This window comes from Schistocerca nitens, chromosome 3, assembly GCF_023898315.1.
Source record: "Schistocerca nitens isolate TAMUIC-IGC-003100 chromosome 3, iqSchNite1.1, whole genome shotgun sequence".
Lineage (NCBI taxonomy): Eukaryota > Metazoa > Arthropoda > Insecta > Orthoptera > Acrididae > Schistocerca > Schistocerca nitens.
Window position 1 is genome coordinate 652,451,109 of NC_064616.1, and position 72,089 is coordinate 652,523,197.

The following is a 72,089-nucleotide window of genomic DNA, read 5'->3' on the forward strand; positions in this document are numbered from 1 at the left end:
AAATGTGTGTGAAATCTTATGGGACTTAACTGCTAAGCTTACACACTACTTAACCTAAATTATCCTAAGGACAAACACACACACCAATGCCCGAGGGAGGACTCGAACCTCCTCCGGGACCAGCCACACAGTCCATGACTGCAGCACCTTAGACTCCTTGGCTAATCCCGCATGGCTCTCCACAAACGCACAGCACTCGGTCATTAAGTGAAGGCCATCAGCCACTGCGTTGTCTGTGGTGGAAGATAATGCCTGAAATTTGGTATTCCCAGTACACCCATGACACAGTGGATCTCAGAACATTGAATTCCCTATCAGTTTCAGAAATGGAATGTCCCATGGGTCTAGCTCAAACTACCATTCTGCGTTCAGTGTCTGTTAATTACTGTTGTTTGGCCACAATCACATCCGAAATCTTTTCACATGAATCACCTGAGTACAAATGACAGCTCCGTCAATGTGCTGCCCTGTTATACCAAATATACAGGAGACTACCAATATCTGGATATGTCCCCTTAGTGTAAAGTATAAGTAGAATGTTCTTTACTTGGGGCACATGCATCCATTAGAATGATGAAACAATTATGAGTAACAATATTGCTAGGCACGCGATACTTAGCTGCCCGCTCAGCTGACACGTGACAGTGTAGGCAGCACTGGAAGGGCAAACTGGCGACATCACAAGCATTCTCCATCTGCGTCTGCGCAGAATGTTTCACTCAGCTGCTGTATTAAGGATACAGGGTACTTTTCCTGCTTAATATTAGGTAAAAATCAACACCTATTTCTTTCAGGCACTGTTTATAATGTATATGTTTTACAGATTTTTTGTTCGTATCGGGTAATGCAGCACGCTTTCTAAACAAATTAGAAGTATTTTGAATATTTTTGAACCTGCTTAGGGTTATTAAAAAATTACAAAGAAATTGGTGCAATTTTTTTCCAAAATGCTTCCTCAAATTGAGATACCATTTAATCCAATGTTATACATTCGAAGGAGACAAAATTTTTACCAGATATGCATGAGATGATGGCTGAGGTACTAGACCTGTATAATTCCACCTATTATGTATATTACAATGATAAAAGTATCAAATCTTACATTTTAATTTTTATATTTTTCCTAATAAAAATGTTATTTTTTCTATAATTTAGTTGATTCTGCAATAAAGCTTAGGTCTACTACATAAGTATGGACTATTGCAAGTTACAGAAAAAAATTAGAGCAATGCTTTACAAACTTTAGGAAATATTTGCACCTGAATTCTGAAAAATACAACTTGTGGTAAATTGCGAATGAAGATATGGGTCCAATTAAACAGTGCCTCAGAACATTCCTAAAACATAGTCTTCATCCTGCAGCATTTCTTCATCTTCAAGATTCCTCTTGGCATTCCTTTTAGCACTTCTTGCTTCTTTGGTAACTTGAAGAGCGAATCTTTCAGCTTCATGCACCTCTTGTCTGTCACATGCAAGCAATTGATCTTCCATTTAGAGTTACATTTTATGCCTAAATTTCTCAGGATTTCCAACCTTCCTATCACTACATCATTGAAACATATCACTGCATGTAGCACACCAACTTTTAATGTATTTAGTCCTACAAAAACTTTCTTGGGTAATCTTTCCCATATGCAATGGTTGAAACTTTCATTTGTATTCCGAGTGCCCCCAAGAAGACATTTACTAAGCAAGACAGGGTCACTCAGGTCTCTAAAAATTGCTTTTTATTTCATTCATAACAGGTTCAGGACGAGAATGCTTATGATGGTATATTTGACCAATTTCTTTTGCTTTTTGGTAATCACACCAAGAATCTGCTCCTTTACAGCAACGTAAGAAAGTAGGTGGCCCATACCGCTTTTCTCATTGCTGTAACATCATTCAGAGGTGCAGTTCGTCTAATGAGCCGTCCATAATAACTCTGAAGGAGGTCTATTTCAGTTTCTGTAAACCTGCCTCGTCCAGACAGAGATTTTCCATCAGATAGCAACTTTTCTTTCATTTCTCTACGTAGCTTCCTCAATTTAGCACCTATCCTCTTTTGCACATGTCCACAACACTCCAGTTTTGTTACAAAGGTATCACCATAAACATTGAACTTATTAATTTTATTGAAAGCTTTAGAGTTCGCATCGCCTATGTACTTCGTATATCTAACGTTATAAATGGGCACGGCCTAGAGCGAAGTCCAGAGTGCTCACACAAGAATTTTAAGCTCCTAACCGCACCAATCATGCCTCAAATCATAAATTTTTGAATTGCAGTTCATACCGACAGCTGAACTGTTGCAGATGTAATTTTTACACAAGTGACTAATAATGGAAATAAAATCAAGGCCATGTAGGTTATTACATTACAGATGATTTTCATCAACCGGGATTTTCATTTGTAGACGTGAAATATTTTATGACGCTTCCTGTAGCACAGTTCTTATGATAAATTTTAAGTAATGTATAGCTTGTCAACAATGAAACAGTCCCTTGTATATTCCTACTAGTCGTCACAAAAGTGCGAAGTGTCTCTCGGATGACGAAAACAAACATTTTCCTTAAACTAGACACACCTGATAAAAGCAAAATTAATGCATTCAGGCACTTCACAGTAATTACTAGTTCTATTTAGACAGAACTGGAATGGAGTAAAAAATGGTAGTGGCCATTGAGCTGTATATTATGCTGCGTACCAGATATACTCGAAATTCATAAACCATGGTGATGCAAGCTAACAAACGCACAAATATCTGAAGTTTAACAATATCGCTCCACTGATAAACCTGAAATGACAAATAGGTATCAGAAATTATATTTATCCGACAATGTTCGGAAAAATGCTTCACACTGTAGGAAAATTTCCTTATTGAGAGACTGCATCACACTATTAGTTCTGAGTAGAATCCAAATTACATGAACAGTCATTTCCTCGTCCACCTAAAGACAGAGGTATTGTTATGTCCAGGCCAAGAGCCAACAAAAACAATGAATTATTTTGTGCAGTTGGGAAGAAGATGTGTTGGATGTACTATTGAGACTTATTCTGTCCCGTTTTTCCAGATTTAGCTATATCGATTACAAGATTTTTGTAGCTAAACAGTAGTCTTTTAAATTTTTTATCCTAATTTGCCCTTAGGTTCTTGAAGAAAGGTATTAAGCCGCGGAAATAGTAATCCACTGATACTTATCACTGGTGTAGTTGTAGACGAACATTTGTCGACTACAAACCGATTCTGTCTTTTTTCATTCGAAATGATAAAGAGCAGTTTGCACGAAACCTGACTGTCTGGCTATATACACAGCATTTTAGGGGACAACAAGAAGCTTCGCTTCGACATCGGCTACCAATTTCTCTATAGTGTTACTTGTTAATGACATCTCCTCTACATGTTTACTTGAGATAAACTTCGTGATTTTGCGACTTCTTTTTCCGTATAATTTCCTGGATCTGTTTCACCAGGCCGAAAGAGCCTGGAAGTCAGTAATAGTCATCTCTCTTGCAGTTCAGAGCGCCTAGTCTCCTAGATCTCCCTTCGTAATGGTGCACTGATTCTCACAAACAGCTCTAAATCATTCGAATAGCCTAGTTTTCATTTCGCACTTCGGCCAGTTTTATTTTGGTGTGTATTTCGTACTTGTGTGAATTATGTTTCTATTTATATAATTCACGTTCCGATTTTACAAAACGAAACCGGCTTTGCACAGTTCTTCATTTAACTAAAAATTTGTAGCCTATTCTTTCTCACTGAAAGCTGTTACCATACATCTTTTCTTTCGACTTGAAAGGTTTCATTCTGGACTTTGATTGGCACAGCACTCATTGCTCGAACCAGAGTGCGAATCGATCGAGTTATTTCCTGTTTTCGCTGATAATTCCACAATATGTAACGAAACCTCATCACTCGAAGGAATGGCCAAGAACTTACCTAATAAATAACACATATGTAGGTAATCAGGATCAGCAGGTGATTTTGATTGCGTACCACGTTCTTCATATTTCATCTTTGCAAGGCTGAAAACATTAAATGGATTCCATATTGCTCTGAAACTCTGGAACCTGCACATAAACAGATGCTATTAATAAGCACATACGAAGTAATCACAAAGAAAATTAATTCAGTTTTATCTCTACTGTTAACACTTAGCGATAACACAGAGGCAACTGCTAATTATTGTAGATATTAAATTAGTTGTAAATCGGGGGGAAAATAGTGATTGTGAGCATTTGTGAAAGAGAAACTATCAATAGAAACTGATATTTGCTTTGCAAATTAGAATCTCATTATGCCATGTTATCTGTTTACCGATTTGCTGTCAAACAAGGATACTCTGATGAGACAAAACATTATGACGACTTTATTAATAGCTTTTTTGCTTGTCTCAGAACGAAATACATCACTCCGCGTATCACGAATCCGACTGTTCGTTTGTAGGTTTATGGAGGTGTGTGGCATTAGACAGCTATGCACACGTCATGTAATTCCTGTATATAACAGATCGCTGATTTGCGTATGAGGTGATGGCACCCGGTTAGGGACCATAGGACTTACATCAGGCAAATTTCGTCGCCGAGACATCAAGGTGAGTTCACTATAATGTGCCTCACACCTCTGTAGTATGGTTCCGGCTCAGAGATATGGACAATTATACTGCTGAAAAACAACATCGCCATCGGGGAAGATGGCATGAAGGGATGCAGACGGTTTGCAGCTGGCAGTGTTTCTTTGAATACTATCACATGTCCCATGCAAGTGCAGGAGAATATCTCCTATAGCATAATACCACTCCCACCAGCTGCGTCCGCGGCGCACTGCACGTTTTGAGCCACCATTCAGCTCGATGACGGCGTTTGTGGTAACAACTATCGACCTAGTCTAACAAAAACGTGAATCATCCGAAGAGCCGGCATGTTTTCATTGGTCGACTGTCAAATCCAGATAGTCCTGTGCCCACTGCAGTCGTAAATGAGGACATACTTAGCTCAACATGAGAAAACGTAGAGGTGGCCTGCTGTGGAGCTCTATTTTCAACAGTGTACAATGAACAGTGTGTGCGTCCACTAGAATTGTGCTGTTTAGACAGAGATGACACAGGTCACCAACTATCCTACTTTACAGAGCAGACACGCCTCTGAACCCCACGTTCTGTGAAGAGTCGTAGACATCCAACCATATAGCGCATAGTCGTAGTTTCACTTCTCTTTCCATAGAAGCTCAAAATAGTGGCATTTGAACATTCGACCAAATACACCGTTTTCGAGGTACTCGTTCACAGGCTCTGTGTAATTATAATCTGCCCTCTCTCAAAGTTGCTTATCTCAATGGATTTCCACTTTTACAGCCCATATCTTCACTAGGGTTATCAAGCATCCATGTCTGCTCCACTTAACTACTTTTGTTACCACATCAAGTGCCTGCAACGCCACCGGGCAGCATCTAACGTCGCGGTGGGCAGTGGTGAAACCGTTTTGGTCTATCAGTGTATATGTCCGCCATGTTATACATGTGCTGTCTGCTGCAGCTAAGGAGTGACTGCATATTTTGTCTGGCTGTTTAGCATGCTTCTAATTTGGCAAATTTCAATACTTTTTTAAATTACTTGCAATACATCTGAATAGCTAAAACTTTGACAGAGCGATCCTTTTGGTGTTCTTGTATTCTTCCCACGTAAAATATTTCAGGGCGGATTTCGATGTGTCGGCTCAGACAGTTCCCTTGAGAATATTGCATTGTCGCCGAAATTTAGGCGCATCTGCTGCTCAAAGTGGAAGGTACTAGGACAGTGAATGACTTACATATCAACGCATTATTTGTTGGAAAACAAGTGTACAAAATGCCTGTGATTATTTAATGTGTACGTAGCACACAAAGGAGAAATGGCTACGGTTGGATATCAAGAGGTGTTCTTTCGGAGTTCAATGACCATGAACCATGGTTTAAAACAGGCAGTTCTGAAAGCACACACATTTATTGTAGCAAAAAGTGACGGTTAAATCCGAAATAAAGTTATTGAAACACGAACAACGAAACTGAATAACAGATAAGGCAGTGCAGTTAAATTGCGTCACCTCCAAAGTGAGGTTTGAGGGCACAACAGAATTAAAGAAATTAGCTGCAAGTGGATATTGATTTATATCGATGGGACAAGTTGAAAATTTGTGTGAGACCCAGTTCGAACCTGGTTGTCCTGCTTTCTTTATTGTGATATCAGCGTTTTTAACTATCATGCACAACTATTCAAAACATTAACAGAAAACCAAACAGACACAACAGATTTGAAGGGTTAAATCTACATTTAAATAGTTAGCACTCTTGAGGAAAAATTTCATTCCTCCCATGTCTTACATAAATATTCTGTGATTTAAGGTTATTAAATAATAAAGAATCAACTTGCCAATTATCTTTTCTTTTTGTTTGAAAAACAATAAAAATAAAATAAGATGTGTCAAATTCTGCTCAATTATAGTGATTTGCTAAATCTATTGCAAAATTACTTTTATTACTCGATCCAACAAGTTCTATAGTTTTGCAATTCAAAAGAAGATTTGAAATTAAAGCGTTTTTTAATCTTTCCTTTTCTAATTCAGATTCACAGTTAGGATAATAATTTTTCCTTCATGCAGTAATGTATCTTTTATTTGGAGTCCAGTATTATTTTTATCACACTGTTTAAGAATGCATCATTTGAACTTGAACTAAAAGTAAAAATAACAGTTAGGGCGCATTCTCACATTCCTTCTTTATAATCTTAAAAAAACACCGAATGTTACTAATTAATAAAATACTTAATTTTTTTATTTTTTATTTACCACTATTGAGTATATGTTCCTCCATACAAATTTTATCAGAAAGAGTGGAAGTTTAATTTAAGAAATCTGATGAAGAAATAAAAGAATGCTTTCTTCTTGAAAAAATATACTTTCCTTTCATTATAATTACAAAATTCAATAATCCAATCTATACGGCTATCGTAAATTGTATTTCTTTTATTAAAAATTTTTAAACTACATTCTAATTCTTTTCCTGTATACTGCTTAGTAACATGGTTATTAAACTGTGTTAGAATACTCGTATCTGCAGGTTTAGTAACATGATTTTTAGGCCTTTCTGTAATATTGTTTGCTAACAGCATCAGAACCAGTAATTGGATCACTCACTACTACTATAACAAAATTATAGTTTATTTCAAAAATTTTATCTATTCATTCTGATATGGTTTAATTAAATTTTCTATTTAGAATGTATTTCATTTTTATTTTTTCTATTGATGTTTAGTAATTTTTGTATTAATTTTTGATTCTACTTCTAATTCACGTATGTAAAGCTTTGAATCAATTCACATTTAATTCAATTTTCTATTTTTTAAATCTATTTTAATTTCTTTGTAATTCATGTAGGTTATTTTTCGATTTTATTTCAATATTAATTTTTGAATCTATATCTCCTAATTCATGTTTATTAATTTTTGTAGTAAAAACTGATTCTTATTCTTTCTTAATTTCCTACACAATGCCTCCAAAATTATGCTTATTAGGTTTTGTTTTAATTTTTGTTTATAAGATTTTTCTAATTTATCGTATATTATTTATATTTTATTTCCAAAAATGTACATTTCACAAATTTAAAATATCTTGAATTTTATAATTATCTGATAATAGTGTTAACATTAATATATGCAAATCATTGTAGATGAAACCATCAACATTTTGTATTCTATAAACATTATAGTAAACATATTTTTTCTGAGGTAATTAATTAATTCTTTTGGTATGTTTTCACAAAATGAATTAATAACAATTTTTGTATTATTTTCTTTAAAACAATGCATACCATATTATCAGAAATATGTAAAGTAACTGTACCATATTACATTTTTTGAGTTATAAGGTATTTCATCAGCTATAAAACATTTCTAAAATGTGTAATTTTTAATTCCTAAGCCAGATTTTGTATAACAAACATGATAAAATTTTATTATTTATCATTATTTTTGAAACTTTTTAAAATCCAGTTTCTTTCTCTTCCATTGCTATATAACATCTTTTTCATTCTTAGAATTCTCTATCTTACGATTTTATATTCTTTATTGTGTTTACTACTGTACAGCCTACTGCACCAGCAGCAACTAAATGTGGTAATGCAGTCAATAATAATGCTAAAATTCCACCTTCTTGGTTTGCTAACCCAGTAACAGTTTTTCTTTTTTGTAAGATGTTCAATTTTTTCACTAGTGGCATATCTAATGTTATAAGTACATTTCCACCAGTTTTTATCTCCCTTTTTCTATTTATTATTGAACTGTTCATTATTTAGTTTAATTTTAAATGCTTTACATTTAGTTTTACCACTAGGCAGCAAAGAATAATCAACTGCAAAATTATTGATTTATTTAGATTAAGATTACATAAAATTTTGATTAAAAAGTAAATAAAAACATTTTATTCAGATTAAAATTCCATAAAATTTCGATTAAAGAATACGTAAAACTATTCTACTGAATATTATGAAATTATTTTAAATTTTTTTTATTAATAATTTATAAAAACTTTTATTTAATGTAATTAAAAAGTTTACAATTCCAAAACATAATCGTTGAGGTTCATTGCTAATTTCCATTTTCTATACATCATTATTCTAGTTGCTTTTAGCTAAGTATTAACCAAATGAAGCATCTTCAGCATATATTCTTTCTTCTGTGGTTAATTGAAATTCTTATCTGCTTCATATCTTTTTCTAATTCTTAGATATCTCTGTATGTAATGTCATAATTTATACAAGCTTCATCTAATGGATTTACTCTTTTATCACATCCTTAAAATCTTATTCGTAATCTTGATTGGAATGCCATTTATAAGCAGGAAGATGTATTTCAAAAGGTAATTTATTAATTAAAGTATAAAACTGATACTTTTCCATATTTTTTTGATTTGCAAAAGGTATTACATGCATCATTCAAAACTCTACTAAGGTATGGAATACCTTTTGAATTATTCATAATACAATCATTAAATGCAATAGTTTACATTTTCGTTATTATAACTTTTTCATTACAGTAATTTATATTTCCAGCTACTTGTTGACCATCAATTACTGCTGATCTATCGATAAGTCATCATTCATCCAAATGCCTTCTTATGGTTTTTCTGTACATTATTTAATAGAACCATGACCAGGTTTTTCACCTAAACTACAATAATAAACAGAAAAATAAACACTGATGATTCCTCTTATCAGGTATTTGTATTTATTGCCTTCACATGATTATATTTTCTTTTGAATTTTTATGAAAACATAATGCACCTGAGTGATGCAATATATTCACGTAATTCGATAAATCAAGTGCATCACTTTTTTTATGCATATCATCTACAGTAATCTATCTTTTAGTTTAAAGATTCATTAGTTCATTTGTACTTCCATATTTTTTATCACCAACTGTTAATATATCACCTTCAAATTTCATTGGTAATTGACCAACAAATTTAAATGTACCCAAAGGTCGTAATGTAAGAACAGTATTTTCACTACGGTTGATATATTCCATGATTCTTTCACTTACATTTATCTTTTTAATATTTGATGTTTGTTCATCATCATTTAACTTTCTTTCTATCGATAACCACTTTTTCATATTTATTCAGTACATCTAAATTTCGCATTCACTTTAAGTATAATCTCTATCATGTTGTTTGATTGTTTGTGTACCATTAAATTCTTCTAAATAATGTTATGGTTGATGATAAGACCAGTTTTGTTTTTTAACTTCTCTATTTTGTTAAATTGATTTTAATAGATTACCACTTACATATACACTTATTTATTAACAAACTGATGTTCTTTTATAAATTTTTCAATTTCAGTTCTAGGTTGTTTTTCATTTTTATATTCCCCTCTAGGGCTGTTTTTTATCTTTCTATCTATTTCGTTTTTTTCAACAACCTCAGTGTCATACATTCTATACACTTCAAAATGATAAAATATATGTTTGACGATTATGTTGCTAAAAACATTTAATGTTTTTGTTTTGTTTTGTTTGTGTTGTTAGAAACATAAAAAACGTTTGTTCTTAACTTTTACTATGTTAAAAATATGTCACAGTTTGTGCTTTTTATGTTGTTAAAAATGTTGAAGAGCGAATACGAAGTTTAAAAAAATCTTTCTCGTTTTTTGTCTCATGTATGTTGTTAAGAAACGTTGTTATCATTTATGTTGTTTAATAAATTCTTAATGTTTTATGTTTTAAGTTATTAAAAGCATTGACAAACGATAATCTTGTTTAAAAAATCTTAAAAGTTTTCTCTATGCTTCCACAAAGAGATTTTCACTCTGCAGCAGAGTGTGGACTGATATGAAACTACCTGGCAGATTAAAATTCTATGTCAGACCGAGACTTAAACTCAGGATCTTTGACTTTTGTGGGCAACTGCTCTACCGATTGAACTACCGAAGCACGACTCATGATCAGTATTCACAGCTTCAATTCTGGCAGTACCTTGTCTCCTACCTTACAAACCTCACAAAAGGTCCTCTGAAAATGGTTAAGAAATCTTTTATTCGATATCTGTATTTCGTTTCATTAGGTTTTCTAGTGATATCTAGAGTAATAAATCCAAATTTAGTCCACATTTATTTAAAGTAATCAAATTTTAAATTGTCACCGACTAATTCATGACACATATGATTTAAATTTCTATCATATAGTTTAAAAATAATTAAAGAATTAAAACTGTCTAACTAACAATTTTGTGATTTTTTAATATGTTTTGGCAAAATAAATATACTATATTCCTTTATGTCTTCCTCTGGTAAAATACTTGATCAATATATGTTGACTTTCCAAGAACAAAAACATCAAATAAAGCAATGACCAATCTTCACAGTCATCTAATGACACATTTTCATCATTATTTTCAATAAAAGTAGTGATTTCTTTACAATATCCTAGTGAGCTAAAAATTAGAGTTTTGTATAATATTACTGTCAATCTATGAATATTAATTATGGTATAAGAATTTGTTACGAACTAAACAATGATTTTAAAATTATTTTGCGAAAAATATGTAATAAACGAATTAATGAAGATATTTTTCATTTTTCGTAGAAGGGATTGCTAAGATAAAATACAAAGTTATTAGAAAAATTATAAATTCTTCAATCCAGAAGTCTGTAATCTAAGAATGCGATTGAAGCTCATAACTTTCTTACAGATAACTTCATTGTAGTTAAACTTACTTATTTTGCAAAATTAGTAAATTAAATTTACATAATAAATAAAATAAACATGATTTAATTATATATATATATATATATATATATATATATATATATATATATATATATATATATATATATATATAGCTATGCACTTAATGAGAAACAGAAAAAATTGAGAATACTTTAAATGTCTCTAATTTTGTACCTCATACTGAAATTTTTTAAAATAAACCTAGAACCACAGAAATTACTATTTTAGTTGACAGTGCATACAAAAAGATTACAATCTATGTTTTTCGAAAAAAGAAGTTATGGAAACTGAAATATTATTTAAAAGTTTAAAAATATGTTTAAATTTATCTTGCAAATAAAATATGAAGAAACAAATGATGTTAAGGAATATAGATATTACGTCGCAAATTACTACAGAAAAAGATGATTTTTGATCAATAATCATTTCATAGTTCCATTTGAATATTAAACAGGATTAATGTAATACAATTATAAGCTAATAGTTATGATCCATGCTTACAGTGAACTACAAGAAAAAATAAAAGAAAGGGTTAGTATTAATGATAAAAACAACAATCAAAATTGCTTTTATGGGCTATAAAATCTCCATTTCAACCTATGAATAGAAATTCTCAAATAGTTATTAAATATAAAAATGTAGTCCTCGATATTTACAAAAAGCTTAAAGATACTGCATTAGCAATTAAGAGTGGACATATTTAAAAATTTGAGACCAAAATTAATGGATCTATTAATGTTTCTTTGATGAAACATATCAAGTATATCGATTATATTGAACAAAATTTTAAAAAGAAGTTAACAAAGAGATAAATTTATAATATACTATAGTAGGAAATAATTTACACCAGTTTTGGATAAAATAATTATCTAGTCTTTCTTCACCTCATAGCTGAAAACATAAAAAATCGAAATTAAATTTTGGTATGTGTTAATTAGGTTGTAGTAATAAAAAACAATTAGACAATCACCTACATAATTATTAAATTAATAATTCAGTAAGAGTATAACTACAAGAAAAAGGCGAACATATAGAATTTAAAAAGCTTAACTACACTCAAGAACTACCTTTTGTTATTTATAGTGGGTCTGAATGTTTCTTTTTAAAGATAAATAATTGTCAAACAAATTCGATAGTGACAAAAATATTTAATCTTATTTAATTATATGAAGTATTAACAGAGAATATTTATCATAATAGATTGTAGAAAGAAGTACTAATAGGTAGATAAAAAATCAGCAATTAAAAAAAGACAAAAGTATTAAATTTTAATGATGAATCTTACACTAAGAAATACCAAAAACATGAACCAAGTGTTTTTCGTTGTTATATTTAATATATAAATGGTACATACAAAGTACCAGCTATATACTGAGTGAAGAGCCGTAGTGGCTACCATAGTGGACTCACATTTGGGAGGACAGCAGTTGAAACTTGCTTCTGGCCTCCCTGCTTCAAGTTTTCTACAATTTCCTTAAATCGCTTCATGTTACTGCCAGTATGTCTCCTTTGAAAGGGCACAGCCCACTTCCTTCCCCATCCTTGCCTAATCAGATGAGAACGATGACCTTGCTGCTTGCTAGCCTTCCACAAACCAACCAACCATCCAGCTACAAGTTGAGGACCTTACTCAAATAAAATATTCGTTGAATGTATGAAAAAAGAAGTCTAAAAATCGGAAAAAATTATTTTGAAATGACAGAAATGAAACTGACACTAAGTGAAGAAATACCTAGATATATTAAACCTAAAATTTGTCCTATATGTGAATACATTAATGAGAAAATATAAAGGTAGATCATAATGATCATTTGACTGGAAAATATGTAAATGCATTGCGTATAATTGTAATCTAGAACTAGGGCATCCTAGTATTGCATCAATTTATTCATACAGTTTATCTAGATATGATACTCATTTATTTCTTAAAGAACTTGATTTCACTGAAGAAGACATAGATTTAATAGCACATAATGAAAGTAAATATATTAGTTTTGTCAAATGAACAAAACAACTTGAAATTGAATTTTATTTATACATTTAGATTTGTTTTAGGCTTGATAAACTGTCTTCAAATTTAAAAAGGTTCAAAGTGAAAACAATTAGAAATTTTTTCTGGAAAATGAATAAATTTGGTAACTAAAATGAGAGTTTATCCTCATAATATATAGATGTCTAGCAAAAATTTGAAGAAATATAATCTTCACCAAAACAAGAGCTTTGTAATAAATTAAATGAATTTTTAGCAAAGAAGACCATAAATATGCACAGTTAGTTTCAGAGGAATGTAATTTAAAAATCTTGGTAATTGTTATGATTACGTATTAAAACTGGTGTTTTATTGTTAGCCGATTTTTTGGAAATTTTATAAAAGTTTGTATCAAAATTTATAATTTAGATCCAGATTAGTGTTATATGGCACCTGATTCTTCTATTCATGCTATGTTAAAATTCATAAACTCATATAATTTAAACAATCTAGCTGTTTAAAAGAATATTGATTTAAATATAGAAATGAGAACGAAATTAGAAAATGTTTTCGAATAAGATTTCTATGAATTGGTGTATAACTCTTTATTAGGCAAAACGGTGGAAAACATAAGAAACAATGTAGATACAAAAGTAGTCTTAGATGGTGAAAAAAATTATAAATATTCATATTTATTACAGCTATACTTTATTTTTTGAAAGAATTGAAGCGTAAGGTTCATTATAATTTATGAATCTAAAATTTAAAAAAATATTGTATTCATTGTCAAGATACTGATAGTTATATCTGTAATATATAAACTGAAGATATTTATGACACTATTAAAGCAACATTTGATTATTTTGATATAAGTAAACATCTAGAATATAATATTCATAATTTAGCTACAAACACTAAAGGTGTATCAGGAAAAAATCAAAGATGAATGTAAAGGAAAAATATTACACAAAATTTCGGTTCAAGAACACAAACTGTGGGCTTATAAGGATGATGATAAGGAAGAGATAAACTCTAAAGGTTGTTAAAAATAAAATATGTTTACAAGATTATAAAGATACTTTATTAGCAATGAAAAATATAGACCTATGAAGTCAGTACAATGCTGTCAACATGAAATTTATTCTACTGAAATTAATACAAAAACATTCAATTGTCATGATAATAAAAATGTGTTTTGGAAAATTAAACAAATATGTTACTATATGGCATTACACAATTTGTAAATAATTCCATTAAATGTATTTTAATTTTTACAAAATGAATACCTAATATATGTATATTATCCATTAAAAAGATTAATTATATGTTCTTTGATTCCAAAGCTTTATTCCCAACCATCATAAACATGTTTTAAACTCACATCAGCATAAAATCTGAAAAATGTTTTTGTATTAATTGTCAATGTAAAATGTCTATGACATTATTAACATATTCATAGAGTTATCAAATAATATTTTTGATGTTTCTTTTATATATATTTTTTATAACTCTGTAACTGCTCTAAAACATAAAAATCTCATTTTTATAGAATTAATTTTCTTTTGAGATATTGTAGGATATATTTTTTTACATTTATTTGAATAGTAGTCTTTAGTTGTTGGATTCTTATAAAAACAATTTAATTGTTTAATTTCTTGACAATTTATACATTTTTTGGAATTTATGTCAGCTAAAGAAGACTCATCATGTTTTATGTTTCCAATGATAATAATATTTTTGGATGTTTGAGAGGTGGCATGAGCCCCCCTCTCATATTTCTATCTTACGATTTTCCTCTCTAATTGCATGCGGTGAAAAGTCGCTATTCCTTCACACGCGGACTTCCCACGCAGCGTCTCTCATCACCCGGGTGGTCCGGTGACAGGCAGGCTCTGCTGATCTTGAAAGGGTTAAGCCGATGGGTGTGAGGGAGTTGAGTGAATGCTTTCCAGACGCCAACATTGTCAAAAGACACGCCCGCAGGGGCCTGAAGTAGCAGCTGGGCTAGAGGTTCCGTTACTTCGCAGAAACGTAGCAAAAACACTTTCTGGCAGGCTACCAACGAGGCGTGGGAATGACTTGTGTACCCAGGCAGTTGTGACGGGAAAATTCCCGCACTTTCTGCAAAGTAGTAACTGGGATTGGCCTGCTCAGCGCATAGCTCCGTGACGTAGCAAAATCAGCGCAGAAATTGGCGCCAAGAATCTCCATTGGTGGAATGGTAGTGCTCCGGCAATAGAGTGGAATTTTCCGCCGGTTTTCGAGTTGCTGATTGGAACGTTTAACCACGGCCACTGTCGTGGGGATGGGAATGTTCTGTGTTCAGCCTGTATGGGTGCTCTAGAGGGACTCGGCTCTCGCCATTCGGTCGGAGTAGGTTACAAGACTGAGCTCTCGCTGCTCTGGACAGCCTGCCTTCCGTTGGCTGTCTAATATACTTTTAATTAAGTGTAACTGTTTGACGAAGTTGCTGAAGTTTCAACTTCAACGTAACTTTCCGAGTACAGTTGGCAATTGAGTGTTCTGCGTACAAGCGGCCTATGTTGTCTGTCTTGAGCAGTTTTGGCTAAAGTAGACTGTATCGGAGTTACAGTGTGACTTCGCTTGTTAAAATCAATCACTGTACCGTCAGTGATTGTGTGGCGAGCCTTCTTCATCTCCCTCAGAGACGAATTTGAATTGCTAGGAAGTCTTTAGTCTGGAACAACCAGACCAGGATAATTAGTTTCGGGCTATACTCGCGACATTATCATCACCACGATGGGACGTCGAAGCAACCAGCCATCGCCTCCGGTACGCCAGATCGTGTTCTTGGAGTTAAGAAGACAGATTGGTAATGTATGTCCACAGCTCTGGCAGATAGGGATTTTCCTAGATGATAATCAGATCTAAGCAGAGTGCGCCTGTTCGTCTTTTTCTAACTTTGTTCTGTCTTGGGTGTTCATTGTCTGAATTCTCACTACTTTAGCAGCAATTAATGTTGGGTTGGCTGTGTGTCTCTCTTAAGACTTGAATTGCAAGGAATTGGCTCCACATACCACTTCGTCATAAATGTCACAATCTAGTTTAGGGACAACTTCACCTTCGCAGCATTTATTTGAGTATCCAGTTTGAGCCAATGTAATGTATTGTAAATGTTGCATGTGTTTTTGTTAATTATTTTGAGCTATAATAAATCATATTGTTATTTTGGACAACTTTCATTCTGTTAATCGGTAGAGCAACACTATCATTTCTCACTACGTTAATGAAACTTTCTTTTATTTAACTTATTTATCAAATGAAATTGTTGCAGGTGCCAAACTCTTTTCTACCCCACTTGCAGGGTCGATTACAGTCAGTTCGCGTTTCTTTTTAATCCATGTGCAACAGCAAAAGTCGGAGTTAGAATAGGGGGGGGGGGGCTTAGGGCATCCTTTACATATGAAGATTGTAGAAGAATTTAGTGTTAAATACACTGCTAGCCCCGGCACCTCGCATAAAATGGCGACCCTTAGCCTCGGATCTTTCCTGTGAATCACTGATAAGCAAACAGTATTCTTAGTAGGAACATTCAAATTTTTTTCTCTACTTTTTTTTAATGATTAATACCCAACTTGTTTTTCTTGTAGTTCCGTGATTAGTTTTAAGTAGCTGCGCATGATTACTGTTTTTGTTTTCAGCGTATATATTTGTTTGTTTGTTCATTGTTTTATAAGTTTCTTTGATGTGGTGTCCGTACCACTTCACACTTTATTGGGCTTGTGTGCAGTTTCTGTGCATGTAATTACAGCGTTGGAACGGCGTTGTTTAAATTTTGTGTCTATGTCGAAAAATATATGGAGTAGATTATTTTTATTGTGCATTTTAGATAAAATTGTTTTTCATGAATGATCACGAGAAGTAAGGCACGACTACTATCGAGCGAAGTTAAAACAAAAGAGGATTGCATAATGGATAAGTGGCAGTTTACTGACGGGGATAGGTTCGGAGATGAGATGGGCACATTTTTAGCAGGACAGGACGACAGGGTCATTGTTGAGGAAGGTGATTTGGAAGCGATCTTAGAGCAACGTCGCCGCCGTGATTATGATAGTGAGGTAGAGGATGAAACAGAGACAGGCACACAGGTCGAGACGGTAGCAGAAGTTTATAATCAAACGAACGAGAGCAGACAGGGGCCAGCTCGGTCACGTCAGAGCTCTAGCGCCCAGGTATCCAGAGTTACATCACCCATGTGTGACGAGGATCGAAATGATGACATTAACCCAATACTGAGCTTCCTACGATCAATGAAAGAAGAAGCTGACGAACAGCGTAAGAAGGAGAAGGAAGGAGATGAGAAACAACGCAAGAAGGAGAAGGAAGAGGATGAGAAACAACGCAAGAAGGAGAAGGAATAAGATGAGAAACAGCATAAGAAGGAGAAGGAAGAAGCTGACGAACAGCGTAAGAAGGACACTCAGGCAATAATTTCGCATATAGGAGAAATTCGAGGGGAATTACTAACAATAAAGAAAGAATGTGGAGAAGTAAAACAAATGTCTATGGCTGCACAAAAAGTAGCAGGCCTGGCCAAAACGACGGCAATAGGGGCAATGAAAGTCGCGGAAGCAACTTCTAAACTCGCAGGGCGCTTGCGACGTACAACACAATCCCACTCAATATCCCTAGCGTTCTTAAAAACTCAGGGTAATATCGTGGTTGCGAACAACACGAAACGAATGGAAGAAGTTGAGAGTCGGATAGCAAAACTAGAGCAAAACGGGCACATGAGCACTGCGCGTTCGGATACCAATGATGGAGTACACAAATTGTGTCTCCGAGGAAAAGCCCGCCGTGCTCTAGCCCAATGACCGAGTGCGGAACTAACAATGCACACGCAGAAACAGCGAGTAATAGCTCCAATAATTGTAGCCCACTTAGGAGAGTGAATTCTGAGTGCCACTTCCACTGTGTTACAGAGGTAGCACATCACAGTTATCAGCAAGATAGAACAGGACACTCAGCAGACGTGCAAGTATCGGAAACGAGTGACAACACCAGTGCGAGGATCAGACAGGATTTTGATCACAATCACTTCCTGTCGATACTAAAATTCCAGAAGTTCAAAGAAAATGGAGGGTCGATGCATCCGAAGAGCTGGGCGATGCAGTTTACAAATCCATTACCGGCATCATGGCCAAGCCAGTCAAAATTAGAATTCATGTGTGGACACATCGAAGGCCAAGCCGCGGAAAAGATGCAAGATGTAGCAGCGATGTGTCTGACTTATCAGGAATTTGTTGGTGCATTCCTGCGGACCTACTGGTCAAAGGAAACGCAAGACAGGATTAAAGAGGAAATAATATTTTGTCCTGAACTGGAAGTGTCCGGGCATAGGAGCGCAACCAAATTTCTTGATGATTTACTCAAGAAGACTCAAATTTTAGATAGTCCACATAGCAACGGAGAAATCATTAAATTTTGCTTTTCCAAATTGCCAGTTAGGTACCAACAGACACTTGTCGGGAAGTGTCGATCTGACATAGAAGCATTCAAGAGTCTATTGCGCGAACTCGAAGGTGTCTTTGATAAACAAGACGCAAAGGACAGGAAGAAGGGGCACGCAGAAATACCACGGGCCAGGAAGGGAAGACGACAACAGATCGCATAATCGCACTGGTCAGTTAGGAATCCAGGGTTACGGAAGCCAAGGTTACGCTATTCAAGGTTATGGAAACCAAAGACACGGAAACCAGAACGTCAGGGAGCAGGGTCAATCTAGACAAGGAATCTGGGATAGGAGGAATAACGAACGGCAAAGCGACCGTAGTTGGAGAGAGCGAAACCAAGGACAACAGTGGAGCCAGGAGATTGAAACTAGACCCGCAAATCCTAATGCACGTCAGAGGAGGGGGAGCTTAGCTAGGACTAGTGCGAACACAGGCCGCCGGAATTTCGCACGTAATCTCGGACCTGGCCAACTACGGATGATAAATTACGAATATTTATCAGAAATCCTGCTCGAAGAACATAAAACAACTCCTCGACAGGATCGGCAGCTTCTTATCACAGTAACAATAGCTGAAAAGAGTATGAATGCGATAATAGATAGTGGAAGCTACATAACAGCAATATCTGAGGCAGCATACAAGAGGTGCTCTCAGGAGATGGACTGGCCTGTCCTAAGAAAACCAAAATAAAAGGGACGTTAGCGGGTAAATGTACGGAGGTCACCCAACAAACAAGACTGGAATTCTCCTGCCAAGGACACAAAATAGAGTCTAACTTCTGGATCATGCCAAATCTGGCGATCGACATGATAATAGGAACGGACTTCCTAAATGAGCATGAAGCGATAGTTGATCTAGGACGAGGTGAAGTGGTTCTGAGGAATGGGAATCCCGTCCACATTAAGTTCGACGACCAGCTGATCCCAGCTCAACTACCGTCTAACTGTGTTCGGATAAACTATGCGTGTCAGAAAGACAGAAAGGAAGAACAGGTCGAAGTTGCGGGTAGGGGAGAGGACACGGATGAGAATGAAGTCGTAGTAATGGGAGAAATAAAGGAGAAAATAGGAGAAAAAGTGGAAGCAATAAAGAATATAAGGTGCGACCACCGCAAAGAACTTCATACGAGGGCCGTTCAGAAAGTAACCTCCGGTTGATTTAAAAAAATACACCAAGTTAAATAAAAATTTTTAATATATACATCTTACAACTACATCTTTGCACTATTTTTCTACATTTTTAATATATACATCTTACAACTACATCTTTGCACTATTTTTCTACATAGTCTCCATAGCGATTGAGGCACTTATCGTATCTCTTCACAAGCTTTGAAATTCCTTCTGCATAAAAATCACCCGCTTGTGCCTGGAGCCAGCCTGTGACCGCATCTTTGAGCTCTTCGTCGTCATCAAACCACTGTGAGCCGAGCCATTTCTTCAAATGCATGAAGAGGTGATAATCACTTGGCGCCAGGTCTGGGCTGTAAGGTGGATGGTTGATAACGTCCCACTTGAAGGACTCAAGAAGGGCCGTTGTTCTTGGAGCAGAGTGAGGACGGGCGTTATCGTGCAAAAAAACGATACCGGAAGTCAGCATACCACGGCGTTTGTTCTGTATAGCCCGTCGTAACTTTTTTATTGTTTCACAGTACACGTCTTGATTAATGGTAGTACCACGTTCCATGAATTCAACCAACAACACCCCTTTGGCATCCCAAAACACCGTTGCCATCAGTTTTCTGGCAGAAAAATCTTGCGAGGCTTTTCTTGGTTTGGTAGGCGAATTTGAATGTGCCCACATCTTTGATTGTTCTTTTGTCTCAGGGTTCACGTACTTAATCCAGGTTTCGCCACCGGTCACGATTCTGTTTAACAATGGTTCTCCTTCGTCCTCATAACGTGACAGAAAGTCTAATGCAGAGGCCATTCTTTGAGTTTTGTGGTGGTGGGTAAGAATTTTGGGCACCCATCGTGCACAGAACTTACGGTAACCCAATCTTGCTGTCACTATCTCGTACAAGAGAGTCTTAGAAATCTGTGGAAAACCAGTAGACAACTCCGACATTGAGAAACGTCGATTTTCACGAACTTTTGCATCAACTGTCTGAACGAGTTCGTCAGTCACCAATGATGGTCTACCAATCCTCTCCTCATCATGAACGTTTTCTCGTCCACTTTTAAATAAACGTGCCCATTCACAGACAACTCCTTCACTCATAACTCTTGGTCCGTACACGGCACAAAGCTCACGATGAATAGCTGCTGCAGAATATCCTTTGGCTGTAAAAAACCTTATGACAACACGCACTTCACATTTGGCGGGGTTTTCTATTGCAGCACACATTTCAAACTGCCACAAAAAATAAACTAGCGCAGGTACGACGTTCACTCGACCACGGCTTGATGCCGACTGACTTGTTGAGTGCGTGAACGCACAGATGGCGTCGCTACTCCCCCCACAACGCGCACTGTGACCAATCGGAGGTTACTTTCTGAACCGCCCTCGTAAATTACTAGTAGAACATGTGGAGGTTTTCATTCCCAAGACAGGATCAATAAAGAACTTCCAATATGAATTCCGTGTACGTCCGCACAACCAGTTTCGTGTGCCACCCTACCAAATCCCCTTGGCATATCGACAGAAAGTAGCAGCTGAAATTACGCGAATGCTGAGTGAAGGAATAATAGAACCAACGGCTTCACCCTATAATAACCCGTTAAGAGTAGTCGAGAAGGCAGATGGTAGTATTCGTTTAGTCTTGGACTCGCGACAGATTAATACCATAATAGAACCCGAAACAGACAGACCAGAACGATTAGAGGAACTCTTACAAAACTTCCATGGAATATTAATCTTCTCATCAGTTGATCTAAAATCGAATTTCTGGCAGATCGAGCTCCATCCAAATTGCAGACAGTATACAGTCTTTTTAGCATTTGGAAGATGTTACCGGTTTCGTCGTCTACCATTAAGTTTGAACATTTCGTCTGCCGCATTCATTCGGGGGCTGGACGGCATACTAAGCGATAATTTGAAACGTCATGTCACCAGCTATGTGGACGATTTGCTGATCGCGGAGAAATCTTGGGGAGAGCACAATGCGGTCCTCGGTGAACTCCTTGCGACATTCAAGGAATACGGAGTGACTACCAATATCGAAAAATCGAATTTTGGGACGTCCTCTGTCAAATTTCTAGGACATATCATCACGGGTGAGGGCGTGGCCCCAAATCCCGAAAAGATCGAAGCAATTGAAACGTTTCCCATTCCTACGACAAAGAAGCAGTTAAGGGGGTTCTTGGGGATCATAAATTTTTACAACCGCTTTATACATGTCAAAACTCAGAGCAGTCCACGGTTGCATCAACTTACAGGAAAGAAGATTCCTTGGGAATGGGATGAGGCGGCCGAATCCGAATGGAAAGCATTAAAATTCGCATTATTACAAGCACTCATCCTCTCACACCCTAATTTAGCAGAAGAGCTTTGCATAGTCACGGACAGTTCATACTCAGGTCTGGGTGTCATGGTGTTCCAAGACTATGTACATGAAGGAAACAGGGTGTGGAAGACAACTGAGTTTGGTAGCAGAGTACTAGCCAAGAGTGAGAGGAATTACTCAGTAACCGAGTTAGAGGCGCTGGCTATTGTATGGGCGTTTGAAAAATTCAGATACCTTCTGTTTGGTCGCAAGACGAGGGTCTACACTGACCACAAGGCACTCGAGTTCCTGATGACTGCAAAGCTTAATAACAGGCGGCTCATTAGGTGGGCATCATATTTGCAGCAAAACAATTTTTGGATAGAATATATCCCCGGCAGTCAGAACATATTTGCAGACGCCTTATCACGGTCACCGATCGGATTTGAGCACAACATGGAAGAAGATCTGGAGGAAAATCACTACTGCCTTTTCTATATGCAGAAAGTAGCCTTTGAAAATTTTATTACCTGTAGTATGCAGGACATCAAGAAGGAGCAAGACAAGGACCCTGCCCTAGTGTTATTGAAACAGAAATGGACAGACAGAAGACACGCCACCGTCAGGCAGTTCTACCTCTTGCGGAAAGGCATAATTATCCACCGAAATTATGCCAATGACACTGAATGGGGGGTATGCATCCCTGAACACCTAATAAACAAGATTATATGGCATACTCACCTCAGCTATGGACACTTCGGACCACGCAAGTGCAATCTCAACCTAAGGACCATGTGTTACTTTCGAAACATGGAGCGTCGAATTCGGAGGGTCCTGTCGGTGTGTAAAGACTGCCAAAAGGCTAAGCACACCACTGTGAGCATGCAGGCACCATTATACCCAATCGTACCGACCAAATTAAGACAATTAGCAGCAATAGATTTGATGGGACCTTTGCCAAGAACAAGAAGAGGATATACTTACGTATTAGTGTTTGTTGAACTAACGTCCAAATATGTTACCTTTACGGCACTGAAGAGGGCGACAGGACGAACTGTATCACGAGCCCTAATCCGGGATTTCCTACCACAGGTTGGTCATGTGAGTAGAATTATTTCTGATAACGGGCCACAGTTTAAGTCAAAAACATGGAAGGAGACGTTGCGTCGATGTAAAATTGATCCTATTTTTATATCTTCACACCATCCGAGCTCGAATGCTGCAGGACGGGTTATTAAGGAACTCGGAAACTTGTGCCGGTTGTACTGTAACAAACAGCACACGACATGGGACGTTTTCCTTAAAGACTTCCAGGAGGTGATCAGTGAGGCACCCCATGGGATAACAAAATTGGCACCCATTACAGTACTGAAAAACCGGATTCCTAAGGACTTGATAACCGAAGTCGTAAACTTCCCACCAAGGCGCGAACGCAGCACCGAGCCATAGTGGATTTGGCTTCTCAAGAGGATACGGGCTGCAGCAGAGGTCAGGAAGAGACGTGCCGACAGGGGAGCTCGTCTACGACACTTCCAAATTGGACAAAGGGTGCTCGTGAAGTCTTTCCAACTCTCTAACAAACAAAAATTCTATTCTGTTTACAACGGCCCGTACCGTATAAGGAGAGCAGCTCACCACAATGCTTATGAAACGGAGACGCTGAAAGGAAAGAAGTCCATAGGACTCCACCACATCTCTCACATAAAGAAGTTCGTGGAATAGTAGTAGTGTAAATGGTGTACATAGTAGAATGGGCAAATACATGAACCTTGCTATAGTAGTAGTGTAAGTGGAGTGCATAGTAGAATAGGCAAATATATGAACCTTTCTCCGGGGAACAATAATCGTTGCATTAATAGATTAAGATTGCTAAAGTATTAACACGCTGCGTTGTCTCGCATAAGAATTTACTGCTGCTATCCTTTTTTTGTTTATGTTCGTGGCTTCCAATGTCGATGGAATAGGAGACACTACCTTTTCATGAGCAATGTTTTTGTCCTTTCCTGTCTGGTGTCCATGTTGAGGGATAATGATGAGTGAGGAGATGTCGCACAAACGGGCGCATACAAGAACGTGCTTTTAGAAGCGTTCTGAGAAGTCGAGATTCGCTCTATAGCGGCCACAACCAGTTCGTGAGACGTTCATACCAATGCTTGCTGGCACGCAACAGTGCACTGCAAGATTGTGGTATATTGCGTGATTTCGAGGATGAATATGGGCAGTATAGTTTTTACAGTGATGCGCCAGCATCGTTGTCTTGCAAGTCGGTGTGAACCTGTGAGCGTTTGACTCCAATGGTGCCCTAGACGGTAGAAATGCGGGCATAAAGCCTACCATGCCAACGTGCTGGTTGGGGATTTAGCATGCTGCTTGCGACTGTCACAGATGAATAACCAGGGACTTATACTTCGATATTCGTGACATACTGTGTAGCTGGCGTGTGGTGGGCGACTGAATCCTCAACAGGAACCAGTCCTGGCTTGGTCATATTACATTGCCTATGAAAAGGTGCGCTTTCATTGCTAAAACTGCATCACATACAAAATTAAGTTCAACTATAAATTTATTGTCTTGTATAGCCATGGCTCACCCAGTCTCCGGAGTTTCAGTGAGGCGTAATGAAAACTCGGATGTCATGTCGTACGGCGCGCACATCACTGTCGTCAATAGCGGCGATCAGCGAGACATCTCAACGTAATAGGAATTATGTAAGAGTATTGTATAAGGTAAACAAAAAATAAATAAAATAAAAATAGAAAAAAGGAGAGTACTATATACTAGGATAAGTTAAACTTTAGGATTTAACAATAGCTAGATCCTTAATATTGTGGGGGTTTTCTACCATAAGTGTTTGGCGCGCGCCTGTTGGGATGCTATTTTTCAGGTCACCAAACCACAGACCCCAAGTGGAGGGACGACAGGCGAGCGAATGTAGAATAGTTGCATGTTCTTTATAACTCAGTAAAACTTCCACCTGCATAATCACCTAATTTATTCAAAAGAATAGAATGTAGTTAACTCTTGAGCATGTCTACTGTCGCTCTATATAAGTAATAGTAATATTAGTGTGGGGCCGCACATTTAGTTGTTGATCCAGTATAGCGTCACACACCATGTACAGTAGTGAGATCGGTCTCTACACAAATATCAAGATAGATTATTTCCATGTCTAGATTAGATACACCAAGATTTTGTTATAATGATAGCCGTAGATTGATAACTATAAAATTAAAATAAGAGTGTCTGAAATGACAGACCATCAATGTATCGTTATGTAAATTTATTATAACATAGAAGGTCATGGGAAAAAGTTAGGCATAAGATTTTTGTCAGAACTGTGCAGATGACGGGAATCGTGGCAATGCACAGGCCAGGTGGAGCTAAAACAAGAGGTCTTCGGCTACCTGCAAGAAGGGAGCGTCAGCGCGCCACTTAACAAGAAGGGCGCGGGAGCGTCCGGTCCTGCAAGCTGACAGTCACCGGGCCATATACCTGAGGGATTAGGCGGAATCCTCGCCGGGCCACAAGCGAAAGTGAGGCTGGCCGTTGACACTGACACGCGACGCACACGCGACAGCCTGCTAGCTCTCCGGACGTGGCAGCCATTTGGAGGGATTCCCTGCGGCAGACCACGTTGTCGTGAGTACACGAAGAAGATCTCATATGGTGTCAGAACCTGCGCCTCATGTGCCTCAGGACAGAAAGGGACGCTATATACTCAGCTGTTTGGGTTATTACAACTCACTAGCATTGGCCGATCTGCATACACAAAGCAGTATCGTGCCACACACTCTAACAAATGAATGGTCTCATTTCTAACTTCTCCTCTCTATTAGAGAGCAGTTGTAGCAATCGTTGCTCCTACTTCGATCCTGTATGGATGACCTCACACACTTGTGGAGTCACTCCACGTGCCATCATCCCTCGTCGAACTGCAATATTGGGAAACGTAAAGTACTGTCCAGTGAGAGAAGAGACCTAGACTAGTGATGTATCCCAACAAGTAGACCTCAGAGACAATTAATCGCCGTGAGGAGAGCCTATCACTGTGTCTTCCTAACGTACTGCCGTGATCATATGTGTTGGTCTTGCTGCAATCTCAACAGAGTACTGCAGATGCTCCAGCACACCCTATTGCTGTTGCAACAACGTAGCAACAACACCCGACGTTTAGCCCTATGTGATGTCAGTACTGTGGCCCCATCCCAAAAGCCCCCCTCCGATGCTCAAGACATGGAACCACGTGCATCAATGCATATGACTCAACATACCAACCCCCTGAGAGAAACTAACGAATTTGTGAAGTGCTTCGAATATTTCTAACAATGTGATTTAGTGCCTCATTCTCAGCACAGTCGTGAACATTGTGCAATGTGCAAGCACAACATGACGCCCCATGAACCTTGTTTTTTTTTCTTAAATTTCTTTCTCGACTGTTGTTTTTGTAATGTATGTCATACCTTGTATGTGTTTGTGTTTTACACTGTAATTCTTATGTAAGTGATAGAGTAGGGCGCACAAATTACAAATTACTGTATTGTTCTCCACACCATGTTGTTTTTTTTGTATTTTGTATTTATTGTCGTGTGTATGCAAACAGTGTGCCTGAAGTCCCCATAAACTGAAGCAGATACCACCACTGTCATTGTGAATGGACCATCAGTTCAGGGAACATTTTGTAAAGGTTATTCTTGCTGCAGGGAGACAGAATGAATCGGAGGTTGTAATTAGATTCTGAAAGCTCACAAAAAGAGATTGTTAACTTAAATAGTATCATGTGTGAGTGAGTTCAGGTTAGTTTAATGATTCAAATTGTTGTTAACATCTTGGGCATTTAATTGCGGAGCACTCCAACTCTGATTGTAAAGAATAAACTGCTCCATATTTGGCTCACATGCCCGGGCCATATTTAGAGCGTGAATGTCTGTGTGAATCGGTGTTTGGAAGGGGCTCCCTGGGTATGGATGTGTGATGTGAGTGTTAGTGTTCCATTTTAATAAGGTGAAGTTGGCTACATCATAAATAATCCTCCCTCTATGAGCTGCATTTTTCAGTTGCAGTGATTTTCTTTATAGAGTGCGGCATGTGGAGTCAGTTTGTGAGATTGTTCTTGGGCGATTGACTCACTACCTTGCTCCTAAGTGAGCCAACCACTCACCAATTACAATCTAAAATGGCGTAGGGGCTATGAGAGGTGGCATGAGCCCCCTCTCATATTTCTATCTTACGATTTTCCTCTCTAATTGCATGCGGTGAAAAGTCGCTATTCCTTCACATGCGGACTTCCCACGCAGCGTCTCTCATCACCCGGGTGGTCCGGTGACAGGCGGGCTTTGCTGATCTTGAAAGGGTAAGCCGACGGGTGTGAGGGAGTTGAGTGAATGCTTTCCAGACGCCGACATTGTCAAAAGACACGCCCGCAGGGGCCTGAGGTAGCAGCTGGGCTAGAGGTTCCGTTACTTCGCAGAAACTTAGCGAAAACACTTTCTGGCGGGCTACCAGCGAGGCGTGGGAATGACTTGTGTACCCAGGCAGTTGTGGCGGGAACATTCCCGCGCTTTCTGCAAAATAGTAACTGGGATTGGCCTGCTCAGGGCATAGCTCCATGACGTAGCAAAATCAGCGCAGAAATTGGCGCCAAGAATCTCCATTGGTGGAATGGTAGTGCTCCGGCAATAGAGTGGAATTTTCCGCCGGTTTTCGAGTTGCTGATTGGAACGTTTAACCACGGCCACTGTCGTGGGGACGGGAATGTTCTGTGTTTGGCCTGTACGGGTGCTCTAGAGGGAGTCGGCTGTCGCCTTTCGGTTGGAGTAGGTTACAAGACTGAGCTCTCGCTGCTCTGGACAGCCTGCCTTCCGTTGGCTGTCTAATATACTTTTAATTAAGTATAACTGTTTGACGAAGTTGCTGAAGTTTCGACTTCAACGTAACTTTCCGAGTACAGTTGGCAATTGAGTGTTCTGCGTACAAGCGGCCTATGTTGTCTGTCTTGAGCAGTTTTGGCTAAAGTAGACTGTATCGGAGTTACAGTGTGACTTCGCTTGTTAAAATCAATCACTGTACCGTCAGTGATTGTGTGGCGAGCCTTCTTCGTCTCCCTCAGAGGCGCATTTGTATTGCTAGGAAGTCTTTAGTCTGGAACAACCAGACCAGGATGATTAGTTTCGGGCTATACTCGCGACATTATCATCACCACGATGGGACGTCGAAGCAACCAGCCATCGCCTCCGGTACGCCAGATCGTGTTCTTGGAGTTAAGAAGACAGTTTGGTAATGTATGTCCGCAGCTCCGGCAGATAGGAATTTTCCTAGGTGATAATCAGATCTAAGCAGAGCGCGCCTGTTCATCTTTTTCTAACTTTGTTCTGTCTTGGGTGTTCATTGTCTGAATTCTCACTACTGTAGCAGCAATTAATGTTGGGTTGGCTGTGTGTCTCTCTTAAGACTTGAGTTGCAAGGAATTTGCTCCACATACCACTTCGTCATAAATGTCACAATCTAGTTTAGGGACAACTTCACCTTCACAGCATTTATTTGAGTATCTAATTTGAGCCAATGTAATGTATTGTAATTGTTTCATGTGTTTTTGTTTATTATTTTGAGTTATAATAAATCATATTGTTATTTTGGACAACTTTCATTCTGTTAATCGGTAGAGCAACCCTATCATTTCTCACTACGTTAATGAAACTTTCCTTTACTTAACTTATTTATCAAATGAAATTATTGCAGGTGCCAAACTCTTTTCTACTCCACTTGCAGGGTTGATTACAGTTAGTTCACGTTTCTTTTTAATCCATGTGCAACAGCAAAAGTCGGAGTTAGAATAGGGGGGGCTTAGGGTATCCTTTATATATGAAAATTCTAGAAGAATTTAGTGTTAAATACACTGCTAGCCCCGGCACCTCGCATGTTCTTTTCTTGGAAGTCGTTTGAAATGTTCTTTGTAGTAATATTTAGCACCATGTTGACCACATACAAAAGAAATGTGGTTCTTATTATATTTTTATATTCTCAGTTAAAATGCTCTACATTTTGTTCTATCTTTTTTATATCTCTGTGAAGTAAAATTATCAGTTGATATCTCAACCCTACAATTTTTACAAGTCTTAGATTTAACAGCTTCAATTCATTAAGAAAGAAATTTAAAATAAATAAAAAATGAATGTGTTCATATTTTTATAATTCAATCTCATAAAATTTAAATTTTTTTTCATTTAGGGTATTAGATTCTGTTAAAATTTTTTGTTGAACTGATTTTCACTCTTTTTCATATTGAATTAAAATTTATGACCTTTCTGATTTGTTATTTTTTTATTTTCAGTTGAAATTTTTATTTTTATGATGTTTTTATTTATATTTGAGCATGAAATTCGGGTTCTATTTTATTATTATTGAAATAAAAATGTTTGCCCCATTTCCTATCTACTCACTTGTTGCCTTACATACATAGTTCACAGACTATGGTGAGAGAAAGAATAATTAAACTGAGTTTCACATGAGCAATTCTTGATGAAATTGTGTGGATTTGTGGTCAGAAGGATTTCTGTCTCAAGTTAATTTATTATATTCGAACTGAGAATATGTTCAAGTAATCAGCAGAAAACTGATGTCATGGAGGTTGATATTTAATTTTGTGGGAGCATTCTGTTACCTTTCTTATGTGCAGGTGTCATCTGCATTTTTTCCAGTTGCTTGGGCCTTTGTGCTGGGCGAGAGGTTAATGATAAATTTAAGCCAAGGAAGAGATCAATGCTGTAGAGAATTCTCTGTAAAACTGAACTTCATCTGGACCTAGCGACTTATTTGTTTTCAACTCTTTCAGTCGTTTCTCTATGCTTCAGGTGTCATCTGCATTTTTTCTATTTGCTTGGGCCTTTGTCCTGGGCGAGAGGCTAATGATAAATTAAAGCCATGTAAGAGATCAATGCTGTAGAGGACTCTGTGTAAAACTGAACTTCATGTGGACCTAGCGACTTATTTGTTTTCAACTCTTTCAGTCGTTTCTCTATGCTAAATGTGCCTTTTACTAGGTTTCGCATGTTTTCAACTCTTTCAGTAGTTTCTCTATGCTAAATATGCCTTTTACTATGTTTTGCATATGGGAGTCTAAGGGATGGTCAAAGTCTGGTATGTTTGTATGATTCTCAGGTGTAAAGAATTTCTTAAACGTGAAATTTAAAACCTCAGGTTTCTTCCTGCTATCTTTTACTTCCGCACCAGACTTCTCAACGAGTGACTGGATAGAAGCCTTAAACCAGCTTAGCGATTTTGCGTAAGACCATAATTCTCTTGGCAAAATCTTCTGCTAATGTATTGTTGTGGCGACTGTTGTATGCTTCACACATCAATCTTTTTACAGATGCACGTATCTCTACTAACGTTTGCCAGTCGTCTTTTGCAGGTTCTCTTTTGAGCTGAGATTGCAAAAGCCTTTACTTCCTAAGTATTTTCTGAATTTCGTTCTTAAACCCTAATGGGTCTTTTCAGTTCTCGGTCCACAAACTCAGCATACATTTCCCCAGAGTCCAATTTACAATCTCTTTAAACTTTGCTGATCATGATACTCATCCATTGTTTAAGTAAGATGCTAACTATTGCTTGTCTACTGTTTCTAGCAGAAATAGCTACCTAACGATCTTGACTGATTTATTAACTTCAGTAACCATAGTCAATGTGATGACATCATGATCACCAATGTTCCTATATTGATGCTATCGATAAGGTCAGGCCTGTTTGTGTTTCCATTGTGTATGGGCTGTCGAACTAGCTGCTTGAGATAGTTTTCAGCAAACACGTGCAAAATCACTTTGCAAGACTCTGTCTCAACCCTCTTGCAATGAATCCATAGATGTTCCAGTCTATACTCGGTAGGTTAAAGTCACCTCTAACTAACGATGCATGATCTGAGTATTCCCATGCTATTGACAAAAAACTAGCTATTAATGATTCTAAAACAGCCATAGTGGAATCGAGTTGCCAGTAAAAACATCAAATAGTTAACTTCATTTCACCTAAACCCATCATACATGACCAGATTACTTCAATGTTACCTTCAAATTCGACTTCAGTAGAGCCAATATTTTTGTCAGCTGCAAGGAACAGTCCCTCCCATCCTCCTCCTCTCCACCCCCCCCCCACCCCCTGCACTGCATAAAGTCTAATCTGTTTTTTCGATTAACTTTCCATTGAATCGCTATACATCTCACAGTTTTCTACTTCAGACTTCAGCCAGCTCTAGGTCGTGAGAATAATTTACTGGAGGGCAGTAAATTCTCGGAGTTTGTTATAAATACACTCCTGGAAATTGAAATAAGAACACCGTGAATTCATTGTCCAGGAAGGGGAAACTTTATTGACACATTCCTGGGGTCAGATACATCACATGATCACACTGACAGAACCACAGGCACATAGACACAGGCAATAGAGCATGCACAATGTCGGCACTAGTACAGTGTATATCCACCTTTCGCAGCAATGCAGGCTGCTATTCTCCCATGGAGACGATCGTAGAGATGCTGGATGTAGTCCTGTGGAACGGCTTGCCATGCCATTTCCACCTGGCGCCTCAGCTGGACCAGCGTTCGTGCTGGACGTGCTGACCGCGTGAGACGACGCTTCATCCAGTCCCAAACATGCTCAATGGGGGACAGATCCGGAGATCTTGCTGGCCAGGGTAGTTGACTTACACCTTCTAGAGCACGTTGGGTGGCACGGGATACATGCGGACGTGCATTGTCCTGTTGGAACAGCAAGTTCCCTTGCCGGTCTAGGAATGGTAGAACGATGGATTCGATGACGGTTTGGATGTACCGTGCACTATTCAGTGTCCCCTCGACGATCACCAGTGGTGTACGGCCAGTGTAGGAGATCGCTCCCCACACCATGATGCCGGGTGTTGGCCCTGTGTGCCTCGGTCGTATGCAGTCCTGATTGTGGCGCTCACCTGCACGGCGCCAAACACGCATACGACCATCATTGGCACCAAGGCAGAAGCGACTCTCATCGCTGAAGACGACACGTCTCCATTCGTCCCTCCATTCACGCCTGTCGCGACACCACTGGAGGCGGGCTGCACGATGTTGGGGCGTGAGCGGAAGACGGCCTAACGGTGTGCGGGACCGTAGCCCAGCTTCATGGAGACGGTTGCGAATGGTCCTCGTCGATACCCCAGGAGCAACAGTGTCCCTAATTTGCTGGGAAGTGGCGGTGCGGTCCCCTACGGCACTGCGTAGGATCCTACGGTCTTGGCGTGCATCCGTGCGTCGCTGCGGTCCGGTCCCAGGTCGACGGGCACGTGCACCTTCCGCCGACCACTGGCGACAACATCGATGTACTGTGGAGACCTCACGCCCCACATGTTGAGCAATTCGGCGGTACGTCCACCCGGCGTCCCGCATGCCCACTATACGCCCTCGCTCAAAGTCCGTCAACTGCACATACGGTTCACGTCCACGCTGTCGCGGCATGCTACCAGTGTTAAAGACTGCGATGGAGCTCCGTATGCCACGGCAAACTGGCTGACACTGACGGCGGCGGTGCACAAATGCTGCGCAGCTAGCGCCATTCGACGGCCAACACCGCGGTTCCTGGTGTGTCCGCTGTGCCGTGCGTGTGATCATTGCTTGTACAGCCCTCTCGCAGTGTCCGGAGCAAGTATGGTGGGTCTGACACACCGGTGTCAATGTGTTCTTTTTTCCATTTCCAGGAGTGTACTTCGACAATTTACTGATAAAATTAGGACATTTGAAGTGTCTTTACTTTGAACACAGTCTAATGTCGCGATATGTATGTCTTCCGGTTTGTGTTCGTCGTTCGTCAGAGTACTTCAAACTATCGCTTAGTCCAAAAAAAAAAAAAAGCTATGTGCACTCCAGAAGGACTCTGCTACTCGAGTTGCTGCTTCCTTTGTGTAGCACACGCCTAACCTATCACCATGGGTCCTAAAACTCCTCATTCGCTAACACAGGTCCAGAAATCTGCAGTCAAGTCCATCACTGAGTCGACAAAGCCTTTGGTTGAGACCCTCCACTCGGCTCCAAACTAAAGGACCCCGATCAATTCTGGGGAAAATGCTGCAAATAGCGGGCTCTGCTTGCGCTCCACATGCGAGGCCAGCTGTCTTCACCACTTCTACTAGACGTCTGTATGAACTGTGAATGGCCTCAAAACCCAAGCGACAGTTTATGTCTTATATAGAGGAAAACCATGAAAAATTCGTAAAACATTCGTTATTTTACCAGTTTCCTCTTTTCATCATTTCTCACATCCTGTTTTGGTGGAATCTCAATGATTTCTCCAACAGCAATTTTTTTTCGTGTCCAAATCATGGTGTCAAGGGTTATGAATCCAGTACTCTCATGTTTAGAACAACTCAACTTGTGTTTAAATATTTTTACTCCCTCAGGTTTTTTGAAAAAAGTATTTTACCCTTGCCAACCAGAATTTTTTATAATTCAGCCTTTTCCCCTGAACTATTACTTTGCATTTCATTTATCTTTTCCTTAAACATTTCCATTTTATGTACACTTGAATCTTTATAGCTTACATAACTGTCTGTCTAACGGAATTCTGAAGAAGTATTTGCTGCCACCAAAATTATTCTTATACATCATATTTGATTAGTTTATTCCTCATATTTTATTTAAATTTCAACATTATTACACAACAATTTTGCCACACCATTCACACAAACACATTAGTCTACCCACAAAATTATGTTTAATCATATGCAAGGTTTCTTTAAAAACTCGTTTTCTATCTCATATCACTCAAAATTAAATGACAGATGGACTTACCCGTTAACTTTCTGGTTTAAATTCTCATGCCGTCCATCACACTTACTCCAGACATAAGTATCCCAATAAATCTGTTTTTTCTCTTTCAAATTCTCCAGTTGCCTTGTTATACACGTTCTCCCTCATCTTCGCCCCTTATCAAATTATATTCTACTTCTTCAGTTGTTAAATCAGATTTTGTATCCTATTAATTTCAACAGATTTCAATTTTTGACACATAGCCATCAGTTCTGTGTCATCCAAGAAGCGTGGGTTTTTATGTTCTTATAAAGATAAGTTATTTATATTGAAAGAACAGTTAGTTTAGTACAGAGCAAATACATAATTTTTAAGCTTACTATTAAGAGTTTAACTTTTCTTTAAATATTACTCCATATATGCGAGAAGATAATAAAGTCGTATTGTAGTCGTGTTCTTGTTCATATTTTGGCGTGTTGAACTAAGAGAATCTCCTTTAACTGCAGTTAGATGAGTGCTGGGTTCTTTGTTTAAGTGGAAATAATTAACTTTTCACGTTATACTCCTGCAGCGCTAACCTGTAGGCTTAATTATTGCAGCTACCATGAGTTTTTAGCTGTTACTATTCTACGTCCATTTATCTCCACTTTAACTGAAACAGCATCTGCTTGACATTATTTGCTTATTGGTATTGATTTCCTGCCTTGTTTAATTGAAGTGTAGCACTACGCTTTTTTTTATTTCATTGTCTTTCTTCTTGTGTGTAAGTCAGGAAAATTTTTAGAATGTAAGTTAAGACACAGAATAGTTAGCACTTGAGCCCAGGGAAAAGATGTATGTAGCCACAAATAACGGTTCGCACTACAGCTCAGGGAAAAGGTGCATGTAGCCAAAGTCCTTTTAAGTGTAGAGGAAATTACCAATAGTAACTGCGTCGTGAACGAGGTAAATACGTGGATCAGTTAGATAAGTAGCAGGAAACTGCTGAACGGGGACGAACAGGAGCAAACCAGTCACCCCACAGCAACTGTGTCAACCCCAATGGTCCCTGTGGCTTCACCACCTGTGGCAACGGCAGTTAATCCGGTAATAGATGTGACCTTAAGTAATTTTGTACAGTCTTTTTCAGGGAAGTGGAAAGAAAATGTACAGACATTTCTACAGAATATTAGAGATGTGGGTCGTCTGCGCTCATAGTCGAGTGAGTTTCAATTAAGTATCCCTCGATTAAAACAATCTGGTGATGCCAGGAGCTGTCTTGAGTAAGTAGATTCACTTAGAAAGGTTTCTTCTATTGAAACGCTTGCGTGCCGTTTGGTGGAATGTTTCGCAGACAAAAAAGTGTTAGTTTTTAAAAAGATAGGTTACCTACTTTGAGAAAAAGAACCTGCCAAATACTTCGCAGACAGATGCGGGTTGCCTCTAGCCGAACATATGTGTTGACAAAATTGCAAGAATATAATTATATCTTGCTTCCTGAGGCACAGGCAAGCTCAATTGATGACTTTGTGAAGGGAATTAACCGTAGAGAAGCAAACTAAATAAACTTCGCATCCCTAGATATGTTACAGGAAGTAATATGATAAGCTCCATTAAGGGAATAGGCAAACCAGTTGGCACCAACTGGGAACCGTGCGACTGAAGTGCGCCACATTTTCGTAACCGGCGTCCGGTGAAGTCAATGCTAACGGCCAGGATGAGTCGAGTGCTAGCGCCGTGTTGTGCGCATTGCAGGGAAACAGAAATTATGCAACAGTATACCCTAACTCTGGGTACCAGCAAGATGGGAATTTTACAAATGTTACACGTGCCGACAGAGAAAATAAGAGAGGCAGAAATTTGGGAAACGCGCCAGGAGCCGGAGTAGATATTGCCCCGAGCTCCCATTGACTCACATTAGTCCGGAGAGGAGTCAAGGTTTAGAAAAGGTGGCAAATGTGGCGTTGATCAGAGAATTAGATAAGAAAAAAGTGAAGATACGTTTTGATTCCAGAGGGCAGATGAATATAATATTCGCCCCCTTAGCGACAGAAATATCTCGGCCAGCCTCGCTGATGTCTGAGTGTATTCGGAAGTAAAATAATACACCTTGTAGGCTCACAGGAGATTAATTTGAAGAGTGGCAAGGAGGTATGTGCGCTTACAGTAGACGGCTGTCACGGAAAAATTTAGATGTTGACATGCTTCTAGGGAGCGATTTCTTGTACTGGATTCACTGTGCAGTTGACTTTTGATCAAGTTCTGAACGAGTTGGTGACCAGAGAATGTTTGGCAGCGACAGTACTGTACATACGTCTAAGAAGGTTAGGAAAAGATTCGTCCACCTTTCTCAGAAGATCAACGCATTTCAGACGGGAACGATTCTCTGGTTGAAGGTGCAATCTAAATTCCCCACGAACTCAGTAGTTTCTAAGTGACTTGCTATTGCATACGAAAAAAAGTATATGTCAACTGGTCACACTGAATGAAGAAATATTTTTTGACACGACACGACACGACATATGGCATGATACCCAAATGAACAGTTTTAGCAAGAAGCCGGCCGGGGTGGCCGAGTGGTTCTAGGCGCTACAGTCGCAGGCTTGAATCCTGCCTCTGGCATAGATGTGTGTGATGTCCTTAGGTTACTTAGGTTTAAGTAGTTCTAAGTTCGAAGGGACTGATGACCACAGATGTTAAGTCCCATAGTTCTCAGAGCCATTTTTTTTAGCAAGAAATTCTGACAAGTAAAATAAATAACGAAGACGTCACGACCCTCTTAAAACAGAAGTTACAGGAAAAAATTGTGCGCCTGCCTGAGGGTACATATTTGTCGTATTCAGTATGTGAAGAACTTAATGCCATTTTGCAAGAACTGTGGGAATCACCTGCCACAAATTTGACACTTCATGAGATTCTCACTGGAGATACTAGTCCGATCAGTCAAAAATCATACAGCATTCCATATTATTTGTAACCTTTGGTTGAACAAAGCATTAGAGAGTCCTTGGGAGCGAGAATAATACAACTATTATGCAGTCCCTGGTCTTCGCTTATTGTCATCGTCCCTACACGGATACAAGATGGAAAAAAGACATACCGGATGTGTGTCAAGACTCCAGACACATTTCCCCTCCCAAGAACTGACAAAAGATTGGACTATTTAGGCAACAATACTTCACAACGCTAGACATGCGTACTGGGTATCACCAAATGATCCTTGCACCAGCAGCTCGTGAGAAATCTGCATTTGCAGTACCGTCAGGTACTATGAGTATCAGAGGATGCTTTTCGGATTACCGAACACACCCACAACATTCTAATGGCTTGCAGATATCTTGCTGAGGGGACTGAAATCTTTCATGAGCCTAGTGCAGAGGTCGGCAAACCGCACCTATCGAACCACATGCAGCGCTTTGGTCCCATGAATGTGGCTCTTGTATAAAATATCACATGCGGCCGCTGATGTACATTTCCAGAAAGAGAAAATGTCAACGCATATCAAGTTGTATCTTTGCATCGTGCTCTACAATGTATTACTACCGAGTGCGTGTGCAAGCAAGAGAATTGCTAAAATCCGCACCCAAGCAGTCAGCCAGCCCACCTGCCTATTCAGAAGCACTTTACCTCCCTCTCCAAGGTTCCCCCGCCAGCAGCATTTTCCCCTCCGTTCGCTGCGTTTTGCACATGTACGGGCCACCGAGATTCAGTCGGCCTGCGGCCTGAGCTAGCGAGGCGTGCGCATCGCTGCCGTTGCGCGCTACGCTTACTCGGCCGTTGAGAGCTCGTGAAGAGGTTTCTGTGCTGTGGGAGCCGCGGGAAGCAAATTGTCGTGTGTTGTTTTCACAACGCCTGCAGATTGTCGTGTTCTGCGCCCCGCAGCATGGGTATGCGCAGAGGAAACGAGCCGCTACGGAGGGTCCTTCGATTGTGCAACTCACTCAATCTGCCGACCAAGCAAGGAAGTCCCGAGAAGACGAGTCGCGGCCTGTCCCCCCTTTGTACGTCAAGTGCAAAGGCGGGTGGACAGCGCTGTTCGACATTATGACGAACGAGGTGGTCTACGAGTCTGTCGATACAGACTCGCTGATCTGCGTTCGGGCTGCAAACGTGGCCGACCACATGGCGATCAAGATCGCAGTGGGCGACCACTTTGTCGACACGCCGCCGGCGCGTGAGAAGGCACCTTCTGTTGCAAGGAAGAAGACGACCAAGGCACTCCTAAGTGCTGTGACGAGGCAGCGGTCCGGGAAGGGCTGCTGCGAGCCGGGTTTGGTAATGCAACCGCAAGGTTGCACAACCGAACCAACAAGAAGAGGCCGGTGCTCTATGCCGTGACCGGTTACGACGGAAGCTCTCCCGACCGCCACGGACCCCCAGGCCCAGTGCTTCAGATACCAGGGCGAGGACCATGTCGCGAAGTATTGCCGCAACGCGGTGCGGTGCGTCAAGTGCTCCGGCGAGCACGACAGCCGCGCCTGCGACCGCGGCAGCAACGTTCTGCCGACTCGCGTCCGGTGCGGCGGCCCGCACGTCGCCAGCTGGCGCGGCTGCCCGGCTTTCTCGAGCGACGGCGGCGAAGCGGCCGCGGCCGTACCGACGCAGCGGAAGAGGACGACGTCGGCGACGACGTAGGGCGCAGACCAGCCCGGCACAGCTGAGGGACGGCGCAGAAGCAGCTCCACCTCCCAGGAGGCGGGCAGTCGGGATGCAGCTCTCGCCCCCGAGAAGAACTATGGCCTCGAACTCGGCACCGCCATGAAGGAGGCCACTGCACAGCCCTCAAAGCCGTCATGGCGGCAGAGAGGGCTGCCTTCGCAGCCGCCGTGGCTGCAGAAATGGAAATACCGTGTGACTACGGCCTCCCGTCGGGTAGACCGTTCGCCTGGTGCAAGTCTTTCGAGTTGACGCCACTTCGGCGACTTGCGTGTCGATGGGGATGAAATGATGATGAAAGACACACAACACCCAGTCATCACGAGGCAGAGAAAATCCCTGGCCCCGCCGGGAATCGAACCCGGGACCTCGTGCGCGGGAAGCGAGAACGCTACCGCAAGACCACGAGCAGTGGCTGCAGAGAAGGAAGAGGTCTTGAGGCAACTGCGTGTAGTCTTCATCCAAGGCCTCCGCGCAGTAGTACCTGCAATAATCCTGCGACCTCGCGGAAGGACGCTCGCGAGCCTGTCCCAGTGGCTGCCCCAGAAGCACCGCAGATGAAAGGTGCAAAGAAGACAACCGCCGCTCCAGAGATGCCGGCGGCGACGCCGACCGCCGCGGGGGCGGCTCCCACAGGGGACCGAGAAGACAAAAGGGCAGCCCCCATCGCAGAAGCGTGAGCGAACGGCGTGCATATCTCCGACGCTGACCCGGCGCAGTTCTCCGAACGAATGGAGCTGCTATAGGCTGAGGTGCGGAAGGGCTGCGCCGTGCAGTAGAGGAGGACGCCGAACGGCGGCCGGCCGGCGCCGTTCTGCACCAAGCTGATGAAGCCGTGCCAAGTCACTGACAACACGGCGCAGTACAGGGCGTAATAGCAACGTATGCGTTGCCGCACTGAATTCCTTGTTACAGGGACGAAGCCACTGCACCAGGCCCAGGAGAATCCACACGAGCCCAGCCGCAGCACCCGGACTGACCCAGCTTTACGAACATGCAGCAACATAGGTAACGATGCACGATACTTCACACTAACTTTACCTCACCTTGCATGCTCTGTCGCATGCTACTGCCCTTACTACCCGTCCTACTGTCGCAGAGGTTTTTTTCCCCTTGGCGCCTGCCTTGGAACTTTTATTCCTCTGCCCTTACAACCACTACCCTTCGAACGTTTTCGACCACTTCTATCTCCTGATGGTCCACGTAAATGAGTAATCTTACCCAGGCGCATGGATAACATCACAGCCCGCATCCTATGACTCCTGATTCAAAAACTAACATGTTGTACGGAGGTGACAGTAGAACTTTTGGTTTGGTCACCACGTCGGTGTAGGTGTGGAGGGGCTCCATCCACTTTAAATAAATAAATAAATAAAACAAAAATTCTGTCGGTCTGCACACGTGGGAGAGGAGCGAGCGATTCGTGCTCAAGTTGAGTGAGTCTGTCAGCAGTCTCACTGTGCTGTTCTTACTGTTAGTTGAGTCCGTACATGACTCACGAGCGAGACAAGTTCTTACTCGAAGCATAAAGTTATCTGTATTTTTCCAGCCGATTGCAATTCCCACGCGTATTTTTGTCATCAATAAAGAACTGTAATTATTTTGTGTTGTTGATTCATCATTATTATTATTATTATTATTATTGTTGTTGTTGTTGTTGTTGTCTGCAGTGCAGAGACTGGTTTCGTGCAGCTCTCCGTGCTGCTCCATCCTGTGCAAGCTTCTTCATCTCCAAGTAACTACTGCACCCTACATCCTTCTGAATATGCTTAATGTATTCACCTCTTGGTCTTCCTCTACGATCTGTACCCTCCACGCTGCCCTAAAATACTAAATTGGTGATCTCTTGATGCCTCGGAACATGTCCTACCAACCGATCCCTTCTGCCAGTCAAGTTGTGCCAAAAATTCCTCTTCTCCCCAGACCTATTCAGTACTTCCTTATTAGTTACATAATCTACCCATCTAATCTTCAGCATTCTTCTGTAACACCACATTTCGAAAGCTTTTATTCCCTTCTTGTCTAAACTATTTATCATCCATGTTTCAGTTCCATACATGGCTACACTCCATACAAATACTTTCAGAAACGACTTCCTGACACTTAAATCTATACTCGATGTTAACAAATTTCTCTTCTTCAGAAACGCTTTCGTTGCCACAGCCAGTCTACATTTTATATCATCCCTACTTCGACCATCATCAGTTATTTTGCTCACCAAATAGCAAAACTCATCTACTACTTTAAGTGTCTCATTTCCTAATCTAATTCCCTCAGCATCACCTGATTTAATTCGACTACATTCCATTATTTTCGTTTTGCTTTTGTGTATGTTCATCTTATATCCTCCTTTGACGATACTGTCCATTATAAAACTGAAATATTTTTATGTGCCTTGTTTGACATGGGTACAAAGAATACGCAAAGATATATAAGACAAAACCGTGAATTTGAAGTTTAATGACCTTCTGCACTGCCCTATCGGTCACGAAAAATTGGTTCATAACAAGAAATCAAATTTGGAGAGGCATTTTGCAACTAAACATGTGTCATTTAGCACTGAATAACGTGTCGGTAATGCAAGGAAAAAAAGTTGAACTTTAGGAGAGCCAATGAAAATCATGTTCTATATTTGATGAATGGATACAGTCTCCCAACAACATTAATTTAGCAAGTTTCGTGATTAGTCAAGAGATTGCCAAGGGAGGAGAACCACACCCAGAGGGCAAATACGCAAGAAGGGACTTCAAAACGTAAATTACTCATGTCGTCCAACTCGAAGACCATTGCATAAAAAGAATGGCGCATTGTCTGCAGATACAGTTCTGCTGCTGAACCATTAACAGGTGCATCACAGTGTGCGTGTAAAATGGTGCAGCAACTGGAAACGTACTACAGAGTTCAAGTATGTGGGACAGTATGATTTCTATCACAGACCAACTGAAATATTGTTGTGACATTCGAACCGTTGTTAATGGAGACTTCATGACTGTGTTGAAAAATGCTGTCGTATATAGAGCTGATAAATATGGTAGATAATGTCATGCAGCTCTGTCACCTTGATGTAAAGGGCAGCACTCGGCAAAAGCTGCTTGGCCTACCACAATTGATGTGTTGGTGAATGTGCCAACACCTTGTAGATAGAGGAGGCCGAAATGCACGCTATCTAACGCAGACGGGCGTGAATTCTGGAACAGGATAAGTAGTGAATTCTAATAAGAAAAGTATGCAGCTCCTCTAATACTTAACTTTTATTTATCCTTGTTGTGAATACAGCATTCTTGATGAGACATTTCATACGATAACTATCAAACTATGTAAGGCTAATGGCGCCTTGCTAAGTCGTAGCCATTAACTTAGCTGAAGGCTATTCTGTCTCTCGGCAAATGAGAGCAAAGGCTTCGTCCGTATAGTCGTTAGCAACGTCGTCGTACAACTGGGGCGAGTTCTCGTACGTCTCTCGAGACCTGCCGTGTGGTGGCGCTCGGTCTGCGATCACACAGTGGCGACACGCGGGTCCGACATGTACTAATGGACCGCGGCCGATTTAAGCTACCACCTAGCAAGTGTGGTGTCTGGCGGTGACACCACAACAATAATGTCTAATTCCTTTTTGGAATCCACTCATAAAATTTAGCTTTTCACAGGTATTCTAAGTCATTAAAGAGTTAATATTGTCCGCCAAAATAGTGAAAAATGGAACAGTCAACATTTACTCAACAATAACCAAACAGAAAATCGAAGATCTTAAGTTGGTTTCAGCTTTATCTATAAGAGGTGATGAGTCTTGTGGCAAATGATGTAATGCAAATTACACTTTTTGTACAAGTTATTTCATCTACATGTTCCAAAGAAGAAATTTAGGATTATTGGCACTCGCGATCAAACATGTGGAGGAAAATAACAAATACTGCAACTGAGTGCATTGGAAAACATCATATTCCACTCAATAAAACTGTCTCTACTTCAACAGACAGGTTGGAACATACGACCGACGTAAGAAACGGGTTTATTGCTATTTTGAAAAAAAAAAATCATCATGAGATACTTATTCACTATTGCATCATGTATCAAAAAGCGCTTTGTGTGCAGACATTTCCACTAAGAATTTACAAAGTTATAGAATTCGTAAACCATTTGAACTAAAGCTTTTAACTGCCGCCAATTTAAAGAACTTTAATTGAAACTGAGAGTGAGTAACAAGTCTTCTGCTGTATGATAAAGTGCGTTGGCTATCAAGAGCAAACAGTTTGAAATTGTCGCTTTCTTATTAACAGAGATTAAAGTATTTCTCATTCAGAGGGGTGTTAACCATCGAGAACTATCGAACAATAAGTTGATCGAAAAATCAACCTACATCCTGCTGAGTAACGAAACATAATGACGATTATTGGTAGGTCGATACTTACATGCTTATAATTGATACATGTTATCATGACATCACGTAGCGGAGGCGTGAGGTGTGTGGGAGCACGGGCGCGTGGGGCGTGCGGTGCAGATGCTTCATGCAGTATTTGCAGAGGTGTAGGGTGTGTGGGGTAAGGGTGCCGATTCGACTCTCGCTCCCACAAAAGCAGAGGGGCGCTTGGGGCAGGGGGTGATTCATGCGAAATTTGCAGAAGTGCTGGGCCCTTGTCTCCCCTCCCCTCCCCTCTTTGACCTTGACATGTGGCAGGATGTCGTGATTCTTGAAATGACCTTGGAGATTAGCAAGTGGTGGTGGTGATGTCAACGAAATATGACATATGCAATTGCATGAGATTTCCTGGAATGAACTGTAGGTCAGGGTCAAGGTTACCTCGTTCTCCCCTTGCCCTACTACTGCTGCAATGTGCAGAAGCTGCCAGAACTTCTGCACTGTGTGGTGGTGGGCGCTTTGGCGTCGCTGTCGATGCTGGATCTCCTGCAGAACTCGTAGTGGCACGAGGTGGTGTCGTCCATCACATCGTGTCATGCCGCCTTCACATACGTTAGTGGAAGGGAGGTCATCGTGAATCACTGGGGATGTTCTGCACGGGGCACCTGGACGAGGCATCGCTGCAGACACTCAGACTGGACACGGCTCTCCTGGCCGCATCCGTAGCCCGAGCAGGTTCTCGGTTGTCTGACATATGTCACGATCCCATGGCAGCTGCCAATGAACACATATGATGGAATGTGCTTCTGAAGTTGTTTGCGTATTTGATGTACCCCGCTAAGTACAGAGTACATTTCAAAGGTATTCCATTCTTCTTCGGCGTGGCTCAAAACTGTGCCACATAGCCGCAACGTGTCAGCCATAAAGGTTGGCAGGAACTTCGAACGATAGTTGAAACATGCCTACCGTATGTACCCTAAGAGCAGCACGGTCGACCGCTACCGCGTTCACATTACTGTCAGCGTGACAGAAGCGACAGCCTTTGGTAGATGGTTGAAGGAGTCTGTCAGAGGCCGCTTCATCAATGTATACTGTGTTGTATACAATAGACAAATGGATGCCTATCAGTTCTTGCTGTTGTATGTGCATCATCACATCTCGAAGAAAGAATTCTGTTCCATGGGCCTTCGGTGTTGTGTACAGTGCGTTGAACGTTAGTTTCATTGTAGCTTGCCGATACAATAACGGCATGGCAGGTTGGTACTATAAGTCAATTCAATGACCCAGCGCCGCGCGGCAGCTGGTAAACAAGCTCGCCTGCGGAGCGCTGCTCAGCGTGCCGAGCCCGTGCGCACACTGTCACGACTGAAAGCCTACTGCCCAACTGAGCTACTCAAGCGCGACGCACGATGCATCCTCACAGCTCACAGCCTGGGGGATGTTTTCAGAACCTCATTCTGGAAACATCCCCCAGGCTGCGGCTCAGCCATGTCTCCGCAATTTCCTTTTTTCTAGAAGTGCTAGTCTTGCAAGTTTTGTAGTAGAGCGACTGTGAAGTTTGGAAGGTAGGAGATGAGGTACTGGCCGAAGTAAAGTTGTGAGGACGGGTCGCGAACTGTGCGTAGGTAGCTCAGTCGGTAGAGTACCTGCCCTGACAGGCAAAGTTCCTGAGTTCGAGTCTCGGTCAGCCACACAGTTTCAATCTGCCAGGAAGGTCCTTATCATCTATTTTCATTGAAGTCTGTAATTTACTAAAAAATCAAGAAGGCGGCGAACTACTCACTTCTACCCAAAAAGCAATGGCCATGTAGAGTGTAATGTGAATGCATGACCGAAAGAACAGACCCCACGCATTCAAATAATTGATACGCCTAGCAATGGATTCACCTTCTTCAGTGCGGATGCACAATATTTCCGACCTCCCATGGGAATCTCAGAGCTCCGAAAGGGAGTATAATGGACAAGGACTGCGGACAGGTCGGGCTCGGTGGGAATGTGGATCGACCGTGAGGCGTGCCGAGATACTTCGCGCAGTTGCGATGAGCTGGGTGCCGCATAGCGCAATGGTTAACGCACCTGCCTAATAAGTAGGAGATCCCGGTCCAGTACACATTTTCACTCGTTGCCACTTATTCCGCGTAATGTTCCGTTGCAGATGACAGCAGTGATCCCTTTCATTTTATTTGTAGAGTGTGTCCGTAAGTCATGCAGACTGGGACAGGCTGTCCCTATTCACCGTGTCCTCGACAATGCGAGAGAGCATGATCATCAAAATAAAATAAGAGAAATCAGAGCTCGAACAGAAAGGTTTAGGTGTTCGTTTTTCCCGCGCGCTGTTCGGGAGTGGAATGGTAGAGAGATAGTATGATTGTGGTTCGATGAACCCTCTGCCAAGCACTTAAATGTGAATTGCAGAGTAACCATGTAGATGTAGATGTAGACTGCACTCCGTACACGGACCCAAAATGCGTTCGCCATTCGAACTGGGTAAGTTTCCCCCATATGTTTATGCAGCAGGAGAAAAACAACTTCAGAACTATCTGGAAACAGTTACAGAGAAGAAATGCCACTGCTGTCGCTAGGCAAGTTAAATGAAATCAAAATAATGTGAGAATACCCGACTATCAGCCTGGACAATGAGTGTTGCTCAGGAATACGATTGCAAACACTGGCAAAACTAAAAAGAAAGTTCACATCTGTCTGGGAAGGTCCCTACTAAATAGTACGCTTGAGCTCGCCCGTAAATGCACAGTTACAGTTATCAGGCTGAATACTCGTGGTGCTCTTCAAGTGTCTGCAGCTTTACCAGCGACGATGTGGCAGTAATCAGCAGAAATCAGTGCCCCAGACTCATGAAGGACAGCCACGCGTCCTGAAACCGCCCCGTAGTCGGCAGCGTAATGTTGTGCACCGGTATGATCTACGATCGACTCATCCATATCAGTGAAATAAATGGTTGTAGCTCTGTTATAAGTTGTACTGAGAAGTATCTTTTTAATGCCTTGACGGTGACTAGCTTCGGACACCTGCGTCCATTTTCGAACCATCCTATCGCAAATGTGACAATTATAGGCGATAGCCTACGTACAAGAACTGAACCTGCAGTGATGATCAAAGCGGCACTATGGCCGACTCAACAACAGTAAACAGACCATATAGAACGGACATTAGTTCTCTAATGTTGCAACGTGTAACATGGCGGTATGTAACGTAACTATTTCGGTGCGTCACGAACAGCGTGCAGTAATCGAGTTTCGAATTCGAAGAGTTCGTCCACGCAAGGGGCACTCTCACCTTCACGAGAGCTGCGACATCTGAAGCTATCCGACGCCTTTGGTTCACTGTCATGGTCAAACTCCATACAGTCTCGACTTGATCCCATCCGATTTTCCACTGTTTCCAGAAGTTAAAGAACAGCTTTGAGGACTTTACTTTGTTAGTGATGAAGCAGTTTAAGCAGAGGTGAGGTTATGGCTCCATCAACAAAGTCAAACATTCTACAGTGACGGTGTCAACAGGCTGGTCTCGCGTTGAGAGAAAAGTGTTCATCGCCTGATGACTGTGTGGAGAAACAGATATGTAGACACGAAGAATAAAGCTGTAGAAAGTAGTAACTTTAGTTTTATTTAAAAATCTATAAGAGTTCTCATACAAAAAATTTGGAAGCATTTCTTTCCGGCATACTCTCGTAATCTGCCGCGAGGAGGAAAATGATACAGCTACTTCTTGTGATTTTTCCTATCTTCTGAGACAATGCCTTGAGCATTACAGTAGCTTCACTGTACCCGCATCTTTCATTTCCTCTAAGAAGTTACATAGGTTTCCATGGGACTGCAGGATGATATCGACTCCTTATATATATAACAAAATGACCTTGGAGTCGAACCTTGATTCACAATAATCCATTATAACTAAGAAATGCCTTTCCGCTGCACCGCGATCTTGCAACCTCGACGAAAGGAAAATAACGCGACTGGCCATCGAAAAAAATTTCTAATCCGTCACGATTTCATATATTCGTTGGCTACCTCACACATCCTAGCAGTTACCTTAATATACACTCCTGGAAATTGAAATAAGAACACCGTGAATTCATTGTCCCAGGAAGGGGTAACTTTATTGACACATTCCTGGGGTCAGATACATCACATGATCACACTGACAGAACCACAGGCACATAGACACAGGCAACAGAGCATGCACAATGTCGGCACTAGTACAGTGTATATCCACCTTTCGCAGCAATGCAGGCTGCTATTCTCCCATGGACACGAACGTAGAGATGCTGGATGTAGTCCTGTGGAACGGCTTGCCATGCCATTTCCACCTGGCGCCTCAGTTGGACCAGCGTTCGTGCTGGACGTGCAGACCGCGTGAGACGACGCTTCATCCAGTCCCAAACATGCTCAATGGGGGACAGATCCGGAGATCTTGCTGGCCAGGGTAGTTGACTTACACCTTCTAAAGCACGTTGGGTGGCACGGGATACATGCGGACGTGCATTGTCCTGTTGGAACAGCAAGTTCCCTTGCCGGTCTAGGAATGGTAGAACGATGGGTTCGATGACGGTTTGGATGTACCGTGCACTATTCAGTGTCCCCTCGACGATCACCAGTGGTGTACGGCCAGTGTAGGAGATCGCTCCCCACACCATGATGCCGGGTGTTGGCCCTGTGTGCCTCGGTCGTATGCAGTCCTGATTGTGGCGCTCACCTGCACGGCGCCAAACACGCATACGACCATCATTGGCACCAAGGCAGAAGCGACTCTCATCGCTGAAGACGACACGTCTCCATTCGTCCCTCCATTCACGCCTGTCGCGACACCACTGGAGGCGGGTTGCACGATGTTGGGGCGTGAGCGGAAGACGGCCTAACGGTGTGCGGGACCGTAGCCCAGCTTCATGGAGACGGTTGCGAATGGTCCTCGCCGATACCCCAGGAGCAACAGTGTCCCTAATTTGCTGGGAAGTGGCGGTGCGGTCCCCTACGGCACTGCGTAGGATCCTACGGTCTTGGCGTGCATCCGTGCATCGCTGCGGTCCGGTCCCAGGTCGACGGGCACGTGCACCTTCCGCCGACCACTGGCGACAACATCGATGTACTGTGGAGACCTCACGCCCCACGTGTTGAGCAATTCGGCGGTACGTCCACCCGGCCTCCCGCATGCCCACTATACGCCCTCGCTCAAAGTCCGTCAACTGCACATACGGTTCACGTCCACGCTGTCGCGGCATGCTACCAGTGTTAAAGACTGCGATGGAGCTCCGTATGCCACGGCAAACTGGCTGACACTGACGGCGGCGGTGCACAAATGCTGCGCAGCTAGCGCCATTCGACGGCCAACACCGCGGTTCCTGGTGTGTCCGCTGTGCCGTGCGTGTGATCATTGCTTGTACAGCCCTCTCGCAGTGTCCGGAGCAAGTATGGTGGGTCTGACACACCGGTGTCAATGTGTTCTTTTTTCCATTTCCAGGAGTGTAGTATATTTATTCCCTTTTAAACACATGTTTAAAGCTGACCCTAAACCCATAGTTTCTATATCTATATTCTATTGATCACACCTGTTTTCTAATTCAAAATCATTCCTAACGTGGGACTAACCGAACCACTATCATATAGAACCCTTCGACCACGCAATAATACTACCAAGGTTCCCCTATAACTACTGCTACTTGTTCTACAGTATATTCCCCCGTTCCCCACTGAAAGGCGGAAAACTGGTGCATCAAATACCAGGAATCACTGATAATGTGCGATAACCTTTCCTCATTGGAATTCTCACCGTTGAGTTCAGTTGCTGCTTGCATGCTGATCTTAGAAGCAAGCTTCGCAGCACCGTGAAGTTGGTGCTGCCGTGTAAACTACCTGAGAACGTCCACGCTGACACACGCAAGTGCCGCGAGTCACTGTCGCGCTACTGCGGCTCATTTCAGCTCAGCTCTTCTGCCGTTCTAATACACTTATTTGCTATCACCAGCAGCCAGCAAGTTCTATTTCTTACACATGTTTTCCATATATCAGTTTAAAAATATCTCTCCACTTTCACGTTCAGTTTAGAACATCCTGTCCTATTGCGAGAACTGCCTAATTTACTAATGAATTACATTTCCTAAGATAGCAGTAACGGAGTAGAAACCACTGTTGCTGTTAGATACTTTCAACGAAATAGCAATTAATTTACTTGCTGTCTGACCCTGTAGTAAATATGTGAAAGTACTTTTAGTCTAAGGATATTGAGTAGCTGTTATCATGCTGAATGACTAAAGGCGTTTGTTATGAGCATCACATGTGCAAAATATGTAATGATCATCACTTAGGATTAATTACATTGAAGCAGCATTAAAGGATTCTTCATTATTTCAGCAAATGAAGTTGATTGGTATCACACAGAGAATTACGTGAAATGGAAGATTAAGAGCATAGTTTCTATTCAATGACAAACACGAAATGTGTTTGCAAATTACATCGTACAAAAAAGCAAAACAAATTGATCTTCACCCTGTTACAATATAACGTACACAAAATTTAGATCTTGTCTTTAGATTGTCGTGGTCGACGATTTGTTTGCTCAAATTGTGGGTGCTCTTAACAATGACTCCACGTAACAACAATTATGTACGATAAGCACATTATAATATTGGAGTACTATTACGTACTTTCACAGTCCTCATGCTGTACGTGGTACAGCAAATGCATTGAAGGCTGACAGTTGGTGTTTAGAGCAGGCAACCTCCACAGTGTATCCACTCTCATATTATTATTTCCTTAATTACCTTTTGTTACAGTTATAACACAATAGAAAGAGCAACTCTCATTGAAAAGACAATTTCCTGTACCACAAAGCTGCATTATCACAACTAAGTACTTAATCCAGTACATCTCATTTACAATCGAGGCTTCATTAATAATAGGAACGTCTGAATGATAATTGTAGAACGAATGATACCGCATTTTCTTGTGAGGTTCCTCCTGTTCTGGAATGTATTTTATTTTCTAAATTTTACGTTTACTAGAACTCGGCTGATAGCACAGGTAAATCGACGCTCTAAGCAGTCCTGCTGGATACGATGACAGCGAGAAGGAAGTTCGTTCCCAAAAAAAAAGCTGACGAGTGGAACGAATGGCGCGGTAGTGAATTACAGGAGTGGAGAAAAGCACGCGAATCTTGAGAGTAAATCTTGTTTTTCCGTCAATACATAGGGGAACCACTAGTATTCTGGCGCGAAACTCAGAACTTTCCTTACTTCGGATGGGTGTGGGGGACGGTACGGGCGCTCAGCGGCGAGGTTATCAGCGAATTTTCTTTATTAAATATTAGTTATTGAAGTCCATTTTGACATAGAAAATGCCTGGAGGAGTCTACAGATCATCAGGGGTTTAATACCATAATTCCGCTACGCAGTAAACCAGTTAATACAGTACACAACATTATTAAATTACCGAAGACATACGAAGAGCTACAGCGTAAGCAAGAGATTTCGGCCGTGCACTAATCCTGCCAGTCCGCGATAGGATGTACTCGGAGCCCATTCATATGTGATAGTCAGCCTTACCATCATCTCAAATTTTATTAAGTTTATGAGAGGAAGCGTTTCAAAGTATTAAATTATTAGTTTTCCGATGTTTGCTAACAAACACTACGTAATACCATCTGGGACTTAATTCAAATAAAGTAGCTATCCGCTCGTCCATTTATAGCCACATGGAGCCCACTTGCATCTTCTGAAGAATCTATAAGAGCTGCTTTGAGGGACAACATCTATGAGAGATTCACGGAAAACGGGTAGGAGGATATCCTACTCGCTGATGTATTAAGATAATTTACGAAAGGGTTAGTTTAACCAGTGCAATCTCGTGTGGGAAGATAGGACCAGTTATACTGTACGTCTCCTGTACCACTTGTTATGGAATCGCTGATAAACTGAGAAAAATTTATTTCTGTTTGGTACTCGGGGAGATTTTGCACATGGCATCAGTTGTGGGGAAAATCCTGCTAGAAATTCTGCGCTGTGGATAGGGATAAACCTGGCAGATTTTGCACATGGTATGCCTATGCTGGGAATAACCTTGCATCGGAAAGAGAAGCAGGAAGTAAAATGTGAATTAAAAGTGACGAAATTTGTGGCTTACGGGTAGCAGGGTCGAGTTAAAATTGTAGGCGTCGTTGAGTGCGAGAAGTGTGTCACGTAACGTAATAAGTTCGCGTCAAAGAACATTTAAATCGCTTCCAAGGATTACGAACATTCGCGTGTGAAATACACTCCTGGAAATGGAAAAAAGAACACATTGACACCGGTGTGTCAGACCCACCATACTTGCTCCGGACACTGCGAGAGGGCTGTACAAGCAATGATCACACGCACGGCACAGCGGACACACCAGGAACCGCGGTGTTGGCCGTCGAATGGCGCTAGCTGCGCAGCATTTGTGCACCGCCGCCGTCAGTGTCAGCCAGTTTGCCGTGGCATACGGAGCTCCATCGCAGTCTTTAACACTGGTAGCATGCCGCGACAGCGTGGACGTGAACCGTATGTGCAGTTGACGGACTTTGAGCGAGGGCGTATAGTGGGCATGCGGGAGGCCGGGTGGACGTACCGCCGAATTGGTCAACACGTGGGGCGTGAGATCTCCACAGTACATCGATGTTGTCGCCAGTGGTCGGCGGAAGGTGCACGTGCCCGTCGACCTGGGACCGGACCGCAGCGACGCACGCATGCACGCCAAGACCGTAGGATCCTACGCAGTGCCGTAGGGGACCGCACCGCCACTTCCCAGCAAATTAGGGACACTGTTGCTCCTGGGGTATCGGCGAGGACCATTCGCAACCGTCTCCATGAAGCTGGGCTACGGTCCCGCACACCGTTAGGCCGTCTTCCGCTCACGCCCCAACATCGTGTAGCCCGCCTCCAGTGGTGTCGCGACAGGCGTGAATGGAGGGACGAATGGAGACGTGTCGTCTTCAGCGATGAGAGTCGCTTCTGCCTTGGTGCCAATGATGGTCGTATGCGTGTTTGGCGCCGTGCAGGTGAGCGCCACAATCAGGACTGCATACGACCGAGGCACAGAGGGCCAACACCCGGCATCATGGTGTGGGGAGCGATCTCCTACACTGGCCGTACACCACTGGTGATCGTCGAGGGGACACTGAATAGTGCACGGTACATCCAAACCGTCATCGAACCCATCGTTCTACCATTCCTAGACCGGCAAGGGAACTTGCTGTTCCAACAGGACAATGCACGTCCGCATGTATCCCATGCCACCCAACGTGCTCTAGAAGGTGTAAGTCAACTACCCTGGCCAGCACGATCTCCGGATCTGTCCCCCATTGAGTATGTTTGGGACTGGATGAAGCGTCGTCTCACGCGGTCTGCACGTCCAGCACGAACGCTGGTCCAACAGAGGCGCCAGGTGGAAATGGCATGGCAAGCCGTTCCACAGGACTACATCCAGCACCTCTACGATCGTCTCCATGGGAGAATAGCAGCCTGCATTGCTGCGAAAGGTGGATATACACTGTACTAGTGCCGACATTGTGCATGCTCTGTTGCCTGTGTCTATGTGCCTGTGGTTCTGTCAGTGTGATCATGTGATGTATCTGACCCCAGGAATGTGTCAATAAAGTTTCCCCTTCCTGGGACAATGAATTCACGGTGTTCTTATTTCAATTTCCAGGAGTGTATAACGATCGATCGTAAAGGAGATATTGTGAGGAAGAAGAAAGAAGACGGCAACTGTAGGCGTGGCGAGGACTGACAAATAACTCTGAGGAACCATCGCTGCGAGCAGTGAGCACCCGCAACGCAGTGCGTCACAACAGCAGCAGCGTGGGGCGCACACACGGATTTCGACGCACGTTCGCGGCGTCAGCACGCTCTTCAGCTAGCTATATCGTCAGGAGAGTGCAGAAACTTACATAACGTAAGACGAGTTTTACATTTGCGACAAGGGTGCCTGAATTTTAGTAATTAAGTATCGTGGTGTACATTCTCTTCGAGAACAGTTAAAGTAATACTAGGCGAAATGAGTACGTTAGAAGTACGTGAGGATCCAAGAAAAACTGAAAGAACTGTAGATTTAACAAAATGTAATGGTGAAGAGGATGAGGCACTTCAGGTCGAACAAAGTGAACATGTTAGGGCTATTATGGAAAGGTGAGAGAAAAACAAGCCGATGTTTATGAGAGAACAAACGAGTTTTAAAATAAGGTCTGTTAATAACAAAACTTATACGGAAGAAGGATACATGCTAGATTAACACTATCGGGTAGGACGGTATCAAGTTGATTGATATACACTGAAGAACCAAATAAACTGGCACATCTGCCTAATAGCGTGTTGGGACCCGCGAACACGCAGAAGTGCCGTAACACGGCGTGACACGGACTAGACTAATGTCTGAAGTAGTACTGGAGGAAACTGACACCATGAATCCTGCAGGGCTATTCATAAATCCGTAAGAGTACGAGGGGCTGGAGATCTCTTCTGAGTAGCATGTTGCAAGGCATCCCACGAATGCTCAATAATGTTCATGTCTGGGGAGTTTGGTGGCCAGCGGAAGTGTTCAAACTCAGAAGAGGGTTCCGGGAGCCACTCTGTAGCAATTCTGGAAGTGTGGGGTTCGCATTGTCCTGCTGGAATTGCCCAAGTCCGTCTGAATGCACAATGGGTATGAATGGATACAGGTGATCAGACAGGATGCTTACGTACGTGTCACCTGTTTGAGTATCAGGGGTTACATAACATTCTTACTGCACATGCCCCACACCATTACAGAGCCTCCATCAGCTTGGAAAGTCCACTGCTGACATGCAGGGTCCATAGATTCATGAGGTTGCCTTTATACCCGTACGCGTTTAACCGCTCGATACAATTTGAAACGAGGCTCGTCTGACCAGACAACATGTTTCCAGGCATCAACAGTCCAATGTCGATGTTGACGCACCCAGGCGATGCGTAAAGCTTTGTATCGTGCAGTCATCAAGGGTATACGAGTGGGCCTTCGGCTCAGAAAGCCCATATCGATGATGTTTCGTTGAATGGTTCGCACGCTGAAACTTGTAGGTGGACCAGTTTTGAAATTTCCAGCATTTTGCGGAAGGGTTGGACTTCTGTCATGTTGAACGATTGTCTTCAGTCGTCGTTGGTCCCGTTCTTGCAGGATCTTTCTCCGGCCGCAGCGATGTCAGAGATTTATTGTTTTGCCGGATTCTTGATGTTCACGGTACACTCGTGAAATGGTCGTACTGGAAAATCCCCACTTCATCGCTACCTCGGAGATGCTGTGTCCCATCGCTCGTGCACCGACTATAAGACCACGTTGAAACTCACTTAAATCTTGATAACCTGCCATTACAGTAACAGTAACCGATCTAACAACTGCGTCAAACACTTGTTGTCTTATATAGGTGTCGCCGACCGCAGCCCCGTATTCTGCCTGTTTACATACAGGGTGTAAACGGTATAAGGCGCCAAAATTATACAGACGGTACATCTCAGTGTGCTTGACAAAAAAGTCTAATGACATTTTCTTGTATCATGTACTTTATTTTTGTATTATTAAAACCTAATGTTCGTAGGATAGATAGTATACGCATTTCTATTTGCGTAGTCAACCGACAGTACACGGCGTACCGAGCTTATTGCCTATAATGACGGGGCGGCCAGAGAAAGGCAACGAGCCGACCAGAGGATTGAAATCATTAGACGTGTACAACGACGTGGTGTGATAATCAGGTGGTACCGAAAAAAGGAATGTAAACGGATTTTGGGTTGTCAAGAGTGTGTAATTCGCTTTACGTGAATTGAATATAACCAGTCTTCTTCTCAACAAGTCGATAACGAAGGTTGTAGTCGTAATGACAAGCTAATATCAAACACAATGTATTTCCATTAGTACAAATTCAATCAATCACCAAGTAGATAGTTGTGCATTAATTACAATCAACTGTTTCACCTTTTTACGGCAATGCCATAACGAATACTAAATTCACATTATTTTCCTTCTGAACAACAACATCGAAACGAAAAGAAAACCCATTACTTCGTTTCCTCTTACACCAATACTACAATAACTGTTCGAAATGACCACCATTTGCTTCTACACATGCTTCATTACGGCGAACCCAGTTTCGTCGCACTCGTTCACACACATGCACATTGGCGTTTGTGGTATTGGCAGCATCTAAAATCTTCTGCGTCAATTCGTCCACATTATTTACTGGCTCAGCTTAAACAAGTTCCTTCATATGGCCCCAAAAGTAAAAATCCAGTGGATTTAAATCAGGGCTGCGTGCTGGCCATCGACGTCGATCCGAACGCCCGATCCATCGTCCTGGAAATCGACTATCCAAAAATCTGCGTACTGTGTGACCAATGTGGGGTGGACCTCCATCGTGGAGGAACCACATGTTATGACATATGCCAAACGGAATGTCTTCTAACAACGTTGGTAACAATGTTTCCTCTAGAAACGTTCGGTAATAGTTACCAGTCAAACGTGCAGGTAAAACATAGGGCCCAATTATGTAATTATCGAGCATACCCGCCCACACATTTACGGAAAATCGTCGCTGAAAATGTGTTGCCACTACGTGGCGAGAATTGTGTACACTCCACGTGTGCATGTTATGGAAATTAGTTATTCCGTCGCGAGTGAAACACGCTTCATCTGTGACGAGTATTTTTTTGACAAAATCATGCTGCGCACTGTGTAACAAAAACCACTCTGAGAATTCACGTCGTGGAGGGAAATCTTGTTCTTCAAATGCTTGTACGCGTTGAATGTGGTAAGGCCGCAGACGCTCCTCTTGCAAAGTGCGATGAACGACAGTGTGCGATATACCCACGTGGCGGGCGATGCTTCTAGTACTTTGAGAAGGATCCTCCTGGATGCGGTCCAAAATTCTTTCATCTACATCTACATTTATACTCCGCAAGCCACCCAACGGTGTGTAGCGGAGGGCACTTTACGTGCCACTGTCATTACCTCCCTTTTCTGTTCCAGTCGCGTATGGTTCGCGGAAAGAACGACTGTCTCAAAGCCTCCGTGCGCGCTCGAATCTCTCTAATTTTACATTCGTGATCTCCTCGGGAGGTATAAGTAGGGGGAAGCAATATATTCGATACCTCATCCAGAAACGCACCCTCTCGAAACCTGGCGAGCAAGCTACACCGCGATGCAGAGCGCCTCTCTTGCAGAGTCTGCCACTTGAGTTTGCTAAACATCTCCGTAACGCTATCACGGTTACCAAATAACCCTGTGACGAAACGCGCCGCTCTTCTTTGGATCTTCTCTATCTCCTCCGGCAACCCGATCTGGTACGGATCCCACACTGATGAGCAATACTCAAGTATATGTCGAACGAGTGTTTTGTAAGCCACCTCCTTTGTTGATCGACTACATTTTCTAAGGACTCTCCCAATGAATCTTGTGGTGTCACCGCTAGACACCACACTTGCTAGGTGGTAACTTAAATCGGCCGCGGTCCTGTAGTACATGTCGGACCCGCGTGTCGCCACTGTGTAATCGCACACCTAGCGCCACCACATGGCAGGTCACAAGACACGGACTAGACCTCGCCCCAGTTGTACGGACGACATTGCTTGCGACCAGACCTACCAAGTCTTCCTCTCATTTGCCGAGAGACAGATTGAATAGCCTTCAGCTAGTCCATAGCTACTACCTAGCAAGGCGCCATTTGTATCAGTGCTTATAGCTTACTACTATTCAAGAGATGTATTCCAACAAGAGAATAAAAGTTAAGTAACATCTACGTACTTTTCTTCTTATTCTTTAATAAGTCTCATGTTCCAGAACTTCAAGCCCGTCTGCGTTAGTTTAGCGTGCACCTAGCTACCTCATTGTGTCTATGCTGAATGAGCTAGACACAACAAATCTCAACCTGGTACCCGCCTTACCAACAATTAATTTTATATGATCATTCCACTTCAAATCGTTCCGCACGCATACTCCCAGATATTTTACAGAAGTAACTGCTACCAGTGTTTGTTCCGCTATCATATAATCATACAATAAAGGATCCTTCTTTCTATGTATTCGCAATACATTACATTTGTCTATGTTAAGGGTCAGTTGCCACTCCCTGCACCAAGTGCCTATCCGCTGCAGATCTTCCTGCATTTCGCTACAATTTTCTAATGCTGCAACTTCTCTGTATACTACAGCATCATCCGCGAAAAGCCGCATGGAACTTCCGACACTATCTACTAGGTCATTTATATATATTGTAAAAAGCAATGGTCCCATAACACTCCCCTATGTTGGTAGGGATGTTACCGAAATATGGGGTCTTAGCGATCATGATCAAAAACAACTTGGTCAATCAATAGAATCCTGTGATGAGTTTGATATACTGGCGGATATTAAAGAGAAACTAAGTACTCTCAATGAAAAGATAGGAAAGTCTGTTGCGAATGCTGGTAAATTGATAAAGTATGTAAATGCAAAAGTAGGGGAATATAATAGGGACACTAAAAGTAAAACAGAATTTACTGACGACGAGTTTTTCGCAAACCGCTGGATAAGTATCGGCGGAGAAACAGAACAATCTGATAAGAATTTTGAAGAAGGTTGTACGAAAGTTCAAGAAGTCAGAATGAGTAATTGAACGGATTATGAGGACGAAAATATATTGGAAGGTACCTCTGGAAATGTGGGAGAGTACAAAGATAGGGTGAGCGTTGTTATAAAGAATGAGGAGCAGGAAATGGCTCAAGGGGATGTTGGTTCAACAAATAAGGAGACTGAAGCTAGTAATCAATAGTGAATAGTGAAGATGAAAATGGAGAATGGGAAAGTTCGTTCTTTAGTATGGAAGGAATGTTAAGAACAATTAAAACATAATAGAATTTTCTAGGGACGAAAATAGGACTGTAGATAATATTGACATAAGATTTGACATCAAAGACTCCTCTGTTAAGAATATTAATAATAAAAGTAGCGGAATCATAACAATTATCACTGATACTGACGAAGGAACGAAGGGCGCACCAGAACATTCTGTGAATATCTGAGAAAAACTAAATTTAATAATGGTCGAATAATCTCACAGAGTAAGTTAAATCCTTTACGTGGAGTCTAGTAAAGACGTCAATGAAAAGGAGAAAACTATTAATACTTCGCAAGCTACTGTCAGCTATGAGACTGAAGAATGTAACAGAGCAATGTCTGGTGTAAATAATGGGCCCAGATGAACAGATTCAAATAACACTATCTGTTAAAGTAGTTACTGTTCAGAAATTTGTTGTAATTAATGTTGTAAGTGACTGCGTAGGGAGTTGGTATTCAGTGTAGTATCAATGATTTTACTGACAGACGACCACTAGGTGAAAATAGGTACGTTCCGCAAGTTTGCTGTTAGGAGAGACATACACACCGCAGGTAACGATACAAATGTTGTTAATGAAAGCCACTACTTGAAAGTTGGTGATTTAAACAAGCTTGCTACTAAGTGAAAAGTATACTTTATAAGTAACCTCAGGAAGAAAAGAGAGCTGTTCATGATGATTACCACTCTTTGAAAATTGATACTTTCCGCAAATTTGTTGCTAACAGAAAAGTACACCATATCGGAACCTCAGAAAGAAAAACTGGAATGCTCTGAAGGCTTCGTATCAGTTGGGCGCTTTGGCAGAAAAAGCAACAAAAGTTAATAAGTGGAAGGGCGTAAGATGGAAGTCAAAGAAATGTTCCCAGAAACAAGAATGAAAGCTATGACAACGACTTTCCCCAAAAGGAATAGGTGATTAACGAAGGAGCTCACGCTTTTAGGCTGATAAACAAAATAATGATTGTGTCAAAGAAAAACTGATGAACGGAGTCCACATTTTCATTGTGACAGGTGATGTAATGGTCATGACAGAAAAGTGTAAGTATTATTGGGATTGGTAGCGTTTTGTGTGCCTTTGCAAAAGGAGGATTTTATGAGCAAATGATAGGTAAAGAGAGTGTACCAGTTTTACCAGAGTGAGTGTTTAGGCCATAGATGCCGTCAGAATAAAGAAACAAGTGGAAGTACAAATGAATGATAAAGAAAAAGGAGTGAGAATTATTGACATGGTGGTACCAGAGCCAAGTATTAGTCTTATTATAGGAAAGGATCTGTGGGTACGTCGTGCTAATGTGAATTTTGAGAAGGGCAGTGTGACCATTAAGTAAATGATATGGGAAATATAGCAAGGTTTGCAAATATTCAGGGTACTTGCAAAGGAGCGCACATGGAGTGACGATTATGAGTGGATATTTCTAATATGAATCCAGTATAGAAGAAATTATCTCACAAAGGCAAAAGAACAGTCAGAACTTTATTAAATGAAGAGTGTCAAAAAGTGGAATAAAAGTTAAAGTTAAGGAAATTAAAATAATTAACTAAGTGGTGGATGGAGCAGCAAAGAATTTTATTTTTAAGTATGTGAATGTGTTTTAAAATAGTATACACATGAAGAAGAGTGACGAGAACGAATGCAGTGTTATTGACATGAAAATTCTGTAGAAGTAGGGTTAAAGATTTTGCTCTCAAAGCAACGGAACGTATTTTCGAAATGTACAAGACTAGTGAAACATTGTTTTGGTATAGCGAGAGGATTTTACATCCTGCTGTCGCCCTGAAGGAAATTTTAGCCTTTAAGTATCGACAAACATTCTTGTATAACTGTGTATGAGTAATCCAATATTGTTCTTGCTAACACATGGGCAATTTTCTTATATATATCATATTGTAAGTAGGCTGTTTAGGTTTTTTTGGTAACGCCACCTCTGTATGAAAATCACTGGCTGTGCTGTGTGCAGTCTGTGGCTGCTTTGCATTGTTGTAATACTCGCCATTGTAGTGTTAGGCAGCTGGCTGGGAACAGCGCGTAGCGTTGCGCAGTTGGAGGTGAGCCGCCAGCAGTGGTGGATGTGGGGAGAGAGATGGCGGAGTTTTGAAATTTGTCATGAACTGCTATATATATATATATATATATATATATATATATATATATATATATATATATATATATATGATGATATCAAGGTAAATACATTGTTTGTTCTCTATTAATATCTTTCATTTGCTAACTATCCCTATCAGTAGTTAGTGCCTTCCATAGTTTGAATCTTTTATTTAGCTGGTAAGAGTGGCGCTTGCTCTATTGCAGTAGTGGGAGTAACCAAGATTTTTGTGAGGTAAGTGATTTGTGAAACGTATAGTTTAATGTTAGTCAGGGCCATTCTTTTGTAGGGATTTTTGAAAGTCAGATTGTGTTGCGCAAAAAAATATTGTGTGTCAGGTTAAGCACAGTCTGGTATAAATTGTTCAAAGGGGACGTTTCATATGGCGACCCTGCCAGGATACCTCACTGGAATCTTCTGATTTTTTCTTGTAGTTTGTGTAATTAGTGTAGATTTTGTTTATTGCTAGCGCGTAATTGTAGAGAGAATCTCCTTTGTAGTTGCAGTCTTTCATTGTTGTACAGTAAAACAGGTGTGGCACACATGTAGATTTGCACCAAGTATTTCGCAGCTGCAATTAACTAGATATTATTTTCAGTGCTATGTTAATGTGTTCCCCTATTTTTGCTCTTCAAATTGTGTTTTTCTGTGTTGTCGTATGAAATACTGTGACAATAATGGCGTGTGAAGAACGTAATACTAGGCTCCAAAGTAAACTGAGAAATGACAGTGAAAACGAAAGCAGTGTGTTAGCGCCACCGAGTAATGAATTAACTGATGTTCAAAGTAGTAATTTGGTAATTGTGCATAGGGAAATGGAGCGGGCGGCAAACAATGGCGTGGACAGTGAAACAATTAGTGAAGAGGGAAGCATTATCGATCGATCGGTCGGCAACAGCTCGCCTCAGGAATCGGGAATGACGGGACACAATTTTTCAAATATTGTAGACTCAGGTTTTGGGTCCTCACCGTTTTCTCAAATGAGTCAAGACACATTTTCTGCTTGTCAAAATGTGAATGTTGACGGTGAAAATGCACTGCAAAAAAGCATAGAGAAACAGATTCCAGACACTAATACATTATTATTGCAATTAATGCAACAAATGGGACAAAATCTTCGAAAGTTAGACACAGTGGAACAAAATCAGAGACAAACACAGCAAAAGCTTCAAAAGTTAGACACAATGGAACAAAATCTTAAAAAGTTAGACTCATTGGAGCAAACTCTTGAACAAACACGTGAGGATTTAACTACTGAGTTACATCACATTGAATCGAAATGTCAAAAAGTCTGTAATGACGTAAAAACACAAATTTGTGAGCATTTCCAACCTATTTTTTCGCGTCATGAAAATGCACTACAGAATCACGAAGCAGCCATAAAAGAACTGCAAACTACTGTTCATGAAAATCATGAGACCTTGCAAGCTAAATTTGACTCAGTTGCATCTACCGATTCGGTTACACAACTTGCAAAAACTCAGGAAAACTTGAAGGACACAGTAAATTCGATTTCAACACAAATGGACACTCTGAAACTTGGTTCAGAAAGACACACTGCGGAAATGTGTTCACTATCGGAGAAAGTAGCCGAACTTTCGGATCAGGTCACTAACTTATCTACAAAGGTAGATGATGATCTGAATGACACAAGACCTGTAGCCTTCACTGACACAGAAGAGTATGAACAAATTAGAAAATTCAAACAAAATCAAAATCAAATCAATACACAGTACAAAAGAGAAATCCGGGAAGTACAAGATCAGTTGACGCAGGTAATACAAGAATTACATATTTCAGAGGACACTCGCGCTCCAGTACGGGAAGAGGGACATAGAAATACGGAACAACCACAAAATAATAACACAGGACATTTCGGAAATTATGAAAGAAATTGGCAAGGCGCATTGGATTTTGAGATGGAACCGCCGACACGACGTAACAATGACCGATATGCTACTCGCCGACACGATGATTTTGACTATAAGCTGTTCATTACTACACGTAAATTCAAAACGTTTAAGAATTCTGCCAACGACATTCATCCACAAGCGTGGCTCCATCAATTCTCTCGTTGTTTTCCTCCCAACTGGTCATTAGAACACAGATTAGAATTTATGTGTGGCTACTTAGAGAATGAACCAGCTGTAAGAATGCGATCGGTCATTCACGATTGCCACAGTGAAGGAGAATTTTACCATGCCTTCCTCTCAGCATATTGGTCTCAAGCCACACAAGACCGAGTAAAACATGGCATCATAATGATGAAACATTTCGAACAATCTGAATTCTCCAGTCTTGTGAAATATTTTGAAGACATGTTGCACAAAAATCAGTACCTGTCAAACCCATACAGCCCCTCAGAACTCATCCGCATTTGCTTAATCAAATTACCTGAACATTTACGACATATTATTTTGGCAGGACGTTGCAAAGACGACATTGAAGCTTTTCAGGGACTCTTACAAGAATTAGAAATTGACACAGACAGTCGCCGGATGCGAAAACAGGAAAACAATCACTACAGGTCACATCCGTCACAATTCCGTGACAACAGAAATAATAACTGGACACGACAAGGCTATTCTTACAACGCAAATCGTGAACAAATCAGACACCACCCATATGACAACCACTAGCAGAGTAACAATAGTTACAGAGAAAGATCGCATTTCCGTAGTAATGAATATGACAGAGATAACCATAGAAACAGACAATATGGTAATCAGAACTATTATTATCAAGGGAGACAAAATAATTTCAGACGCAACAGTTCGGCGCGCAGTTACGATTCAGGGAGAAATTCTCCACCACGTGACCGACAAGAAAGAAACTGTGTAAACTACCGACAAAACGACAGACCTGAATTCCATCAGAACTGGCGAGCTTCAAACAGGGCCGGGCCATCTTGTCAGAGTGAATTTGTAGAAGTTAGGTCTCCTAATCCCAATAACGGCGCGCGCCAACAAAGTGACAGACAATGACTCGCACAGCAGGCAGCCGCGTGCGCCCACTGGCTCCGAGAAAAATAACATAAGACGCTAGCCTTGAGAAAAATTTTAGCATTCTTTACCGATGTATACGACATGACAATTGCGTTGAAGTTGAAACTCTGCGTACTAGGAAGAGTAAAGGTTTACACCACATTTCACATGTAAAACCGTTTATTGAAAGATAATCTGCTTTTTAACTTTGTCATTGCCATAAAACTTTTCACGTCACATTTCTAGTATGCATTGTCAGACTTAGAAACTGTTACCATGCAACAATGTTTGAAGTTAAATATCCAATCAAGAAGCAAGAGAACTTATTTAAACAGAAATTACAAATGCATTGTTATTGTGAACAGACGACACAGTGTTATTGTGTGTGTGCATTCTTGCTTGTTTGTTGCACGATTACGTAACGACTATAAGGCTCACATACTTAGAACATTTACCAGTACTGCTAATGAGATTTTAATGCAACATTTTGGTTTATTTGAAAATACATTCTGAAATTAAAGTACTTTCAGTGAGATACCAGATGACATAGTGGTTAGTTTATGTGACAGCTACACGATTTTATCACGACGCTACTAATGAGTGACAATTTACAATTTTGCTTTTGCAGTGTTTCTGTTTTATTTCTGCACAGTTTTTCTGTATTATTCTGGAAAGTAAAACATGTTTTAGTAGTAACTTTTGTGGTATAGCTACAATGAGACAGCCTTTTTCGTGGCACACCAATACGTTACAGTACAGTACTTTCTTCATCACAACAATAAACGTAATAACTATGGTATCCATACGCAAAGCATTTCACTTTCGTTTATGATGAGGTAAGTATATTGACTTCAGCAGAACTTTACTTACAGAGGACGATAAATACGAGACTTCCACAGAGATTATCTTACAACATGACGCACAGTTTAGCGCTACAGTACACGTATTTGAGTGATTAATTTCGCACTTAAAACATTTTTTTTAAAGATATTTGAAGTGCAATGATACAAGGGTTTTCCGTGATACATTTCATTCCATTGCTGTAATCTGTAACACCTGAGGGTATAATTACATTAATCCTCATGGGGGTACACGCCTACTTTGTGTACCATGTGTGTGGCAAGCACAAGGAGCCCTAGCTAATATGGTATTTGCTTACACAACTTTACACATCGGTACCATATTTCTCTAACACATAATTACACAGCTATCTGATCATTTAACTGAGAGATAAACATTTTTTTTACTACATCAGTGACACATCTTTACGCAATTTCACAGTTGGGTAATTTCACACTTATGAAATTGTATTTTGTCTGTACTTTGTGAACTGTTCATATTTTTTCGGAACCATTGTGATACTATGAGAGCTTTGAATGATGTATTTGGTATGGGATCATGATTTTTAAAGTACGCTTGAGGCAGATGACACTTTTGACATGAGCAGAGAATTTTTTTTGGTTTCTTAATTATTGCAGAAAGCTACGACGTTTTCAAGATTTGACTGAGGTGTTATGATGTTATTATTACGACGACGATGTGTATTATGCTATTGAGGTATGTTTATGATCAATAAGCTGATGCTATATAAGGAATGTGATTACGTGTTTATATGTATATGAATAATGAATAGAAGTTAGGGACTATGGTTTGTGAAAAAGGTTGTTGGAAACCATGAATCGTACTTTAAGAGTTATGAAATGTGTGTATATGCGTGAATGTATCACAATGCTGGCGAAAATTTTTTGGACGCTGTTATATTTATAGGATTTTGTTTCTACAGATTTGTAACCCAAATTCTTGACCTGTGAAATATATTTATATGAGACTGTCACTGTAGCGGAAACTGGTGTCGTAAATATTTCGGTAAGAAAGTTCAGTGACCACCTGCACGTAATGCGTCGTGGGCACCCAGCTGAGCGGCCAGGTGTGCCAGCCACCTTGAGAAAAAGCCATTAGGTGGTAGAAAAAAAAAAGGGAGGCCATTATCCTCGCTATTGACGTTCCTTTGTAGAAAGCATCGCAAAAACGACACGGTCGAACTTGAAAACATATGATTACACTGTGGAGCTCTTAATTTATGATATTTCCTGAAATGAAATGATGAGAAACATTTCACATCTATTGTCTTTCTAGTTGAAAGATTGTTTACGGCACTATGAAATGCCATATGGCTAGTGAATGACGTTTCACGCCTTGCTTTGCTCATTTCGTTTAATATCTAGTTTCTAGCTGCACTGCAGCATTGGTTAAAATAAAATTTTATAGATGTACTAATACAAATATTTTGTCTACAGATCGAGTAAATAATAATTTTTTTCAAAAAAATGAGGGAGCACAAAAAGACATTTACCTTCACAGGAACTGCATACATAATTTTCTTTTCTAGTACTTAGTAATTTTTTTGTATGATTAGCTTTTGTGGTGCACCACTTTAATTACATAGTCATTAAGATGTGAATAGACATTTCCCTTATATGCATTGTTGTCTTTAGTGTACTATTTTTTTCTGCTTGATCTTTGCCATGCTTAGGTATTAATTATAGCATTTGCTGCTGCTGTTTGCCATGCATAGTGCTACTAAATTTCACTTTGTATTATTCTTTTAAGCCAGTTTTACTACTGATTTATTTTTCTTGTTTGCTGCTCATTGCCTTATATTAGTTGTAATTTATGCTGCTTGCTACGCCATTTGTATTTTTGATCATTGCTGTTTGTGTTAATTGTTTTCTGCTGCTGCATTGCCTCGTTCCTTAGTTTAGCATCTGAGCTCAGTAGATTCAAGTTAGCTTAAGAGGGGGTAGACTATATAAGAGAACAAGTTGTGATGATTTGGAAGAAATACATTGAAAATCTATACGAAAATGGTTTGGCCAAAACAGTATTTTGAAAGAGGATATGAACCAAAAAAAAGTAGGGTTTAGGGACAACAGGTTTAGGTAGGATTTTCTTGGAAATAAATGATGAAGTAAGATAATGGAAAATAAATAATGAGGTAAGAAATATGTGAACATATATATACAGAAAGCATGCTTGAATAGGATTTTTTGGTGGAAACAAATGTGGAAATAAGACGAAAGATCTATGGAATGAAGTTTTGGGTTGGACTGCAGCACCAAATATCACACTGAAAACAAACCCTGTCCTGTATTTTTGTGTTATTACACTATGTGTATTTGTGTTTTTCCTGTCTTAATGTGTTTAGCTAATAAGAGTTATGTTGTAGAATTTTTCTGATAATATGTTATTTTCTTTGTAAAGATGTTTAGACATTATTTATTCTGTTTTGTTTTAATGCTCATGTGTGAAATTAATGTTTCGAAAACTATTCTCATTATTTTATATATTCACTTATGTCATAATTCCTGTAACACTGATGTATATGTTATTTCGATTCTTTTGTAAAGTTTGTTACTACAAATGTTATCTGTATTGTTATGTTCTTTAATGATGTATTTTGCACCTTTGTAATTGTATTCTTATGTTATAAAATTGTAATTGACACCAGTTCATCATATTATTAACTTGTAAGTTACATTTCACTGCACACGTTTCTGTTGGTCACAGTATACGGACAATATGTGAGAAGTAGGGACTGTTAGTGTTTGCACGTGTGTTAATAATTCAGCAAGGGACTGGATGACAGCATTGCTGGTTCTAAGGACACTTCCAAAAACTTTGTGAGTGCACAAGTGGTGGTTATGGACTTGCTATATTCTCTGCAAGACTCTTCGATGGTGATTGTGCACCTGCACAGTCGCAACAGATGGCTGCTGGCCGTCTCTACAAGGACTACAGTGGGTCTGCATCTTTGATGGCCCACCAATACCATTATTTCTACAAGGACTGCAGTGGGTCTGCACCTCTGGTGGCCCACCAATACCGTAATCTCTACCAGGACTACAGTGGGTCTGCTCTGTGATGACCTACCCACCAATACTCTTCAAAACTTCGACTGACTCCGCTGTGGGTTTGCTCTGTTGTGGCCCATTACCTGTCAGCATGTCAAGAGTCAGCACTGTCTTTCCGTTGGAAGGACAACGCTATTTCTTCAAGAAATCCACTACTTCCGTGTGCATTTTCTTTTACTGCTCAGACTTTGAGAAAAACACTGCAATATGATGAATGATCAGGACTGTCTTTATGGACTGTGAGAAAATTTTAGCTTTTGACCAACATTGTATCAATAAGTGTGTGCATTTGATTTCTTTGTTATTGTAATTACGATTATGAAAAATTTTAACAAATATGTATTGCCCAGTGCCCAAACCAATTTGTAAAATTTTTTGTGGGGAGCATGGGGTTTATGTAAGTAGGCTGTTTAGGTTTTTTTGGTAACGCCACCTCTGTATGAAAATCACTGGCTGTGCTGTGTGCAGTCTGTGGCTGCTTTGCATTGTTGTAATACTCGCCATTGTAGTGTTAGGCAGCTGGCTGGGAACAGCGCGTAGCGTTGCGCAGTTGGAGGTGAGCCGCCAGCAGTGGTGGATGTGGGGAGAGAGATGGCGGAGTTTTGAAATTTGTCATGAACTGCTATATATATATATATATATATATATATATATATATATATATATATATATATATATATGATGATATCAAGGTAAATACATTGTTTGTTCTCTATTAATATCTTTCATTTGCTAACTATCCCTATCAGTAGTTAGTGCCTTCCATAGTTTGAATCTTTTATTTAGTGGGAGTAACCAAGATTTTTGTGAGGTAAGTGATTTGTGAAACGTATAGTTTAATGTTAGTCAGGGCCATTCTTTTGTAGGGATTTTTGAATGTCAGATTGCGTTGCGCAAAAAAATATTGTGTGTCAGGTTAAGCACAGTCTGGTATAAATTGTTCAAAGGGGACGTTTCAATATATGTTATTTGAGTGGGAGTAAGAGGTTTGTAAAGTGTGGCGCGACATTTCAGTTTGTTCCATGTATGTTAGTTTTCGCATTTGAAAGATATATTGTTACGGAATACTGTATATTAGGACTTTATTCCGTAATGTATTTTTATCTGCATTAAGGAACAGATTGTGTGGCACGTATCTTTCGCCAATACTCTCTAAAAGTACTGGAGGGGACTAGGAAATGCCGTTAAGGTCCTAGGCCCGATGAAGGGAAACTCCTGATCTACACCTCCACGCGGTAGAGAGTGGGCAGCGCCACTTCATGTGATGTCTAACGTAGACAGGGACTCTATGCACTCGCAGCACTCGTGCCCCACATTCTTAATTCATACTTTCTTTATTATGGTTCGCTGGCGGTCACTACCTTGATTTCAACATTTCAATTCCCCCATTCTACCCAAAAATATTTCTAAAATACGATTAGCAAAACTGACATAAATATTTTGTGTAGGAGGTGTTGAACAATTTTTATTAAGGTTCAAAATTGCATTATAAAATACACAGCTGCATCACTGTTTTGTATTGAAGACAATAGATTTATGCCCAACATCAGACAATCTTTGAGTCTCAAAGTAGTTTTTGAGACCCTAAGATGATCTGGTGTTGGACCGAAGTCGATTGTCCGTGAATTTTATAATGGAAGTTTTAACTGACACAGTATGACTGGTATTGTACGGTTGGCGCCTACGATTCTGCTACCCGCCACACAGCTGTGTATCGCAAGTGGCCTCCCTTTTCGCGTGCTTGGTGCACGTCCTCTTAGGGGCACAGGCACACAGGCCGACGTAGACGAAACCAGATAGGATTGTTTTCCTCCAAGCCTCCAGCAAACGTCAAGCGTCTTGGGGGCGCAAGTCCCGCTATAGGTGTCACTGCCAGCGCTGGCACGATACTGCTGCCGGTCATCCGAGCGCTCGGCATTCTATCCTTCGGCTACCCGGCTAAGATCACGGCTCGGCCGATCTAAGATAGTTGCGCACGCGAGCATTTCCGCTCTCAGTCGCCGACCGTTCGCGGTTCATCAGTACAGAGCTCACCTTACCGAACGCAGTTGCAACTCATCGGGAGTGGCCACCTCGCTGCGGTTCCTCTGTATGGAGCTGCCTTCGCCGGGAGCACCAGACTGGCCTGACTGACGTCCGAACGCATTCGTAGTCAAAGGGGCACACCACCTGCCGCGTCCAAACCGCTGGTCTGCTGCCTCAGCATCACGTTGCGGGATGTCTCCACCGACTTCGACTTCAGGCTCTCAACCTCGCGAGACATCAACTAGAACCAGGAGAAGGACATTCCACTAGACGGTAACGAACACTAATCTGGCATCAAGCCACGCACTCGTGAAGTACTGTTCTTTATTCGTAGTGAATCCTGAGACTACTGTTCTGTTTGTTTATGGACCAAAAAGAAAACTCTGTTGTTCTAGCTAGCTGTTTTTCATACCTGGTAGCGTGCACTTTCGCCACACAGACACTTCACTTTCTATGCACATTTATCAACAAGTATACTTCCGACATTCATAATTACCCGTTTACCGTCCAAACTGTCTAAACATACACCCATTTTTCTCATTGTTCCATGATCTATTGCCGGCCATAGTGGCCGAGCGGTTCTAGGCCCTGCAGTCTGGAACCGCGCGACCGCTACGGTGGCAGGTTCGAATCCTGCCTCGGGCATGGATGTGTGCGATGTCCTTAGGTTAGTTACGTTTAAGTAGTTCTAAGTTCTAGGGTACTGATGACCTCAGAAGTTTAGTCCCACAGTGCTCAGAGCCATTTGAACCATTTTGAACCAAGGTCTATATGATGTTGCGGATGAAAATTCATTCTACAGCTCCTTTTTTATTTTGTCTATGTTATGAACAGTACTTGCCTAAAACCTTACCTAAAAGTTTTTTTTCAGAATGTTGCACCAAGCATCAGCTTTGATCATTCTATTTTCCACATCTCGTGTAAGCGTCTGCTTTGTTGTCCTGATATAATCACTCTCAGGTCGGTTAAAATTAAATTGCTACATACATTTGAAAAATAAATGGCCGATGACTTACCCCGATTCCGATTGTAGCTGCTTTATGAAGGTCTTCAAGGACTTAGTCATTCCATATACATCTGTCCTAATTTTTAGTTCACTTTTTCTTCTTTTCGATGAATCATAGTTTTTACTATTCTGTATATGCTCAGTCTGTTCCCGAAGTTTGTGTAGAGACTGGGGAAGAACTTCTGAACTTTAGTTTTAGCAGCCTTCAATTTTACTCCTTTATATCACTATCGATCTTATCATTTAAGGACTTTAATTAATGACATCTCCTTTTTGGAATATGGAACGTGCTACGAACAGTTAGTGCATATGTGCCCACACATACAGGTTGAAAGTAATAGCTATTCATAATAATAGTCACAGCTGACAGGGTCTGGCAAGACTAGTTATCTTTAGACTATGAGAACACGATACAAAGCCTACACAGTACGCAGACCCACTGCCTAATCCAACAAGACAGCACATAAAAACACCTAAGTACTGGATAATACGGTACTCACAATCACAAGCGCATTTGTTACCTATAACCAAAACTGATATGATACAGCATACCACCATATAAGCACGAGGCCGACGGCCTTGCCGCAGTGGTAACATCGGTTCCCGTCAGGTCACTGAAGTTAAGCACTGTCGGGCTGTGCTAGCTCTTGGGTGGATGACCTTCCAGTATGCCAAGCGCTGTTGGCAAGCGTTGTACACTCAACCCTTGTGAGGCAAGCTGAGGAGCTTCTTGCTTGAGAAGAAGCGGCTGCGGTGTCGTAGACTGACATACGGCCGGGAGAACGGTGTGCTGACCACATGCCCCCCATATCTGGATCCGGTGACGCCTGTGGGCTGAGAATGACACGGCGGCCGGTCGGTATCATTGGGCCTTCATGGCCTGTTCGGACGGAGTTCAATTTAGCTTTTATATAATCATGAGAATCACCATCACATAAGCCGAAAAGTAATGAAACAATTACGTGTTTGCTCACTAGATAATTATTCGTATTCCGCACAGTGGTGTACATAGCCGTACCGAGGCCGTGGCGAGATACGGCCCTCCAGGGGCGCAGGCGTAGAATGAGCGCAAAAACTGGCGGAAAAAAACGAGAAAGAGGCTTTAAGAATTAACCGGGAGAGGTACGTGAGTTCTCCTGCCGCACGTACACCTGACTTCCGCCAGCGAGAGGAAGCCTTTTCCTCGGCCCGAGACTGTAAACGCGCGGTGTCATCACAGTGTCATTTCTTGCAAGCAGCATCATAAAGAAATCACTCCTACCGGACAGGCATCACATGCGTTGTGTGTCAACAATGCGCTTGGTTCATATAGCTGCCGCCTTCAAGCTAGTTCATGTTCAACAACGGAGTTTTTGCTACTATTGTGCAATGCTATTGTAGGATCTCAAATGTTGGTGAACAAGTGCTGAAGAAAATAGGCTATCTGACCACGGCTTTCGATTTTTGCCGATGTCTGACAACTGAGGACTGCCGTCAAACTGTTTAAACTACCTAGAGAGCTGTGGAATGGGAAACAGATCTCACATATAACGCACCATTTCATCTCACTTTAATTTTTTGTCAGGAACGCTTTAAATGGAAACTCTGTATCTTGCTTTGAAAAAAATGCAGCAGATTTTGGTACTAGTTATAGCACAAATATCGATAAGCTGAGCTACGTAACGAAATAGCGGCTTCAAATTCCAATAGAAAAAGCCGATGAGCATTCACACAGCTCCTAATTCGGATATTTTTGTAATTTTTTCAAAGTATGGGTTATGAAATGCTTATCCAAACATCGAAATAGCTTTTAGGATATTTATAATAAATCCAGTGACTGCAGCATCTTATAACCCAGTTTCTGAAAATTAAAGGGGATGAAAGAGCTACTTAAAGTCGAGTACATGTGAAGCACACCGTTAGATTCAGCTATCTTGACGACAGACAAAGGACACAGCTGCTAAATTATTCAGTGACATTGTCAATGAGTTTTCTTTGCCTAAACCAAAGAAACAGAAAGTAAAATTATTATAAAAACGCAACTCCCGGAAAGGAATGTGTTCTCGGCACTTAATTACAACCCTTTTCCCTTAACTTATAGTTAATGGTTTATAAACTCTTAATAATTTATGAAGAGCAAATTAAATCTCTTCTTTACTATACATCATACTAAAATAAATGTGCAGTATCTGCCCTAAACGCTAAGACATACAATATTAATTAAATTTTACATAGTTTCTAGGCAGAGTATGACTATAGTATTAAATAGGAAACACTTCTTGATTCTTGGTTTCTAAATGTCGAAAACAAAGATACAATGACGTGCGAGTTACACAGATATTATTTATACAGTCGGCACAAAAATGATGAC